The following is a 68,148-nucleotide window of genomic DNA, read 5'->3' as shown; positions in this document are numbered from 1 at the left end:
AAAAATTCGAACGCTACCAAAACCGAAGGAATCGGACGTTTTGTTGCGAAGTACGATTATATTTTTATTTTTGCACTTAGATTTTACGTATATTTTCGAATTTTTTGAATTGAGTTTTTGTTTAATCTTTTCGAAATTTGAGTGCTGACTCATAAATGCTACGACGAGTTTGAAAGGTTAAAAAAACGAATGGCTGTTTTTTCGTACAAGCATACTTTTCTGTATGGTACACCTATACCACTGTATAACGATTTAACGAAGTATCTTTTGAACTTTGTTTTTTTTACACGTTTTATGTTTGTTAAGGTTTCAACGTTTAGCATTACGCCAACAGCATAAAAAATAGTTTATATAAATAGTTTTTCATCAACATATATAGAGAATACATCTATTTAATGTTTATAGTGTTTATATCCCTCGTTTAGCGTTAAGAATTTAATATGTACCTAAGCGATTTCGTTGTTTATACGAGATACGACCATCATTTTTAAAATGTACGCGCAGTCAGTAGATTACTTCTGATACTTCAGACTCAAATCTGCTCGAATACAACACTTCATTTATTAGTTTAATTATATGTGTATATTTAATATGCAATAATTTAGTATGATTGTAGTAATTTGTTTTGAATTTCACATATTAACTTCGGTAATATTTATAGGAGATATAGATTTAAATTTTATGGACATCGAACATAAAAAATAAAGGATTATGATTATTTACATTGTTAAGTATTCAAATAATGAATCGTTATATGTTAAGATATATAACTATAAGACCGTTTACTTAAGTCAATTAGTTAACCAGTGGATGTACAGTCGGAGAATATTAATGCATAATAAATGCTTACCTGAACTATCTAAACACTTAAATAATACATACATATATAGTTTAATGTATTACTTTTTGACTTTGTCTTACTAGTTACTATGTATCTATGTTAAGACTCATAATATTTATACAACTGCCTGCTGAATTTACAAAGTACACAATATTATTGGAAATTTATTTCATTATATTATGCTCAGTTAATCAGTTTTGAAATTGTATTTGTATATGAAAATATTATATATTAAACATTTTTGAATTCAGCGGCCAGAGATAAAATGTAATAAGTTGAATATTCTAATCCGAATTGATATGATGTTTTTCATCCATGATTGTGGTTTAGTGATATAAAAACATGTTTATCTAGTGATATAACCGTTTGTATTACTGTCTGATTTATATTTCATATCTTTTTGCAGTTTTATATTTCGTTTTGTATTTAAATTTCAACTTTAAATTGTTTTCAAGTATTTTGAAAATAGGAATGAAGTTTGTCTGTTAGTTTTGTTTGATTATTTCATTTCTGAATTATTCAGTGTTGTCCACGTACTAGTTGTCATAAACAGACTTTCGATCTCTTTATGGTGTGTAGTAGTGACATTTATCCTCCAACCATTATACATAATTAACTGACAATTTTTTTTTTAGATGGCAGTACAGCAGATCACTCAAGGATTGCTAAGACATGAATTAACGTTTCTAACACTTGACAAAGTTACAACATCCTACGTTGAAAATGGACTAGACGATACTGATAATAATAATGGTTTTATGCAAAGTACGACTAAGGGTATAGAATATAATTGTGATTCAATGAATAGTAGTGTTACTAAAAGTCATGTAACCTTGACCATTATATTAAGTAATGATGCTTATTTACCATTATTAACTTTCATATTTTTCAGATTGCAGTGCAATAGATCACTCAAGGCTTGCTGAGCATGAATTAACATTTTAGCACTTGGAATAGTTTCAACATCCTATGTTTAATATGGATTAGAAGGTATTAATATTAATAATGGTGTTTGCACGGTACGTGTAATGGTAAATGAATGTTAATGATAGCAACTAATAGAAGTGTAACAAAAAGTTAGTGTTATGAAACCCTACATAAGATTAAGTAAATGATTCTTATTTTGATTATTAACTTCCAGTATTTCATTGATGCTGATACTTCATAAACACTGTAAAATGCTTTTAAGTGATAATTTTGACTCGTGTTTAAATTCATATTTTAAACTGATTATGAAACACTCATTTCTCAATTAATTCTCACTAATTTTACATTTTTTAACTGACTACATTTTTTCAGATTGCAGAGCAGCAGTTCAATCAAGGCTTGCTGAGACAGAATTTGCATTTATACCACTTTGGAAAATACCAACATCTTATTTTGAAAATAAAACTAGAAGATAGAAGATACTTATAATAACAATAATGGTCTTTTGCAAGGTACATGTAATAATACTGTATGTAATTGATAGCAACTTAATATTAGTGAAAACAAAAAGTAAATATCATGAAACCTAGACCAATTAATTGGGTAAATGATTCTTATTAAGCATTATTAATTCCATGTATTTCGTTGATGCTGATACTTCATAAACACTAAAAACATGCTTTTTAAATGACAATTTTGAATCGTGTTTTAAATTCATATTTTTAACTGGCTTATGAAACAATCCAATTCTCAATTAATTCTCCCACCGATTTTACCATATTTAACTGAAAACAGTTTTTTCAGATTGCAGTGCAGCAGTTCAGTTCAAGGCTTGCTGAGACAGGAATTTGCATTCATACCACTTTGGGAAAGTGTCAACATCTATTTTGAAAATACACTAGAAGATATCAATAATAATATTAGATTTATGCAATGTGTGTGTAATGGTTATTGAACATAATTGATAGCAACATGAATATTAGTGAAACAAACAATTAGTATCATGAAACCAAGACCAATGAATCAGTAAAATGATTCTTATTTAGGATTATTAACTTCCAAGTATTTCATTTAAGCCACTGTTTCATAAACTCTATAAAACATGTTTTTATATATATTTAACGTATATTACAAATTCAAATTTATTATGGCTTATGAAACACTCAATTCTCAATTGTGTATCTTGAACTTTGACCACTAGAAAGAGAAAATGGATCTGATTTGCATTAATTACTTCCATGTAGTTCATTGATGCTGATACTTCATAAACATTATAAAACTTGGTTTTATATGATATTTTGACTCGTGTTATAAATTCATATTTTTAATTGCTTATGAAACAATCAATTCTCGAGTTAGTGTCATGAACCCTTACCATTAGATTACGAAAAACAATTCTAATTATCCATTAATAAGTTTCATAAATTTTATTTAAGTTGATACTTCATTACACACTATAAAATATCCTTTTATCTGATAATTTGAATCGAATTATAAATTCATAATTTTCAAGTGCTTATAAAACACTGTATTCTCAAGTTATTCTCCACCAATTTTAACAGATTTAATTGACTTTGTTTTTTCAGATGGCAGTAAAGCAGATCTTTTAAGGCTTGTTGAAACATGAATTAACATTTTTACCACTTTGAAAAAGTTTTTCAACATCCTACATTTATAATGGACTAGAAGATTCCGATAAATTTATAATTTTATGCAATTCACTTTTATTATTTTATAGTTAAATTCATTTTTTATTAGAAATAAAATGCATTTCAAGGCAATAAATGTATAAAATGTAAATAATATATATTCTAAAATTTTATATGCCCACGTATATTTTTCAATTATAAATCATTAGTGATCGTTGTTGCTATATTTGATTTCAATGAAATTTGAACTTGAAATGTGTATAACCAATAATTATCTTTTTACATATCTAGATTTTATGATTTTAATCTTATGAACATACAACTACTTATGAAAAATCATGTATAACATTGTCAAAACTTAAAAATACAGGACAGACTACTTTAACGAGAAAAGAGTTATTTTTTTTGTTTTGTGATTGTGATAAATATCAAAATAAGGTTTTCAATACCTACTTATAAAAAAAATGTATGACTTATGAGTAAAGTTTTATGGACATTTGTGATCTTTTTTTTTGTTTATATTTTCAAAAATATTAGTGATCATAATATATTCATATGGTTAATTAATATAGGCAGTTTGTCGTATCCTTTTTTTTAATCAATAGAAGGGGTCTATATAGGCAAATTTATACGATTTAATTATTTTTGAAACATAGAATATTGGTAGATTCTTCTAATATTCTATCTCTATGATATAATTTATTTTATTAATTATTTTATCTTACAGTACAACCTCAAATAGTTACATTGAGCGCATTATGTATTTTATTATATTGTCATGCAGATTTGAAGGTGTTTTGTATAGGCAACCCTACTGCACTTTCAAAATTTCAATATTATTCCTCACAACCATTGCATATTATATAAAAATTATCTACTCATTTATGACTTTGTTACAGTGTAACTGTCCAAATTCTGAATTTTTCATAAATTTTTGTGTTAAAACTCAATTTATTATTAGTTATTACGTTATCCAAAACTCCAAAACTAAATCCTTTAATACTGGCCCCTTTGGATAAAATGTTCAAAGACCGAGACAAATTCGTCCCTAGATGCGTCTTCCAATTAGTAAAAGTTTTTCAACTCAATTATTTAGACGGTAAATGATGATTTAAATGTGCAGTTTAAAAAAAAAAATTGGCAGGAAATTTGGTTTTAGCAATTTTTAATTTGAAAATTGAAATTCAAAATTCTTTAGAACAGAAATTTGATCTCGAGGTGTCACTGCGTTGAACCTCTAAGATTTCGAAACGAAACAACCAATATTAAAAGTGTTAGTATTTCAATTTGAATCTCAAAATCTATAGATGAATATCATAACAACTGATTATATCATGTGTTGAAATAACGAGTTGTAAAATGCAAAGTTTTAGAAAAGTTATGTTCTACAATATAAAACTTTTTTAAATATTTATTTTATTTACTTACTGCAAGTTTGCATATATAATTATATGTTTCAGTAATAAAAGTTTAACATCACCCTAAACGGTATGATAATACTGAACCTTCTACATTTTAATTACCAAAAGCAACAAAAAAACTATAAAAAATTACGACTCGGTACAATTTTAACGAAATATATTCACAAATTGCAAACGTCCAAGTCATATAATATTCTATGTAAATAAAACAACTATATTACTTATTATACGTAGGTACAAGTTACAAAAGGTAGACTTTAAAACATTTTTGCAATAGCGTAAATATTCTTAATTTCGCAGTGTGTTTCATCATTATCTATGATTAGTACTATTATTATGTATAAAGTTATAAGTCACTGGAATCCCTCTTCTCCAAGACTGGATAAAAATACAATTCAAAAACTTTCATGCAAATCTCAATACATCTGATGGCGCACGGTTCTACAACCTGGGAAATAAAAAACGAAAAATCGGCGTTTAAAACCACGTCTACCCCAAGATCTCCTTCTATCACAGTCAAGCGAAGACGAAGATCGATTTTAAATTACCACTAATAAATAAATATTAACTAACATTAGCATGTATATCACTATATCACTAACTAAAAATATTAGTAATTGTAATTTGTTATTTGTAATTGAACACGTTAGTAAACTTGTAATAGCATGATAAAATGCTGAAACATTTTAATTTTAATAAATAAATAAAAAAAAATACTTTATAAGTACTGTATATTTGCATAAATATTTGTTTCCCTCAAATATATTTTGAAAAACCTTAGTGGTCGTTCGACGCGTTTGAAACTCAAGATTCTGGTATTTTGGATGATGCTGATCAAAAGCGGTATCTGTCGTGGACACCGTAAATGCCGTATTTACCCCACATTGGGGTCTTGGAATTCCGAAATTTGAATTTTTTAGTCGAGTGTTACTCGGCCGGGTTTCGATGTATGGGGCATAGTTACTTCACGGAAATTTCTGTTTAAAGTCGTTTTACATAAAGTGCTTCGGTGGTAGCAGTGTCCTATGGCTCCTTGTGCCCCTCCCCCCATGGATATTTTAAAAAATGTTTAATATTTGTTCCACGTTTCTGTTGTTCACAAGTTCAGTTTTTCGTAGGTCTGTGATCAAAATCGGCGTCCCGTGGTGACACTGTAGAATTCATTTTTACCCCTATTTTTGGCGTCGGAAATTAGGATTTTGCAGTTTTTGGACTTTGTCGCCACGAAACAATTAATTTTTGGGTGGTTAGAGCGATTTTTTTCTACACATCGTTTAGACGTTTTTGTAAAAATTCGAACGCTACCAAAACCGAAGGAATCGGACGTTTTGTTGCGAAGTTACGATTATATTTTTATTTTTGGCACTTAGATTTTACGTATTTTTCGAATTTTTGAATTTGAGTTTTTGTTTAATCTTTTCGAAATTTGAGTGCTGACTCATAAATGCTACGACGAGTTTGAAAGGTTAAAAAAATCGAATGGCTTGTTTTTTCGTACACGCATACTTTTCTGTATGGTACACCTATACCACTGTATAACGATTTAACGAAGTATCTTTTTGAACTTTGTTTTTTTTACACGTTTTATGTTTGTTAAGGTTTCAACGTTTAGCAATTACGCCAACAGCATAAAAAATAGTTTATTTATAAATAGTTTTTCATCAAATCATATAGAGAATACATCTATTTAATGTTTATAGTGTTTATATCCCTCGTTTAGCGTTAAGAATTTAATATGTACCTAAGCGATTTCGTTGTTTATACGAGATACGACCATCTTTTTTAAAATGTACGACGCAGTCAGTAGATTACTTCTGATCACTTCAGACTCAAATCTGCTCGAATACAACACTTCATTTATTAGTTTTAATTATATGTGTATATTTAATATGCAATATATTAGTATGATTGGTAGTAATTTGTTTTGAATTTCACAATATAACTTCGGTAATATTTATAGGAGATAAAGATTTAAATTTTATGGACATCGAACATAAAAAATAAATTATTATGATTTATTTACATTGTTAAGTATTCAAATAATGAATCGTTATATGTATAAGATATATAACATATAAGACCGTTTACTTAAGTTCAATTAGTTAACCAGTGGACTGTACAGTCCGGAGAATATTAATGCATAATAAATGCTTACCTGCAACTATCTAAACACTTAAATAATACATACATATATAGTTTAATGTTATTACTTTTTGACTTTTGTCTTACTAGTTACTATGTATCTATGTTAAGACTCATAATATTTATACAACTGCCTGCTGAATTTACAAAGTACACAATATTATTGGAAATTTATTTCATTATATTATGCTCAGTTAATCAGTTTTGAAATTGTATTTGTATATGAAAATATTATAATATTAAACATTTTTGAATTCAGCGGCCAGAGATAAAATGTAATAAGTTGAATATTCTAATCCGAATTGATATGATGTTTTTCATCCATGATTGTGGTTTAGTGATATAAAACATTGTTTATCTATTGATATAACCGTTTGTATTTACTGTCTGATTTATATTTCATATCTTTTTGCAGTTTTATATTTCGTATTTGTATTTAAATTTCAACTTTAAATTGTTTTCAAGTATTTTGAAATAGGAATGAAGTTTGTCTGTTAGTTTTTGTTTGATTATTTCCATTTCTGAATTATTCAGTGTTGTCCACGTACTAGTTGTCATAAACAGACTTTCGATCTCTTTATGGTGTGTAGTAGTGACATTTTATCCTCCAACCATTATACATAATTAACTGACAATTTTTTTTTTTAGATGGCAGTACAGCAGATCACTCAAGGATTGCTAAGACATGAATTAACGTTTCTAACACTTGACAAAGTTACAACATCCTACGTTGAAAATGGACTAGACGATACTGATAATAATAATGGTTTTATGCAAAGTACGACTAATGGGTATAGAATATAATTGTGATTCAATGAATAGTAGTGTTACTAAAAGTCATGTAACCTTGACCATTATATTAAGTAATGATGCTTATTTACCATTATTAACTTTCATATTTTTCAGATTGCAGTGCAATAGATCACTCAAGGCTTGCTGAGCATGAATTAACATTTTTAGCACTTGGAATAGTTTCAACATCCTATGTTTAATATGGATTAGAAGGTATTAATATTAATAATGGTGTTTTGCACTGGTACGTGTAATGGTAAATGAATGTTAATGATAGCAACATAATAGAAGTGTAACAAAAAGTTAGTGTTATGAAACACTTACCATAAGATTAAGTAAATGATTCTTATTTAGGATTATTAACTTCCCAGTATTTCATTGATGCTGATACTTCATAAACACTGTAAACATGCTTTTAAGTGATAATTTTGACTCGTGTTTTAAATTCATATTTTAAACTGATTATGAAACACTCATTTCTCAATTAATTCTCCACTAATTTTACATTTTTAACTGACTACATTTTTTTCAGATTGCAGAGCAGCAGTTCAATCAAGGCTTGCTGAGACAGGAATTTGCATTTATACCACTTTGGAAAATACCAACATCTTATTTTGAAAATAAACTAGAAGATACTTATAATAACAATAATGGTCTTTTGCAAGGTACATGTAATAATAACTGTATGTAATTGATAGCAACTTAATATTAGTGAAACAAAAAGTAAATATCATGAAACCTAGACCAATTAATTGGGTAAATGATTCTTATTAAGCATTATTAATTCCATGTATTTCGTTGATGCTGATACTTCATAAACACTAAAAACATGCTTTTAAATGACAATTTTGACTCGTGTTTTAAATTCATATTTTTAACTGCTTATGAAACAATCAATTCTCAATTAATTCTCCACCGATTTTACATATTTAACTGAAAACATTTTTTTCAGATTGCAGTGTAGCAGTTCACTCAAGGCTTGCTGAGACAGGAATTTGCATTCATACCACTTTGGGAAAGTGTCAACATCTTATTTTGAAAATACACTAGAAGATATCAATAATAATATTAGATTTATGCAATGTGTGTGTAATGGTTATTGAACATAATTGATAGCAACATGATATTAGTGAAACAAACAATTAGTATCATGAAACCAAGACCAATGAATTCAGTAAATGATTCTTATTTAGGATTATTAACTTCCAAGTATTTCATTTAAGCTGATACCTCATAAACACTATATAACATGTTTTAATATAATAATTTTAACGTATATTACAAATTCAAATTTCTTATGGCTTATGAAACACTCAATTCTCAATTGAGGATCTTGAAACTTTGACCACTAGAAAGAGAAAATGGATCTGATTTAGCATTAATTTCTTTCATATATTACATTTAAGCCAATGTTTCATAAACTCTATAAAACATGTTTTTATATGATAATTTTAACGTATATTACAAATTCAAATTTTTTATGGCTTATGAAACACTCAATTCTCAATTGAGTATCTTGAAACTTTGACCACTACAAAAAGAAAATGGATCTGATTTAGCATTAATTACTTTCATACATTACATTTAAGCCATTGTTTCATAAACTCTATAAAACATGTTTTTATATGATAATTTTAACGTATATTACAAATTCAAATTTTTTATGGCTTATTGAACACTCAATTCTCAATTAATTGACATTAAACCAACACTATTGAATTAAGTAAATGATTCCTATTTAGCTTTATTAACTTCCATGTATTTCATTGATGCTGATACTTCATAAACACTATAAACATGCTTTTAAATGATAATGTTGATTAGTAATAAGAATTCATAGTTTTAACTGCTTATGAAACAATCAATTCTCAATTAATTCTCCACCGATTTTACATATTTAACTGAAAACATTTTTTTCAGATTGCAGTGCAGCAGTTCAGTCAAGGCTTGCTGAGACAGGAATTTGCATTCATACCACTTTGGGAAAGTGTCAACATCTTATTTTGAAAATACACTAGAAGATATCAATAATAATATTAGATTTATGCAATGTGTGTGTAATGGTTATTGAACATAATTGATAGCAACATAATATTAGTGAAACAAACAATTAGTATCATGAAACCAAGACCAATGAATTCAGTAAATGATTCTTATTTAGGATTATTAACTTCCAAGTATTTCATTTAAGCTGATACCTCATAAACACTATAAAACATGTTTTTATATAATAATTTTGACGTATATTATAAATTCCCATTTTTAATTTTTTATAGAACAGTCAAGTGATATGTTAATCTCTTAAATTCCTGACCACTAGATAGAGAAAATGGATCTGATTTAGCATTAATTACATTCATACATTACATTAAAGCCAATGTTTCATAAACTCTATAAAACATGTTTTTTTATTATAATTTTAACGTATATTACGAATTCAAATTTTTTATGGCTTATGAAACACTCAATTCTCAAGTTAGTATCTTGAAACCTTGACCACTAGATAGAGAATATGTTTCTTATTTAGCATTATTTACTTCCATGTATTTCATTGATACTGATACTTCATAAACACTATAAGACATGCTATTATATGGTAATTTTAACGTATATTACAAATTCAAATTTTTTATGGCTTATGAAACACTCAATTCTCAATTGAGTATCTTGAAACTTTGACCACTAGAAAGAGAATATGGATCTGATTTAGCATTAATTACTTTAATACATTACATTTAAGCCAATGTTCATAAAATCTATAAAACATGTTTTTATATGATAATTTTAACGTATATTACAAATTCATTTTCTTAATTGCTTATAAAACACTGAATGCTCTATTTAGTATCTTGAAACCTTGACCACTAGAATTAGAATATGTTTATTATTTAGCAGTAATTAGTTTCATACATTTCATTTAAGCCAATACTTCATAAACACTATAAAACATGTTTTCATATGGTAAAGTTGACGTATATTACAAATTCAAATTGTTTATGGTTTATGAAACACTCAATTCTCAATTTAGTGTCTTGAAACCTTGACCATTACATAGAGAATATGTTTCTTATTTAGCATTTATTACTTTCATGTATTTCATTTAAGCTGATTCTTTATTAACACTATAAACATGCTTTTGTATGATAATTTTGACTCGTGTTATAAATTCATATTTTAAACTGTTTATGATACACTCCTTTCTCAATTTATTCTCCACCAATTTTACAAAGTTAATTTACTACATTTTTTTCAGATTGCTGTGCAGCAGTTCACCCAAGGCTTGCTTAGACAGGAATTTGCATTCATACCACTTTGGGAAAGTATCAACATCTTATTCTGAAAATAAACTAGAAGTTATTGATAGTAATATTGGATTTATGCAATGTGTGTGTAATGGTTATTGAATATAATTGGTAGTAACTTAATATTTGTGAAACAACAAATTAGTATCATGTTACCAAGACCAATGAGTTAAGTAAATGATTCTTATTTAGCATTTTTAACTTCCATGTATTTTTATTGATGCTGATACTTCATAAACACTATAAAACATGTTTTTATATGATAATTTTAACGTATATTTTAAATTCATTGTTTTAATTGTTTATAAAACACTCAATGCTCAATTTAGTATCTTGAAACCTTGACCACTAGAAAGAGAAAATGGATCTGGTTTAGCATTAATTACTTTCATACATTGCATTTAAGCCGATGTTTTATAAACCCTATAAAACATCCTTTTATATGATAATTGTGACGTATATTACAAATTCATATTTTTAATTGCTTATAAAACACTCAATTTTCAAGTTACTCTCTTGTAACCTTGACCATTAGATTAAGAAATCGATTCTAAGTATCCATAATTAACTTTCTTTTAAGCTGATATTTCATAAACTTTATAATACATGCTTTTATATGATAATTTTGACAAATATTACAAATTTATAATTTTAACTGCTTATATATAGAATACTGGATTATCCAGTCAGTTTTCAATTTTTATACATATTAATGTGAATATATTTTTTTTAATGGCAGTACAGCAGATCACTCAAGGCATGCATAGACATGATTTCACAATAAATACCATTTTGGAAAAGTATGAATATCCTATGTTGATAATGAACTAGGAGATAATGATAATGGATTTATATAATGTATGTTGAATCATTTGTAATTTGTTAAATATTTGAATATTAGATTAGTAAACACCTTTAGCTTGTAAGTTTCATCCTTAAAGTTTGCTAAGCTATAAAAATATTTTATTTTTTTAAAATGATTTTAAAAAAAGTCCTATTTAAATGATAATATTTACATAAACTACAAGTTCATATTTTTAACTGTTTATAAACACTCAAATATTAAGTTACTGTTTAGAGATCTCGGCCAATAGATTAAGAAAATGATTCTCATTTACCTTTATTATTTTTCATATGTTTTAATTTAACTTGTTATTTTGAATACACTATAAAACGTGTTTTTATATGATAATTTTGAGGAATATTACAAATTCAAGTTTGTAACTGCTTATATAATACTCAATTATTAAATGTATACACCGACAGAGGGCATGTGCGTCCTTGTTCTGTGATGATAACCGGATTACTTTGGTGAAAAACTAGTTGGATGTGTACATTTCACCGCACCGCTGCTTATCGTAACGGGTTGTTATATTTATTAAACTTTTGCGTGTATTTGTTGTTCGTTTAATTAAGATTTTTGATATTTTAAACGAAATATTCATATTTTACGCCTGATGTTAACAAAAGTAAGTGTCTTAAACCTTGATTACTAGATTAAGAAAATGATTCTAATTTATCATTTTTAACTTTCATATGTTTCATTTAACCTGATATTTTTACTTCATAAAAACTATAAAACATGATTTTATAAGTTAATTTTGACGAATAATCCAAGTAATATTTTTTTCATATTGTAAAGGAGCAATTTTCAGTTATTGTACATGTGTATTCTTTAGTTACATTTATTTTACATTCAAATAGTTACAACAAAACATTCTGGTAAATTTGTACTATCTTTTATGGCTTATCAAATTTACATTTTCTTATTATCTGTTATATGTTTATATTTCATATGTTCTTTTACACGTAAAATATCTAAATTTTGACAATTTTGGTGGTTATATTATTATACATTTATACTTTGATAATAGTACTCGTGAAAATTGTAAGTGTATAATGTATATGGGAAATATGTATATGAAAGTATTAGTTAAATATTAATAACTTTATTATAGTTTATCTTATTTGTTTCTGTTCTATAACTATACATTATTAATGATCTTAGATTATACTTTATATTCAACAATTATTAGACAAAATATATTTACAAATTTTTAACAGTGTGAGTACTTGCGTTTGAGTGGTTGTGAAAATATCTTTATATTTTATATTTTTAAAACTAAATTGATTAGAAATTAAAATTAATTAATTGTATATTATTAAAAAATTATTTAGAATTTTGTTTTATACTACATATTTTGGCCATTTTTACTGTGTATATATGTACAAATTCTTGATTTTTTTATTACATATAAATCTCACTATCCCAGCCCTAGATATTAAAATATTATATGCGTAAATATGTATATTATTTGATTGAATTTTAAAAAAATAATATGGGTTTTAGTTCACAAGATAAATCATAGTTTAGAACTTATTTTAGATTGTGATGTTTCTGAAATCTCTGAAAACTGTGGATTAAGGACAAATACCTCATATAAATCAAACTAAAAATGTTGATAAACTATTGTATAATATTTAAATTCAAAGAACGGTTTAATGGAATGAAATATGTTTCTGATTGTTTTACATTTTTATGCCCAAAATCAATTTTTTACAATGATAAGTCTTCCCTAATTAAATCTTCTTATGATTTCATTCAATTTTATAATTCAGATTTCACGCGGCAAATTATGTGCATAAAAACAAGAATCCTATCTCAAAATCTAAAAACTATTAAAGATCTATGTGTTATGTGTATTTATTATTGAAATGGATCTGTTATCTAGGTATAATATTATCAGTATGTTTTATATTTTTAACTCTACCAATAACATTTGCGTCTGCAGAACGCAGCTTATCATAGCTTAAATTAATAAAAAATTATCTTCGAAATTCCGATTACTAATTTCCGTACTGATTAATTTCTGTAGTAATACAAAAAACAATAATATTAATTTGGGGCCTCCAAATAAATTTTGCACACAGGTCTCAGAGTTAATAGTTGCGGCACTACTTGTACAATAACTTAAAATTAATGTTTTTGAATAAAAGTACCATAAAACATCTATTGAAACTAAACAATATAAATAACATTATTTTTGGTTATGGTTAAATTGAAACTTACTAATGAAATGAACGTAGTAAAAATAAAAAGATTTTTATAGCTAAGGCAAATTTTAAGAATGAATATTACAACCTAAAGGTGTTTACCAATTTTTTATTCAAATTTTTAACAAATTTCAATTGTAACATTAATATTAATTTACTATCAATTACATTCAATACCCATTACACGTACATTGCATAAAACCATTATTATTATCAGTATCTTTTAGCTAATTTTCAATGTAGGATGTTGATACTTTCCCAAGTGCTTGAGTAATTTGCTGTACTGCCATCTAAAAATACGTAGTCAGTTAAATATATATAATGGTTGGAGAATAACTTGAGAATTCAGTGTTTTATAAGCAGTTAAAAATATGAATTTGTAATATTTATCAAAATTAACATACAAAATCATGTTTTATAGTGTTTTTTGAAGTATCAGCTTAAATTAAATATATGAAAGTTAGTAATGGAAAATAAAAATCATTTGCTCAAGCTAATGGTCAGGGTTTCAAGACATTAACTTTTTGTTACAGTACTATTAATTGACTATCAATTACATTCAATAACCATTAGATATACATTGTAAAAAAAATTTTTATTATCAGTATTTTCTAGTCCATTTTCTAAGTAGGATGTTAATACTTTCCTAAGTGGTAGAAATGTGAATTCATGTCTTAGCATACCTTGAGTGATCTGCTCTACTACCATCTGAAAAAATGTAGTCATTTAAATATGTATAATAGTTGATGAAATAATAATAATGATAAGCAATAAAAGATAGTACAAATCTACCAAAATGTTTTGTTGAGCAATATATTATTCATCAATCAATATGGCTCAAGGTTGTATTCAATTACAAATAAAGGTTGAAGACAGATACAAAACCGCCTTTATAACAGATTTTGGCTTTTATCATTTTAAACGAATTTCTCAATGATTTAAAAATTCAGGACCAATTTTCCAAAGAATAATAAATAATTTATTTAGTGATTATTTATATAGGACAATGGTTGCGTACTTAGACAATACAGTGGATTCTGCTTAATGTGGGCATGTTGGGACCAACCCTGTTTGTCCACATTAAGTGGTTGCCCATAAAATCCGAAATTGGTTAAAAAAAAAAAAGATATAATATTAAAAAAATCAACAAAATCCCTTTCTGCATAATTTTTATTTTTTTCCGATAAAAATGTGCTTACTTATTGTAAAAAACACCAGGATGATGGGAAAAATATTTTAAAGATATTCAAGTACCTTAAAAGTTGATTAATGATTAATTTTTGGCACAAATTTAGGTTATGATATATTTGAATATTTCAATAAGTATTATACTTAAAAATCTATATTTATTTTTAAAATATTCTGTAATAATGTTTGGGGTATAAAATGTGAAAATTGACGAATATTTTTTTGTCATTTGGTAAGTTTACATCGCAGACCATTTTGTAAATAACACAAAAAATTTTGATGTACAAGCCTATAAAAGTAATTTGATGATACCGTACTTACCAATAAATTATACATGTTTTTTGTTTTTCTGTTACGTTTTAGAGCCCACCGCTACCAGATTCCTGGTTGTAAACAGTTGCGATTCAGAGTCTACTGCCAGTGATAAATGTTCAAACAAGGGTGACTACTATTAGTGCAGTATATGCCAAAAAAAGTTCTTATTCAACTTGCTGTATCTGCGGTATCTGTAAATGGATTCAAAAAGGAACTAGATTGAGCAATGTATGTAAATACTTTTTCTTCAACCATTAATAAAAGCTGATTAAATAAGAATATTAAATGTTTAACACCAGTCCACCCGTTTTAAACTTTCAACAGCCGTTACAACAAATAAACACCATTCATTTTTATATTATTGTTATTAGAATGTTTACTATTACTTAATTTTTTTACACTAACTATAATATTGATCTCATTATTTGGAATTACTAACCAATAGGAATGATGGTAGCCAGGAGCATATGTGATCTAATGTTGCGTTATACAAATTTATTCAATACTGTTGTGCAAAGTTTTAAGAATTTAAATTTTTTAAACATTTAATAATTTTACCAGAATACAACATGTTTTAACAAAATCTTACTTTTTTCAGAATCATTGAAGTTTATTTCACAACTAATGGAAGTGGTAATGAATTTAGGTAATAATTAGAAATAATCACTATACAGAGTGATTATTTTATCATAAAACACTCATTATTTTAAAAAGTATTTGTGTTTTTGAAAACATTTTTTTACATAGTTTCGACTTGTTAAAAAACAACGTTATTATTAAAAAATTATACTTTTAAATATTTTTTTAAGTTTTTTATTTTTTTGAATGACAACATAGTTTTAATTTCATATTCCTAAGTAGAATATTTTTCTGAGTATTTTGATACATAAAAATCGAATTTAGGGCAAGTAGTTTATGAGATAACTTATAAGTATTTCAAGCAGTTTTGTGCACGGAGTGGAGTGGTAGGGGTTAATCCGCAAAATGTTAGTCCACTACTCCACTTGTTTAAACTTTAAATATGTATGAATACTTTTTGAAAATAATGAGTGTTTCATGATAAAAAAATCACTTTGTATGTATATATATTTTTTTAACGCCCTGAGGCTTTATTAAACAATGTTATATATTTTTTACTCTAGATATTATGGTGAAATGATGATTTGAAATAAAGGATTCTAACTACAATCAGCAAAGCAGACAACATAAATATTATTTATTTACATTTTTATTAATTGTTTAAATATTAGGCATCTTACATATTGCTTTTCTCCAGAAATTAATAATACTGTTAGAGTTTCTTCTAAAATAAAAAAAAAATTACTATTAGCATTTTATTGAATAACATTTTAAGTACTTCCAATTTATTTTTATTTTCACTGAATATAAGTGTTCTAAATAATTTTTGGTTATATTTTTTTATTTTATTTTATTTTTTATATAAAAGCTGACCTCAATGGGCTGATCCACTGTCTATCGTTCAGTTTTAAATCTTTGAAGTATTCTAAAATTTCTTTATTTATACTCATAATTATATTTCTTCAGTAACACATTGAGATTTAATGCCATAATGGCCTTTGCGAATCGGTATTTGGCTAATAAGAAATATTTATAAAATAATACTATAGAGAACAAGTATTAATAATTATTGGTCCTTCTAAGAAATATATTATAGTTATTTATATTTGTACTTGACGAATTCATATATTGTCTATATCAAATATTTAATATTTACCTAGAGATGAAATTTCAATAAATATGTTATGTTCATTCAAAATTAATGATATATCATCATTCTCATCCCAAAGTTCAGAAAAGCCATTTTCTTACTACTTTTAACTAAGTACTCCACGTATGCAATATTTGTTTACAATCTTTACTTGAATTAAAACTTAAATGGGAATCGGAATTTTGGTTGTTATTTACCAAGTTCTTTATAATAATAGATATTGTCTGTAGGTAACGTGTACTTAATATTGTTGACTATATTATTTTAGTTTTTTAATGCATTTCAAATTAACAAATTACAAAATAATATTTCTTTACGCCTACTATATAATATATGTTTTCTTATTGTTATATATTTTAGATTTTATGTTGATCAAATTCACAATTTAAAAGATTTTTGAGCAGACACAAATCGTACTTAATTACGATAATTTTTTAAACTCACGTTTTTTTTTTTTTATGTACTGTTATATAATAGATAACATTTACTCATATTTGATCTTACTAATTTAATGAAAACACGCCTTAAAAAGTAATTGTTTAAAACCATGAATTCAACTCCATTGTTATTATAATACACGTACATACTTGTTTTAATTTAATATAATATTATACTTATACATTTTTTTTAGTTATATCAACATTGTCTTGCGTTCAGCAATTATAATGTTGTGTTGTATTTGTTTGCAATATAATTATATTTTATCGCGGACATAGGTCAGATCTTGGATTAAAGTTATGATTATTAATAAAACATAATATTACATAATAATTATAAGTAATAATTAATATTTGTTTATTTTAGTAATTATAATAATTATTTTACAATATAAATAAAATATAACGGAAATTTGTTTTACCTAACATTATTGTAGTTGCAGAGTTCATATAACATTACAATTATCGACTGATAAAAATAAAAATAATAATTAATGATTATTTTTTTTTGCGATCGATCCATATGCTATTCCTCACTATTTTTTTAATAATATATCCTCATTAGAATAAAGATGTATAAAACAAAATAACAATTAATTACCTATACCAGCTTTTATTAACAATATAACAATAATATATATTGTATTTACAACATCTCACCAAAAGTTTTAAAAAGTTACAATTTTTTTTTTAATACTTCTGAAAGTAACTAGTAAAGTATTTTAAATTCTCCATTCCGATATTGTGACTTTTTCGTTTATTAACTAATAGTTATACTAAGGCCGCACTAATAATAGGGCTGATTATGAATACTAATATTATGAAATGATAGTTTATTTTACTATAGTCTATAGTGAGTACCAGCTACTGTAATAGTATACACTCGTAGCATAATAATATAAAAATATGAAGCATATGAGGTTATAGTTACCTACACTAAAATGCATTTTATATTCTCAGTAGAATATAAAATTGATTAACAATATTTTTTTAAACAATATTTAATAATAGAATTTTACTTGGTAAAAATAAAGCACGACTTATACTAATCAAAAAATTAAAGCAATTCGCTCTGTTTTTACATCCATTAAATAATGACGCTCAGTATTGTGGTTATGTTACGTTTAAATAATAAGTAGGTACACTGCAACCAGTAAAAGTTAAAATACAGTGGTGTGATAATTTTTTCACTAAATATTTTTCGACACAATTACATTGGATTGAATAGTAACTTTTTTCTTGACAAACTATTAGGGGTATTTAGGTACACAATACGATCGTATTATATAGATAAGTGCATACCCAGTACAAACTTTTTTTTTTTAATAGAAAAGCCTCTTTTGGTATTATATTTGGGTAAGTCATTTTTTTTTTAGTCATCTTAACATTGTTCTAAAATCAACATTTCTTGAATAAGAACAATTTCCAATTTAATTACGAATACGTTTTTTCGATATATTAAAATGTATAAATCGATTTTTAAGGTAAAGCTTTTTTTTTTTTGTAAATTCTTGTATTATATAATATTTAATTTGTATAGTATAAAATATATTATTTAAGTATATTACACAATTTTAATTAGAAAATTAGAAAAAATATAAGTATTACTAGGCATACACATCCGAGAGAGTGAAATATTTAATATGTTCCTATATAAAAGTATATTTACCTAGTTTGTCGAAAAAGTTCCAATTCAGTACAACGTAATCCGGTTAAGAAATTTATTGTTACCTGAAAAACTAATAAAACTATCTGTACCTGAATCATTATCGTTTATCACAATATTATGATACAATATACTACAGTGCTATATTTAACAAGTACCTAAATAATGGCTAGTACAATATATTATATACAACATATAGTATAAACTATGGGAATAAAATATGAAAAAGTACATAATATATACTATATACATATACGAGACAACGAATATAAGTCCTGCTTACACAAAGTATATAAATAATCGTCTGTTAGGCCGCTTAGGGGAAAGAGAGTGGGATGATTTCACGAGAAAAAAACTAGTAGGCAATACAATAAATTCCAAGCGGTACAGAGTAATAATGATATATAATATAATATTACACGTGAGAACAAAAATACGAACTCACAGTCACTCCAAAAACATTATAGACACATAAAAGTAAAACGTAATAATATACAAACATTTTAAAACACATAATTTACGACGGCGTTTCTAATTGATTATTATATACACTACACCGTCGTTGTCGCGACACTCGTGTGGTTTATATTATATATTTATAATATAATAATATTACATTATTATTTACACGCAACAATTCAATACTACTAAATTATAAAATAAGAAATACTATATAATATTATTATAACGTCGTCACTGGGTCGAATCGCACACATATTATTATTATATACACGACGATATCACTTGACACTGATGATGCTGCTGCTGCTGACACTGCCGATGTTGTCACTGATGATGCTGCCATTTCCGTTTAGTAGTATACAGTCAGCTTAGAGAAATCCCATGTCGAGGGCGTTGTACAGAGCCTGGAGGTCACTGTGACCGGACACCCGCCAGAACGGAAAATTCATCTGCAAAGACAAGCCAGTTAGAAATTGAAATAATATTACTCAACATCAGAACTTCGAGTAATTATAACATTAATGGCTTGCACTTAACAAACAATAAATATTCCACACTTTGATTTAAACTTAATTTGTAATATATGTGTATGAATTTTAGTATTATAATACGATTTTGATTTTCTCCTTAGGTATCAATTTTTCGAATATTTTTTCTATACTTCCAAAATGATGTGTTCCAAATGAATAAATAGATGCGACCTGGCTGTATGTCGACATTGATACTATAGTTGCTGTATGCTATCAAAACTAATTTGGATTTTGCCATAAAATCTATAATAACTTAAGATAAATTATCCACATTTTCACGTGAACGCGAAATTTGTAAAATTTAAAATTAGAAATTTGCTATATTTAATTTGTTTAAGAAGTTTGTCAAGTAAAATAACTAAAACAATCGCCTACAGAAATTTTTAGAAATAAAACACGTCTAAATGTCTATATGTAGCGCGTTTTATAACCTGCAAAGACAGTAGTTTAAAATATTCCTTAAATGGTTAACATGCTGCAGATTTAAATGCCACGTCAAATATAATCATATAGGAATATATATTATTTTACCTAAGGTTTAATACTCGATCCACCAATCAGATGGTAGACAAGAATATAAAATAGAACGAAGAAATAAACGAAGAAAAAACATATCTATCTGATCATGGCCCATAACACCATACGATCCATACGTCCATACCTAAAACGTTAATATGGTATAGATTGCTAGGATATGAGAGGTTCATGAGTTGGGGCTAGGAGTCTATAATAAATATAATTTCTTTAAAATTCATATATTTAGGAAAGAAGATCTCAAAAAAAGGTCAGCAAAGACCACAGAAGGCAAAAAACTGGACCGTCAAAATATCTCAATTAGTTTGCATAATTAATTAATCATAGAGATTTGACAAAAACATTTTTTTTATCCGGGGCTCTTATATTTATTATTTTAATCTTCCGGGCTCCAATAGAAATTATTTGTCATACTTTGCTTTAGAATAATCTTGTTTGGAAATAACGAATGACAAATTAATTATAAGTAATATAATATATAGATATTTGATGGTATATACTCTATGCAATTATACGATTAGCATTAAGTCACTGTTTATTATGCTGTATTCTATTTTTTATACCTAGTTACTAAATTTAAATGTATATTTATGTGTTATTAAACTCCACAAATTATGTCATTACCAATAAAATAATGCCTGAAAACTGATAAGTATATTATATAACTATTATAGGTAACTTGTTAGGCAATTGCTTTAATTATTTTTAAATAAAAATTGTTCCATCTCTATAATATAGAAATTAATGTATGGTAGGGCTTATAGACTTTTATTTAAGTTATTGAACAAATTATCACCAAATTTTTCACACATTCTTTGAAACTCGGAGCGTGTTAATAACTTTATTTTTGAAATTATATCGGTTGCTATTAAGGGGTTTTCACAAAAATTTAGTTTTGACTCATGAAAATAGCACAGTATTTTATATTTGTTAATTTTTTCCTTGGCGAAGTCGGATTTACAGCTAGATAAATAATAATTATTTTAAGATGGTAAATACCTGTCTGGCGGCTCTTTCCTCTTCAGCTCCATCGCCGATAACCACGTACGTGCATTTACGGCCGTACCTCTGTACCACCCGGTCAAAACACGATTCTTTTGACGATCCAGTCGATGTTGCAGACCCCGGAGTGCCACTGCCGCCACCACCGGACTTACCACCGCCCGTCGATGGACCTCCACCGCCACCGGAGGCCGAGTATACGTTTTCCACGGCAAAATGTTGTCCAAGACCGTACAGGAGCAGCTTGGCCAGCGCTGGTATCAGGTGCGTGGTGGTAACCAGCACGTTGACACAGTTAGGCCTACGGTGATCATAAGTAGAGATTAATATAATATTCTTGTATAGCATTATTGTTTATCTAATAACAGATGTGAATCCAAAGCATAGTGTAGTTACAGAATAGCAATAATATGATAATATGATAAAAATTCAAGATTAGGTTAGGATCCTTAAGGGTTGGGAAAAATATTATCTAAATAATAATTCAAATAATTTTCAAGTATGATTATTAAATGATTTTTTTTATAATTATTCGAATAAAAATGTAATTGAATAATTTTCAAACATAATACTAGTACAAAATACAAATATATTCGAATTCTTTACTCTCTAGTTTCTCCTTTAGATAGTTCTATATTTGTTTCATTTATAGTATTTTTCTATTTATTTCAAATAAAAGAAGATTTACAACCGTGAACTTAAAATATAATGCTAATTATTGTTTTTTAATACGTAAATATTTCGATTAACAAAATACCAATCATTTTATGTTAACTAAGATAAAATTACTATTTATTTATTCGAATAAAATATTATCTAAATAAAATTGTACTTGAATGATATCTAATTCTGGGATCCTGTATGTGTTTTCTATCAAAATATACTTATACCTTATGCCAATAATTGTATAATTGTATTGATTAACCTTGTTGTCTTTATATTAATCAGATAACATTTCTGAAAAGATTATCGAATTCGCAATTAGTCAATTTTGAAAACGAAATTTTCAATTTTTTGAAATTGAACTTAATCCGAAGCACTTTAACGTCTTCAACATCACATTTATAAACATTAAATACTTATAATTCAAAAAACGTTTGATAGTAATATAGAAGTGAAAAAAGTATTTGAAAAATATAAGAAAGTCGTTTTTAAATAAAGTTCATGACGAATTCAAATTAATGTTTTCAGAAATTGTATGTGATAGTTAGGTTAGTTAAGTAATACAATTGGTAAAATATTGTAGTTTTTTCAATGAAAATCAAAATAAATGGTATTTGGCGCATTTAAAATCTGTCTGTATTCAATAATAAAATATTTGCATTGGTGTACCTGTCATCTAGATGGGAGACCCAGTATAATTGGTTAATATAAGTGATTTGATAAGAATTATTATTACGGAAATTCGGATTTGGACCTTTAAATTTATAAGCGTGGAAGAAGAAGAAGAAGAGTGTTAATAGATCCAGAATGGAGTTTTTGAAGAAAAGAAACATGCGAGTGATTACGATAAGTTAAGAAACAAAGGATCATGCTGAGATTGATTTATATTAAAAGTTTATTTTACAAAGCTAATAAATCTGTGTAGGTCACGTTCAAGTTGTTTACAAGCGTTCACATTCTGCGGTTTCAAACAATCGAATCATACTCAACAATAGATGAATTTAAGCGACTTCCTTCAGACTCCCTTTTAAAGTAATATTATATTATAAGCATAACTAACAATGTATACCAGTGTAACGTAATACAGAAAACAATAATTAGTTTAATGAATATTGAATAATATTGTATTAATACTCATATAAGTTCACCTAGAATTGATGACGTTTAAGCATTTGACAGCCATCGTTAGCCAGTCGTCGGTATGCAATTCGATGTCGCTTCTGAGCTGAAGCCAAGCGTCTCGTTTGCCAGGTCCTAACAGCCCTATAACACAAAAAAACGAAAATGTTCATAAAACGTAAAATCGCATTGGTCAAATATCAAAGGCATAAATAGGGTGGCTTATAGGCTAAGTCCAACAAAAAATTGTAATAGGCCCAAAGCATATTATATAATTTATTTATTTTTAAAATTATTATAGATTATTATAGTTAACAATGCACGTTATGACTTTTTTTTTTTTAATAAAATAATATTACCATTGAATATAAAATTTAATGAAGTAATTTGTCGATTGTTTAAAAATATTATAATAGATTTAATAAAATAAAACTAGGCTAGAAAATCAGACAATATATAAGCAATATAAATAATTGACTTGTACTTTATGTTCGTAATTACTATTGTACAGCATAATATTAACGTGTAAATCGTGTAATCGTATGGTACCTACGCATCTAAAAAAAATTCGTTTTTAATGCGGTATATGAACACGTCTTTACAAAAGTTTAAAATATTATAGATGCCTCCTTAAAGAAATTATTGAATCTTATATAACCAACTCGTAATTAATTTACTTAAATATTATTATAATTTGTTAAAAGTTTTACAAAACTTATATACTTTTGATAAAGGTCTTCAGTTTATATTACTTATCGGCAAAGATGGGCAAGTTAATGAAAATAATTAACTCAAGTTAAGTTAAGTTAAGAGGATACAAGATCGATAAGTCAAAAGTTAACAATTAATAAATTATAAATTTAACTCGATAAATTAAAAGTTAATATGGAGAAAAATATTAATTTAACTCAGTTAAAAAAAAGTTAATCTATTTTTTTAAATTAGTATGTAAATCAAATAAAGAGTGAATGTGTCTTTCTAATTTCTAATTTATAAATTATAAAAATCAAATTTTATTGAACTTTTATAATAATATACACTGTATATTATACCCTTTTACGTTTACTTTACTAATATGTATTACATTAAATTATTATTATTACTTATTTGTACTGCAAACATATTATAATAATATTGTGTATATTTTATGGCTTATAGCCTTTCTAATCTATAATAAAATATATTGATATATAAAAAATTATGTTATCAAGAAAAATAATAGAAATGTTTATGTTATTATAGTATTGGATTATTTTTATTTTATACTAATATAGTAATATTTACGTAAGTATATACACGAACAATTTCAAAATGTTTCTAACTTAATGGATTTCAACTGTAAATTAAACTAGTTAAGTTCATAAGTTAATTAGAAAATAAACTAACTAGATGAGTTAAAAAAAAATTACCTCTGCTTATCGGGATAAGTGCACTAAATATTCAATTATACTGTATGTTTAATACTAAGTGTTAAATTTAGTGCTTATCATAATGAAATTATATAATGTATTTAAGACTTAAGTACAAGGAAATAGGTTCAATTTTTTAAAATTATTTTTTTGTTTTTTTTTTTAATTTTATCGTGTAATTTCATTTGTATTTAATATGCATAGTTCATATAATAAATTATTTCGGGCTTAATGATGTACGTTGTACGTATTTAAGTTATATAAGTTATATTATTAAGTTGATAGGTTTACATTATATTTTACAATAAACAGCAATATTGTACAGATGATATTGTAATTAATGCATTTTTGTGTACGACATTTCGATCAAAATTATTATTATAAGTTAAAACGACTTAGTTAATTAATATTCAATCATGTCAATCATAAGAATGTACTTCCAATTATACATTATATCAATACGATTATTATTTAAACACTGAGATAGTTTTACCTTTACTTTGGTGACATAAATTATGTATATTTCAATGTGTTTTAAATAGACTAGTGTTTTATCAGGAGTTTTATCTGAATAATTTATTGCTGGGTATTACTTATTTGTACTTTTTTTGCTGGAGTATTAGACATAAGTAATTATTTATTATGTATTTACATAAATTATTTTTTCGTATTATACAATTACTTCAATTTATTTTCAATCAAAATAATGTCTGATAGTAAAATAGTCTATATATTATTTCCGATCGTTTTCGATTTTTGACTAATCGATTATTACACAACCAACGATTAATCGAATAATTTCGCAGTTCTATTAAAGTAATGCCTATATTAATTACCTCCGACCGAATTCCGGTACTGGTTGTACAACTCCTTGACCCGTCGGTACCGGAACGCTAATTTCCGCATCCAGTCCACGCCACCACCGCCGCCGGAACCACCACCAACAGCACCACCCCTCAAGCCACCGTTTCCCCTCAGACCGCCCGCGGACGACGGATTGGCGACGGCCAGGCCGCCGCCACCGGCACCCATCAGGTGGTGGTGTTGGTGCTGCTGATGTTGCTGGTGCTGATACGGCTGGGCCTGGTACTGCTGGTGTTGGTGCGGGTGATGGTGTTGCTGTTGTTGCTGGTGCTGTTGCTGCTGCTGGTGGTACTGCAGGTGTTGCTGGTGATTATTGCCAGCACTCGCACCGGTGCTGTTGAAGTGGTGCTGGTTGACAAAGTGGTTTTGGTGGTGTTGGGTGGAGGCTGTGGACGCAGAAAAACCGTCGGCACTAAAGTCGTAGCCAGACAGGTCTTGGCCATTGTCGTCGGACGCGGCGTCGTCGATGTGCTGCGCCTGGTCACCGCCGCCACACTCCTGCGCACAAATCGCAAAATGGTTATAAAATTAAAATATTGGTGTATTCGCAGATATATAATATAACTAGATGATAACCGCGATGTAAAGTTTCAAATCCCAGAAAATGGCCGACTTGATTTATCAAAGAGGCCCATATGTTAACAATTTCGTCATCGATAAGAACCAAATAGCTATAAACTAGTTTATAGGTGTTTATAGGTCTACGATAAAATCCAATTTATTTAATTACTTTAGTTATTTTCATATCACATTTCAACGAACAGATTGTAAAACACGGGCCTCTTTGATTAGAAAAGTCAGCTATTTTACCGACATCGACGTTAAAGCCAAGTCGGCTATCCATAGTTGTATTATATATTTGTATATTATCGTTGTTGTTATAATACGCAATGTCTGTCAAACGATTGCCACGCACCTCGATTTCGTTGAAAAAGAAATTCTGATCGGCTAACGTGAATATCATCTCTTCCATCCGGTACCCGAGTTGCTGCATGACCCGCTGGTCCTGTTTAGAAGATAAGGAATGAACATCATGACGATACTATATTGTAATATTATAGAGGCACAGAGATATAGGATTTTAACAATATTTAATTTAATTTTTAACCAAGTTATGTGTAAGAATGTAAATCTACCTTTATTGGTTTCAGCTTAAAATGAAAATCGTAAAAAACTGAGGTATACTAACCCATGTATACACTACATACACAGATAATTTAGTATTTTCAATAATAATCACTTTATTAATAATTGTAGAACCTAATACATTATAGTAACGTTATAGCAATTAAAATAAATATTTCAAATATTTATTTTTACCCAAAAGTAATAAACGCCATTTATTTGCACGGTACCGTTTTATAAAATAGTCGTAATATAATCTAAAAATCAATATTTAGAATAATGGGGTGCTCTGAATAATATTATACTAAATCGAATTCAGTCTCTAGAACATTATCGGAATCGAAAACTGTCATATATCATGTAAAAATATTCTATTCCCATATATTTTTAGTTATTTCTCATAATTTCAGAGTTAAAAATCCTTATACTTATATGCACATATTTTATTTTATTTTTGATAGTTTGTACGTGTTGTGTCCATAAATCTTGTTAATTTGTACATCACCGTTTGATTTAATTATGTAATTTATTTACACCAACAATTTAGATAAATTATTTTATTAGTTTGGTTTTGGTAATAACTTTGAACTTTAAACCACAATTTGATAGTAAAAGTTACTTTAACTATTTTGTGTACCTTTCTATTGGTGCAAATGATGTACTACAATTTAGCGAAGGTAAACAAATAATCGGCGTATTTTTACGCTTTACCACAATATTAATGTTTAATGCCGATTGAAGCGTTTGGGAATTATCTTTTTTCCATTCAACGAAAAGCAAATTTTTTCTCTACTGACATGTTACGGTAGAAATTCCGTTATACAGAAAGCAAAATGTTACTAACTGCAATAATCACGTTGATATACACGAATATATCAATGAATTGTATTGATCATATGTGAAATACTAGCTGGTAAGTCAGTAAGTTAATTACGGTTATTCTATACAAAGGCTGCAGTGGCAAAATGGTCAATGTGAGTCGTGCAGGAAGTTTATTTTCATTCTTGGTCTTTGAGCACAATTTAACAGTCATCTAAGGCCAGTGTCGTAACATCACCTGTGACTGAAATATCTATACGCTATACTTGCCACACAATATATACTATTTTGTGATTTTTTTAAGATTCTTGGGAGGATTTAAAGTTTTATAAAGTTTTATTGATTTATTTTAAGTTTTTACGGTAACAAAATCCTAACTGTAGTAATATTAGGGTAGGTATAATTATCATTAATAAATTTAATACAGTATTGAATGTACCTTGCCGTGAGCCACCGCGTAACCACCTGTCAACAACGAGTTAAACACGATGATGGTTTCGTCTAGATCCCACACGAACACCCTGTCAAGCGGCGGGCTCTGTTGCTGTTCCGTGGCCACCGCCGCCGCCGCTGCCGTCGCTGATACGACCGGTGGTCCACCGCTGCCGAATTGTTGCTGTTGCATGTGTGGATGGTGGTGTGGGTGCGTGTGTTGTGGGTGCAATAGTAACGGTTGCTGCTGTTGCTGCTGTTGTAGCGCCGCTGCGGCCGCAGCCGAAACACCGGCGGCCGGTCTACGACCTCGGCCGCGACCACTGCCGCAACGGCCAGCTGTTCCACCGCCCCCGCTGCCACCGACCGCATCATTTATGGCCGCTGATGATGCTGTCCGTCTAGTCGCCTTGCTGGCGGGTGGTGATGACAACACCGTCCCAGCGGTCGGATCCACCGCTGCGGCCGCGGCAGCAGCTGCGGCTGCCCTCAATTGCATCAAGGCGGGCGTAGGAGGACTATCTGCAACACGAGGCAATAAGATGTGGTTTGAAACAGAGATACAGTTAAAATAGAGCGGAAAAACGTCATATTATTATTACTATTATATGTCTATAGTGTCTACATGTGTAATTTCATTGAATTTAAATTATAAAAAATATTTACGCACAAGTTGACGCGAACTGTGATTTCGACTTCAGTCGTCGGTCGTCGTTTTCTGGAGAAATTAGTGTTGTGTGTGAGGTTACCGACATCAAATGCAAATATGAGTACAATATTTAGACTTTATTTGAACTGAATACTAATAAAGCTTACACTCAATATGATAAATGACCAGACTTGGTCAGGTTAATGTTGAACACGATTCGTTTACGAGGATCTTCCATCGTAGACAACGCGTGCACCAAAATATTTTCTGTGATATTATTGTCGCATGTATATGTAATAATTATCTTCAAACCATTCGAATAAAGGTTGACGCTTTTCTGGTAAATATATATAACGTAATATATTTAACGTATTGAATACTATGTCAATAGTCTCTTTAGTTGTTACTCGTTACAAATAAATTATTATAATTTTTACAGGAATAGAAAAAAACCGGATCGTTATTATATGTTTATAATAGGAAACACAATTTATTATTATTAAGTTTTTGTATTTTTCTAAATGTTTGGTGAGACAAAAAACAATTAGAATTTGGGAACTATTTTTGCAGTTAATTCAAAGTTTAATGTTATTGAAATAAAACTTTATTTATGACGCATATATTTTATCAACATTTGAAAAATGTAATGTCATTCTTTCGGTTGTAGTTTATCATTATTGTTGTTAATAACGATTAATGACATACCTAATTGTATTAAAATCATAGATCTTGTAAGATTAACACGAATACGATTTTATTATAGGTACAAATAATAAATATTATTTGCCATGTAGTCATGTATAGCGTTTACATTTACATGCGATATAATTTAATTTTGATTTTTTTAGATATATAGAGGATACGTCGGCGCGTTTGTAAATTGTGTGTAGTAGGCTAATAAAACACAGAAAAAATAGGGGTACCAATGTGTACCCTACTAGTTCCCCCAAAATGGCGCCCTTGCTGTACATATAAGGGACCGGGGACAAGAGTTTTATACTAACCGGATGCCGGTGGAGCGGTAGTTAACGGAGGAACACTACCACCGATCACCATCATCTGGTGGTGGTGCTGTTGTTGCATGGCGTGTTGCTGATGCGGTGCTGCCGGCACAACTGGTGGTTGTAACATATGCTGCTGTTGTGGCTGCTGGTGGTGGCCTCCATGGTGATGGACACCGTGATGTCCCTGGCCACCGGAGTTACCACCGTATAGTGCCGCCGCTGCTGCATAAGCGGCAGCTGTGGCGGCAGCGGCCGTCGCTGATGACGATGACGGATATCCACCATTATCGGCTGCAGCGGCGGCGGCTGTTACTACGTCCTCATCGTCATCGTCACCTGCGCCACCGCCGTCGCTGACGCCATGTTGTTGGTGCTGCAAGTGGTGATGTTGGTGTTGGTGATAGTGCGGGTGAGTAAGTGCGGCAGCGGCGGCGGTGACGGCAGCCGTAGCCGGCGAGAACTGTTGCCGCTGTTGTTGCTGTTGGAGGTACTGTGGGTGGTGTAGATGAGTGGTTGAAAACTGCTGATGCTGTTGTTGCTGGTGTTGTTGCTGCTGCAGATGGTGATGAGCAGCGGCACTAGTGAGTTCGTGATGATGGTGCTGATGATCGACAAGATGCTGTTGCTGCAGTTGCAGTTGATGGTGGTGGTGATGAAGGTGGCGAGATAAGTCTTCGTGTTGGTGTTGCTGCTGATGTTGCTGGTGTTGGTGCTGCTGCAACAGTTGCTGGTGCTGTTGGTGTTGGTGTTGTTGCTGCTGGTGCTGATGTTGATGCTGGTGGTGCAACTGGAGTTGTAACTGTAAATCCCCACCGATTTGCTGCTGCTGTTGTTCGTGCAGCAGTAACGGTAGCGGTGGCGGTGGTGGTGGCAGTGGCAACACCGCCGCCGATGGATGGTGATGTTGACTGCCGACCGCGTCAGCGCCGTAATATCCGGTGGCCGCAGTGCCGCTGGTTTGGTGCTGCGACTGGTGAGAGTGCTGATGGTGTTGTTGCTGCTGTTGTTGCTGCTGTTGCTGCTGCTGGTGATGTAAAAGGAGCAAATGGTGATGGTGGTGTGGGTGAAGGTGATTACCGGCGCCGCCAATCATGTCAGCAAGACCCACCGATGGAACAGAAGAGGGGTAACCGTCGCCAATGCCGCTGTAACTGACACTGGGAACCGTTGTCGTCATATCGTAATCGTCCTGCTACAACAAGCACATATCGAATTATTTAAATTTATTTTATAACCATGAAATTTCTATTTTTAATATTATGTTTACTTTAGCAGCTATAAACAGTATTCCGACGATTGAGCGGAGAAAATTGAGTATTTGATAATTAAAAGTGAAAAAAAACGAAAATTTTTTGTATTACAATGGTCAATGGATATTTATATAAATTTGACAAAAATAACGCTATGTATGGAGTGTAATATGAAAAATTGTTATAGTCGTACTTGTTTAATGGATGGTTAAATTAACAGTAAAAAATCAAAGCAAGAAAAATTATATTTTTAAAAATTATTATTATGTCTACATTTTTAATTTAATATTTTACTTATTAGCTTTATAGTTTTTTTATTATAAATAATTAATTTTTAATTATCATTATTATTACATAATACATATAAGTATATGTAGGTATTTAAAGTGCGTTTGACAGTCAGCGTTCAATTGTTGTGAAAAGCCAGTTTGTATTTTTCTTAGTGTCTAATTGTAAGAGATTCTAATTAAAAAGATGTAACTTATGAATATTTTTTATTTTTATTATTTGTAGGAATATTTAATACTTCATTTTCTCATGAATATAAGAGTTACTTAAATAAGTTATGACGCAGACCCATAATATAATTATAACAATTTAGGATATAAAAAAATTAATACAACTATTTTGGAGTATAACTACTGTTTTAATTTACGATAAATGAGTACAGACTAACACTAAGGGACCTGGCAACTAAAAGGACGTCATACCCACATCCACATGTATTGCCTCCTACTCACTAACGCTTACTATACCAAAATATATGTTGAGCAAATCCAATTTTATTTTTTTAACTATAATATTTGAGTGAAATTAATAATTATCATTTATCAAACTTAAAGGTAAGATCAATATCTGTATTCTGTCGTCAGTTTTTACATTATTTAAATTTTTAAATGTATTACGAGCATTTTTAATATTTAATTATAATTTTACATACTTATAACTCGCTAAAAATTATAATAGGTAGCAGAAAAAACGAAAAGAGAACATAGATAATGCTAATACCTATACGTTTTATAATAGGCTAGGTATTTCAATCGTATATTAAGCTAAACACACAAAAATGTTCTGAACGTATATTTTGGTATACCATATACGTTGGTAAGACGGAGACTACATACTTAGAATGGTTAAGTGTTTACTTGATTTGAATCCTTTAGAACTGAACAAACACTAAGCAAATTACAAACTAATTTTATCAGATGATTTCATCATATGACATATTAGTTTTCAATTTATTGATTAAAATGATCAAATCGTTTAAATAATTAAGTACCAATCATATTTCTAGTCTATTAATTTTAATTACGTTTTTAAATACTTATCGTCGAAAACATCACTTTTGTAACAGTGGTAAAAGTGAAAGTTCACTAAAAAATATAAGTTTGAGTCTTACAAATGTTGGTTACATAAACAGATTTAATGTCATTAATAGTATAATATGTAATACCCTGCTATAAATGATACCCGGAAATCAGGATGCCGCAAACGCGGAATCTAAAGGTACCTAATAATATTATTTTTGGTAATTATACCTGTTGGCTTGCGGCGGTTGTACTCGCGGTACTGGTGGTGATGGACGACATCGGCACTGTCGAAGCGGACGGCGGTGGCGGCGACGTCGAAGACGACGACGAGGACGTCGTGGCTGTGTCGACTTTGGTCGAGCCAAGTGTAGCGGGCTGCGACGGTGGCGGTGGCGAAGAAGACTCGCTGCAGCCGATGACCGTCGGCTGTCTACCCGAATCTATCATCATCATCATATCCACGTCGTCGTCGTCGTCGTCGTCGTCGTCGTCGTCCACGTCGGCACCAACACCACCGTCACCGGTGCTGTTGGCCGTCGCGTTGGCAGTCGCGTCGCTGCACGCGCTCGCACCACCGCCGACGACGACGTCAGCTTCGTCTTCCGTATCGTCCGTGTTGTTCAACAACCGATTGGCGTCCGGTTCACTGGCGCCGTTGTTCCGCTGATGACGGTTACCGTCGCGATCGTCACCGCCGACACCGACACCGCTGCCACTACCGTCACCGTCGTCAGTGGCGTTTTCTCCGCCGTCGTCGTCGTCGTCCCCGTCGTCCCCGTCGTCGTCGTCGTCGTCGTCGTCGTCGTGGTTCTGGTGGTGGTGTTGCTGGTGTTGGTGCATCCGCCGTCTACTCCTCCTCCGCTGATCGTCGTCGTCGGCGACGACCACGTCTTCCTGCTGCAAGTGTTGCTGCTGCTGCTGCCGCACCAGCTGAAGATCAAAGTCGTCGCGCATCCGACTGAACCCTGATGACGTTTCTTGTGCGCTAATGTCCGTGCGTCAAAATCTGTAAAAAAAAAACTGAATATAACTTTTGTACCTGCAACAACGATTGTCCATAAACGGTATTAAAGTAATATTTAAATAGTATTTAATTTCGACGCGAATTAAGTTTCAAGAGAGATAATTTGTGGTTTTTTGGTTATTTTTCAGTTCAGACTAATATAAATAACAGTAATAATAATAATACTTTAAAACTATTAGGTAGCTAATTATTATGTATTTATGTTTACTAAATATTGCGTACCAAATTGCCATTCATTGGAAAAATAAAGATATTTGTGTCTCCGTAAATTTAATTAATATCTAGGAGATGGACATTAATATTTATTTAATTAAATGCGAAATCTTAAGTTTAAAGGTAGTTTACAAATGAAAAGGAGTATATAATAAATGCTTAGAAGTCTGGTACATGAAGTACTATATGGTATGTACATGCCCCCCCAAAAAAAACAACAAAAAATTATGTTCATTTTTATAAAAAGTTTATATAATTTTTTGTGTAATTACCTGATAATTATTTAATGTTTACAGATATGTCTAAAGAGACCTCGTATAAAAATTGAAGCTATTCCCAAACTATTATACAACAAAAATTAGCGTAGCTTAAGGTCAATTGAAGTAGTCTGTGACATTAATATGCAATTGTACTAATCAGGTATATATATATATTTATTATTTATTATTCTTATCACATTTATATTTATTTATATCAGAACACTAAGAACATCTATATGTACATATTTCTTGTATTGGATATAAATAATATAAGCGTCATGATCAATTTTATGCATCCCAAATTCTATGTTAGGATTTTATTTATTTTAAGTGGAATTTAAAATACTTAATTTATTTTATTGTAAATTAATAATTAATAAATTATGGCTAAATAAAAAGAAGATGTTTTGATTAATCAAATTAGTCAAATAATGAATATTAATATTATCAATGAATTTATTATTTTAACAAACATTCATTTTTTTCTATTTTTAAACCTTTCTATTCTTGTAAAAAATACAAGGTGTAAGAATAAATGAGAATATTTGGAAGTGTAGGTCACTGCAGGACATTTGTCTTATATTAAATTTGATATATAAACCATAGATGAACATGAACTGTAAAAGTATGTAATACTGGCATGGCAAGTGGTATTATGGCACAACTGCATAAGTAATATGGAGTAGGATAAGAGAAATTCTGTGAGTTATGGCGAAATATAATTACGCATTAACGTAAGTGGATAATGGATATCACGTTATTAATATAAAACTCGTCACAGACACCTTCAAGCGCTACCTGTCAGTGCAAGAGCGATGAAGGTGTTCTTGTTTGTAACAACTGATAAGTTCTCTGTATCCTGTACCTTTATCTTAATTCGTGATTAAGAGCCTTAAAAGATAAAGATTCGCGAGCGTCGCGGTGGCCGTACAGGAACTGGAGACGAAAAATTGCACTTCGACCTCGGGCGTAAATCGCCTTAGGCGGCAGTACCGGAAGTCTGGGATAACCACATCAAATATGTATGTAAGCGGATTACATAACGGCGTCGAAGAAAACGAAAGATTATACAGCAGGTGTTATATATGTATCGATTATTACTTTATAAGTGCTATAACTTGTATAATAATAATGTACTCGTCGGTGGTCGTTTATTGTTTGTGAAATGATATTGCATTATTGCTATGAACGACACTTTGACTCGAAGATTACATCAAATACCCGACAACGTCTAGTATAATAATATTATGTCTATAATACGTGTTAGTAATGGGTTGAGATACTTAATAATAGTACTTAACTTTTTGCTAAATCATATAATTTCAATACTATTAATAGGAATCTTCTGAAATTTATTTTTGAATAAATGTTAATTTTATAGAATTTACGAGTAAAGAAAACATACTTATATCTACCTAATAGTCATGTCTTTAAAATAAGACAATACTATGTGATATACGCCATACCGTAATTTAGGCCACGCATATTCTCCATAATTTTTTTTTTTTTTAACTTGAACCAATGTATTAATATATTATAGAAAATGACTAAAAGATTGATTTTTGTATCACATAATTGAAATTGACAACGTGAAATGTTATTATAAATTTCAATGTTCTTAAATCATATAAGGTGAATAAAAACTGCATAAGCGTAATATAATCTGATTTTTTATTATTAAATTATTCGCTGTATTTAAAACCGTTAGTTGATAATACAACAATCATACAATTAAGCACAGTAATATGATAATATTACATTGTGTCAATAATTATTATTGCATAATGTTATTATTATAATAATATTCATCAGCCGCGGCTCGTGAGAAACCGATGGTCTTGGATGTTATTACTTATTTTTGATAACTGTTTAAAATTTTCACCATAGTTTTTTAATGTAATATAATTTTTGTTCTTAATCACTATGATAACAATATCTCTCTATTAGAAAACCAAAACTCTGCATGCAACTATTTTATACGTGTATATAGTTTTAGATACATTATATTTTGTCGTGTAAGATATAATAATATCCCATACCTATAATCTATAGTATAGGTATAATACACATGTGACATGCATACATAGATTCTATATGTAAGTATGTGCACTTTAATTTTAGTTAATCGTTTGGGGTATACACGTGCATTGTGCACAGTACGCACATCACTACCACAGCTTGTGTTAAAAATATAAAAATTATAATAATTTATCGCTGTAGTTCGGCGTGCTAATAAGAAGACATGCTTTTTAATTCCTTTTCGAATTGAATGATTAGAAATATACCGGATGATTAAAATTGCACCCATGCATATATACGATAAATTATTATGATAACACGGACGTATAATTGTAGGTATTAAAAATTATATTTATTATTAATTAATCACAACGGACTCGTAGGATTACAAGGGCTTATAGGAAATCCAAATTATAGGAATTATAAGTGCACAACCACTACCTTTATATTATGTTACCCTATATAATAATTTAAAATAATCGATTAATTTCTTTTTAACTGAATTGAATAAATATTATTGTTCGCATTTGCCTTTGGAGCTAAATAATATTATATTGCCTGTTAACCGTCAACTTTTTTCTCAACGTTCATACATAACCTCGACCCATTTGTAAATTAATTAGATTTATTATTTGTCATCAACTCGTCAAACTCTTGACCGAACAAGATCCGAAAACACTACCTAATCAATTAGTAATAATATTATATAGAATATTAAATAGATATAAACAATTATAGTGTTATTATAATACACTCGTGTGTCGCAGGTATGAATTTGATGTACATGCAATAATATAATATTATAATGATATGTAATACACGGGTATTAGGTATAAAATAATATGAAATTTCGTCGTCGTAGCCTGCGCCGGTTTTCGGAAACGACGACACTAGAGCCGTGTGAAACGGAGGAATAATGATAATACGAATAATAATAATAATACTGAACAGAAAAAAAAAAGAACAAAAAATACGGACGAATGGAAAAAAAAGCGTGACACGGCCGCCGCCGCCGCCGCCGAGACGGGCGACGGGGCCCACACACGCCGCCGCGACAACGATGATGATGTTATCGGTGCGCATACATCACCGACCCGGACCTCGGCGGGGCGGGTAGGTGACACGCGTCGTCGAACCGGGTTTTTCGTGGTCGTCGCATTCGGTCGTATTTTTTTTATTTTAATTTAATTTTTTCGTTTTGTCTTTTACGCATTAAACGCGCGTAATAATAATAATAATAACGATGATAGAAATAATAATAATAATAATAATAAATTCCTGACGTTCGACTGCCCAGTCGGTGCGTATTACGTGTGTGTGTGTTTTTTGTCCGTTGTTGTATTTTATTCTACGCCGCCATGCCATCCCGCAGGTCATGAAGCGCGCGTTTTGTTGTGATATAGTCTGCGGCGTGTAGGTTAAGACTTCCCCGGTGCGGTGGAAAAAAACCAGATAAACACACGTCGAACAGTACGGTTTTACATTATTATTATTTTTATTTATTTATCATTTCTGTCGTAGTCATTTGTTTTTTAGTATTTTTTTTCCCCCGTTCCCCGTGCGTTGCAGATCACGCCGTCGATCATAATATACCTACGTATATACGTGACAAAAACAAACTGGAAAAGAATTAGGAAAACGATCAATCCACCGACGTAATTATAATCTTGCAAAACCGCAGCGATTCGCGGTACAAAATAAATGATAAAAAAAAAATGCAATACGCCATGACCTCCGTCCAAATGATATAATAACATCGTGGCGTCAAAAGCCTGATTCGCATTACATCGCCAAATCGACTTGTTGGTAACGCGTATTACCAATATTTTGATACCCATAAGTACAGGTATTAGGTACTAAGGAACATGACGGCTCGACACGGTGTATAGTGTGAACCCGACGGTTTTATTTTAATTACCGCCTCGTTTCACCGGTGGCATTACGATATCGTGGCACGACCGGTCATTATAATCACATAAACTATAAAGTGCCACGCCCGGTTTGTCGTTCAACGACTGCATCGTGTATACTATTTTATATTTATTATTTCAATAATGTTGATGTATTTTATACAATGTACATACTACATACCTACTATAGTATTGTAGACATATTAATACATTTATCATTACACCGTTTTTGTGTCTCTATTAGTAAACGACCATTATTACATATATAAGTTATTACTTATTAATAATATTATACAGTCCTAACTAAATAAATTTTCGTATTTGGTACTAAGTATAAATAATAAAATGACGGTCCATACACATATATTATGATAAGTGTTGGGTTATTTATTTTTGTTTTTATAAATATTTATAAATAAGAATCCCGTGTAACGTGCTATTGCGTGAGGCAAAAGATAAACAACATTTTAAAAAGGCTAAAATTCGCAAATTACTTACAATAATACTAGTAACGACCTTTGCAGACCTTTACTGAATTAAAAAAAAAAACATAGGTTACAAATATGAGCAAGTGGAACTAGTTCGCTGATGGAGGTTGCACCCATTTCTTTATTCGGTAGAACAAAATAATGGCATGTTTATATTTTAATTATAAGTGAATTATAACATAAAATTTTAGTGGATTATAATTCTCTTCGATCGAAACATAGAAATCTTATAAAACAAAGTTTACTTTGAAAATTAAAATCCGTCCAACCTATATCCTACAATCTTGTCACACGATAAGTCTTTTATATCGTTTTGAAGTATCTCGGAAAGTACTGACTGCGATATTCATTTAAACATTTGCTGTTACTTACAGATTAGACTCGTATTCATTAGTATAGTAATACACCTCGGCAGTAGGTAACGGTTACCTACTTTAATTTAGAAGGTACTTGTCAGTTGTCACATATTATTTACTCAAAAATATTGTTATATCAATTTTTCTATGTTTTTCTACTTGTAACAGTTGTAACATGGCTGACTGTAGTACCTTATACCTAACCTTAATACGAATATAATGAAATGCAGAATGGGCCCAAAAAATTTAATTGTACTAACCGAAATTCCGGTGTAAGTATATTATAATAGTAATATGTCGTATGTAGGTTTATGGATTCTATAATAGTAAACAAATGGGACCACAATATTTGAGTCATAGAAACCTACGATTATATTAATATAATTGTTATATTTATTATACAATAATATCCTTGAATGGTAAAATTTAATTATTTTGTTGTCAATATTTTAAGTATGTTGTTATATTTTAAGCGACTGTTATTCTCAATATAAATCTTAATATATTATCTTCAATTATTTGTATCTTAAAATTAAGTATAAATACCAGAAGGTATTATAATTAAATAATAGTATATTATATATCCATACTAAAGACGATTGGTTTAGAGTAAGCCACATATTCATTTATTAGTATCTTGATAAATTATTATTGCTTATAGCAATATGCGGTTTTCAATCTTTTAAGGACCCAAATTTCTCCCTGAAAATCGATTGTGACCTACATAGTTTCACTTTTATAGGATCAATACAAGTAGTTCTAAAATATAAAAGTTTATTTATTACTTTTTTACTCATTGTTTTATTAAGTCTATATGTTTATAATTATTAATTAATATAATTTTACAAATGCATTTTTAATAATGAGTCGTTTGCGAAGTGTGTGCTTGTTTTCTGCTGTGGTTGATAAAATGGTAATAGCCCCTTATAATTTACATGGTTTATGTGTATACAGTATAAAATAACATATGAGTATCTTTGAATCTTCATAATTAGTAATAATTTTCACGATACACCAGTTTGAAAAATACTGGTTTATAGTATACGTGTTTTGCGTGTGTATAAATTGTAATCTTTTGGCCAAAAAAAGATTGTGAGTGCATCATAACTGTATGATTACCTAATATGTTATGACTTGTGAGTAATATATTAGTAAGAAATTCCTAAATATTTAGATACATTTTATAAGTTATAACATATTATTGAGATTTAATAATTAATATCATACAATGTATGTATACAATTTTATACTATATTTACTTATATTTTAAAACTCAAAAAATACTAAGTTATTAAATACCTATCTAAAATTTAACATAATATCACTAACTGTATTATTTAGGTGCGTATCGAATTTATTTATATAACATAACAAATACTATAAATTTTACTTTATTCCTATGTATTTATGTATTGATTAAATTTTATATGCCGTGTCTACTTAGCAACTATGAGCAGCTCGATTGAATGCCAATAAAAGTTCAAAAAGTTGTTTCTCTTAATATACTGCCGTCACATTACATTATAAGCTTATGTTTTCGACACAAGCTCCTTAAACACATATTGAGGGGTTGATATGGAGAAATCGTGGGGGTCAGGGTGGTGGTCTCAATACGCCTACGCCGCCGAAGCCACGCCATCATCGATTGATATACTTGCCGAATTTATTTGTATCAAGCATACATATTCAATAAATTACTATATTTTATTATGTACCTAATACCTATACAGAGTTACGTATTAAAGGATACCACGCGTGTTGTTTGCTTTAACATTACAGAGCGCGACTAATTATCAAACTTAAAGGTAAAAATATTATATGTATTCTATTATTGTTTTCTACGATATTTAAATTTTTAATAAGCGAATTATGAGTATGTCAAATATTAAAGTTTAAATAAACTCGCTTAAAATTTAAAACATTACACAAAGCCAAAGAGAGAACACAAATCATGTTTCAATAATAAACTAATATTATGTTCTATAATAAAGCTAATAAGTTTGGCATATTTTTGATTAATTATAAAATGTATAGCTATAAATGAGTGGGTGTTGTGACGTCCTCTTAAGTTGTTTTATTTATAATCTTAAATTTCTTATTACAAAATCTATAACATAAAAATATATTGAATACAGTAAGTGATGATAAAATGATATAATAATATATACCTAAAATAAGAAAAAGGACATAATTGTATATGACGTATCATGATCATGAACAATCCTCATATTAGAAGATCTTAGAGTTTATAACAATTATTTTTAATTAAAAATTTGTAAGATAAAATAAGTTACTTGGATAGTAATTTAAAATTTAAATTATATTTTTATTTAATAATATATAACTATGGGTACTATTAAGTAAGCCGGTAACGCGCGATACCATCGTCTTTTTTAGTTTTTACTTTTTAGTTGATGCAAGACCCTTCTTTAATTATGAAATTTGTTTAATTTTTGTTATTTTATTATTTGTATAGTTTTTAATTATTATACGCTTATTGTAGTTACTGCATAATGAATTGGAAATACAATAAGATCATTATATACTAAATGATTTGATAAGCGCGTAAAAAGTCGCTCAAATAAAAGATTTAGATTAAAAACATTAAATACAGTTGGCGTTTGAAATGTTCGCACATCTCCATAATAACTTGATAAAGCATTATGTCAAAAATTAGGCGTGCGCAGACTTTTAAAAGTAGAAAGTGGTCATAATATATCATTATTGGTCCTCATCTATATTTAAACTGTTAAATTTTTTGAAACTTAATGTTGTTTTATAATACACATATATTAGAAAAATATAAGTTATATATACACACACATCACACATCGTTGCTGACGAGTAGGCGAGTATATTCATGACAGGTTTACTTAAAACTTAAAATAAAATAAAATAAGAAAAAAATTAATAATGCTATTTTAATAATCACAAGTAAAACATTGAACGCAATTAGTTTCAATTAACTCGTTACAAATGTTTTTAATTTACTTAAAAATATAATCTAAAATTGACTTTGGTAATTTAAATATATTTATATTATATAAGTAATTTGAGTGAAGCATTGGGCACTTCAGCCCGTAAAAAATCGCAAGGCGTGTCTGGGCATACCTGAAAGGTCAAAATTGGTTCAATGAAGAGTTTACACAGATAGGTAGTTTATGTTTCTTAATTTTGTGAAATTGGATATATTATAACGAAGAGGCGTGGAGTACGGAAATGATTGTTTAAGCAGGAAAGAAGTTTATTGAACCAAAATGAGAAGACCAGCAGGTATTTCTCATAACTTAATTATTATAGTCAGTATAGGTAGCTACTATAGCTACACTATAATTCAGGGGTCCCCAATTAATATTTTTGAAGGGCCACATTAGGAATCTGAAAATGTTTCGTGGGCCTTTAAAATTCCAAGTATATATTTACATTATTTAAAAACCAATAATATTTAACAAAAATCATAATTTACAATAATAACACATATTATAATGTAGTCGTAATATGTGTTATTTATTCTTTGTTGGCGGGCCTCCATTTGGTGACCCATGCTATAATATAAGTACACGTATCTATCGATATATATATACATACCTATACTATATACATGTTTAGTTAATTATTTTTTTAGAAATCAACGTTGACAATGTTATATACATTTGTCTGAAATTACTCGATACAGTTAATAATATATATATACACGTATGTATCGTTGTTTGCATGTGATCCGCCATCAGTAGCCGCGGCCATTTTGACAATAAGTACTTACACGCGCTATTATAACGGTATATATATATTATATATATAGCTCGTCCCTTCTTCGGTCGGCCGGCCCACTGCACGACACGCGATTCGCATCACCGCGTCGCCGTCACGGATCGTCGCCGATCCAGATCCGGACGCTCCCTCCACACCCGACAAAAAAAACAAACCTCACGTCAACACCACCGCAGACGCGGCGTGCGCTTTGAAAGTTCTAACCGTCGCGTTGCGACACGAACATCACCGCACTTTTACCTGCCGCGTCGAGGCGGACCACAACGCTGGTAACGCGAAACCGGCACGGCGCAACGCGATCACTGTGCAGTGCGTACAACGCTTTATAGGTTATAGTACAGCTCACACGATCGACGATTTTCACAGTAACTTAACCCGTCGGTGCGTCCGCGCGCGCTGCATCGCGTATGTGTACACAGAAATCGATATCGCCAACTGCGTATACTATTTCGTATATAGACGACGATGGCTGGTGCTGCACGCGATATAGAAGTGGAACTATCGTAACGACCGCAAGACATGTATAATAATATATAAATTATGTAATAATATTATATATTATTATAACGCGTCACGAGTATATAGGTAGATTTTACCATATTATTATTATTAATATTATTATGAACCTATCACTGGAGAGCAACAACGAAAAAAAAAATTGCACGCTTATTTTTTTATGTTAAAATACAAAGGATATAGGTACCTTATATCTATCATACCTATATTGTGGACGTCCAGCAGTTGTTGACGACCGCGGCTTTTATGTTGAATCTCGCGATGTCGAGTCACAGCAATTGTGCTGTTCGAACGCCCGCGACATATTCATTTTCAATACATATTAATCATATTATAATATACGTTGCACGGGTATACTATAAATTATACAACGGTAAGAACATAAAATATAATAATAATCGTAGTATCTATATATATATATTTATATATATACACGATATGTGCAATTCACCGCGATATTGCTGCGAATAATATCGTTTTAATTTATGACGATTTCGCGCGACTACATCATATATAGGTACATATAGTTTTATGGCTCGTATATAATACACGTAGACGACAGAACGGGGTAAAAAGTAAAAACCGCGACGACTGCGGTGGAATGGACGACGGCGTGTACCTACGTGGAGAGATTTAAACGCACGCGCGCTACAGACGGCGATATTACCTCCACACACACACACAACACGCGCTTATACGTTATTGTCGTGATAATATATTGCGACCCGCGTGTCTGCCGTGAGCCGTTGTGTATAAATATTATCATACATATTACACACATATACACATAATAATATATATATACTTGTAAGTAAGGATTGTTTGTGTGTAGGTATATGTGTACACATGTATATATATATATATTATATTATGCACACATAATATATAATATGTATACTTACGACATATATACACGCGTGTAAACGACTCGATATAAGCCCGCGCGCGCGTGTACGTTATATATATTATTATAATATATTTATGTGTGCGCGGGGCACGCGCGGTTGCCCCGGCCGACGACGACGGTATAGGCGCACTATGGCGGTGTCCGGTGGTGGCGAGATGACGCGGCGACGAGATCTCTTGCGCCGATAACGGGCCGCGGCCGACTGCGCGCGTATACCTATATGTATACGATAATAATATACATTATATATACGCTGGGCGACTGTCACTGCAGCCATAATACACACGAGCTCGCGAGCTCGAGAAACACAAACGACCGAATAAAATACGCGTATTATGTGGTTATTATTATTATTGCTGTTGCTGTTGTAGTACGACGACGACGGAAGAACAGTATAATATATTTTAATATATTATACAGAGTGATTCACCAAGCATGTTCGCCCCCATTCTTTTATCAAATAGTTTATTTATTAAAATTCTGATTTTTGGATTTTTAAATAATACCTATATATGCGTCGCAATACCTCTTGTACTATATACATAAGGAGCGTGTCTTGTAGCGATACAAAGTTTGTTTTTACAATTATAAAACATCCTTTTTTAATTGATCTATTATATTGTTAAACATTTTAATATGTACCTAATTCGAAATTAAAACGAGTAGTTTCTTAATTAATCAGATATTTATACTATATAGTAAAAGTTAAATAGGAAAATTTAAAAAAGAAAATATCTACTAAAATGAAGATGTAATATTAGATCTAGTATTTATACTTAGACCATTTTTATAAATTATAAATATTGATAAATTATTGTGGAATACTAAACATTTTAAATCAACATAGAGCCTTAGGACTTACAGTAGCCTTAGTACCAAAGTTAAATAACTCAAAATTATATTCGCTCGAATTTTTATTTTGCAAAATCATGATGCGCCAACATTTTCAGAAAAATTATTTGGTAAATAATTTATTGTAGAAAACTGAGGTTCTTCTTAAAAAGAAATTAGAAAAGTTAGTAAAATGTCCATAGAATATTTCTTAAGTAGTATAACAAAATTAAAGAATTTAAAAATATGGCCTTAATGTATATTTAAAAATTGCAAAAATCTAATTTTGAAAAACTGCGTTATTGAAGAAATAAAGGGGGTGAACATTTTTGATGAATCACCCTATGTACATAATATAATATATACAGTTTGTGTGTGTGATGACACTATGAAAAAGTCTAGCGCTCACCAAACTTTCCTGAACGTGTAGTCTGGTCTGCAGAGACTATCGTACGAGAGGCCCCACACGAGTATAACATATCTAACTCGTGTATAATATATTAATATATTAAGTTTGCTTGCATTTCAAGTGTGTATAATAAAAAATGTTATTTAAATGCACGGATGACTCGATACGTACATCATTATGCTATAATATTATCATAATAATATGTTACATAACCGACGTCGTAAATACCGAGATGCGTCGCATAAGCAACACCGCGTTATATGGACGATGAAACACTAAAAATCAGTACACCGAAGTTAAATGCTGAGGGGTCTACCGTTTGTTGTTTATTATTAAATACACATAATTTGTACAATTGTACATTATTTCGTACTTTAGACATTTTTTAGCAGTTTTTTCGTATTATATCAACCGTAAATATTTTATTCTCATGATTTATTGTCACGGTTAGAAATAAATATTGCGTTGATAAATTATATGAATTTTATAATTTATTTAATTTATACATTATTATAAATTTAATTAACATTAACTATAAAAAATACTCCAGTGATGGTAATTTTCATGAAATAGTCTACTTATGTACTGCATGTACATGTATCACGAATATAGCTGATAATTCCTTTAACAGCCTATAATTTGTGTGGGCCCCCAAATATTAGGTATTCATAGATATTTAATAAGTAAATGCATGCATTAACTATTTATACATTTTGTTATACCTATTAAAACAAAAATAAACCCGTGTTTTAGAAATGATGTATTTATAATCAAAGTTAAAAACTAAAATAAATAACATAACTTGTACATCCATTAGTTGATGGTTTTAATTTTAAGAAAAAAAATCAAGTAGATACATAATTGAAAATTAAAAATGTATTTGAAGTTTTTTGTACTAGATTTAATTTTTCCCCACAAACCTTACGTGCGTTCATCGGATCTTATTATAATCCTTGTAAGTTTTTATGATTAATAATAAAAATTAAAAAAAAACTCCATTTTATTATAAACAACCAAACTGCAGTGAATAATATGTACAGTGTACACATGCAAACATACTTTTTTTTATCTTGTCTACATGTTAAATGTAATTAAACAAATATAGGTAGGCACTAACGAGTATAACATCATGAGTGACTCATAAGCTAATAAAAGTCAATAAATTATTATTTCACGATCCCACGTAACAATGTTGCGACAATTATGTTTCATTAAAAATGTCATAATTAAAATATACATATATTGTAAATATATATTTCATATAAATATGTAAAAAAATATGGTATTACTACTATCTTAAATTGATGTACTATTTTATTATAAATTATACTAGTTATTCGTAAAAATAAAATTCTAGAATAATTCATAAGAAAAGTCGTAAGAAATAAAGAGAAACTTTCAGCTTTTTTAATAATAAAAATGCGTTAAGGTGTTTGAAGATTGGAAGTACTACACTTTGGCATATATTATGTTGTACTATCCATGTACTATGTTTATTAAGTATGTATGTATATGAAAGAATATTTTTTTAAATGGTTAATTAGTTAAGATGAGTTTTTATTTTGATCGCACCTATTCAAAGATTCAAACAATTTTTTTTAAGCTAAACGCACAAGGAACGCACAACAATTTTAATAGAAAACAACTAATGGGTAACAAAGACTAGCTCAGATTAAGGGGAATTAAGTTACCGTCACTATATTATAATAATACGTGGTAAGTATATAAGTTGTAATAGTATTATTGTTACGAATTAGTGGCGTATTATTATTTATTAATTATTAGGAATATAATATGAATTAGGGGTCCAGAATCTTTTTGTGTAAATGAAACATTTTTTCAAATAATTGAGAAATCATGATTTTAAAAGAGCTGTACTAGTTAAAATAAAATAAAAACATGCGATAGTACAAAATAATACTAAATATATTTTACTAAACAAATGTAATGGGTATTAGTAGACTAGTAGACATTAAAAACATAGTAAGTCTTAAATTTACTTCATTAATACATAATAATTCTGCATTAAATAATAATTATTATTATAAATACAAATATAACGTAGGTATTATTTAATTATATCCAATAACACACGACAATAAAAAAAACTTAAGTATCTAGTAATTAGCTTTAATTAATTTATATTTTATGGGTCATGATATTGACGCATATTCTGAACAGCCGCAGATTGCATGCTAAGGAATTACAGGTTCCAAATCATAATAATAATAAGATATTCGAACGTATCAAAGTCCAATTCGAAACAAATAAAAAAAATCCTGGTGGCGATACTCGGTAACACGTTATTATAAACAGCTCCTGACTTAAATTCAAATTTTAATGAACTTTATGTGATAGCTGCTCAATTAGACTGCCATAGTATTAAAATACTTGCAATCCATCGATATTTGCCCTAGTTGTATGCGTTAGAAACAACAACTTTAAACCGCGGTACATAAACAATTATGCAAATCGAACAATGTACGACACACGAAAAAAAATAACCGCTCGTCCCTATAATATAATATCTCATCGGAGGGACGATGTTGTTGGATAGTCGTGGGTAAAGGGTGTGGGGGTTTGCGTATATATTTCATTTTTATCGTATTGTTTCGCCGTACGGCTGCAGCGCCGCGTCGCTCCGAAATAACGTTTAACCATATCATACATAGTACACATCGGGTTGTACACGCATGTCGTGTAGCCGATGCGTATTTTCTCTCAAACGTTATTCCAGCACTATATACTTCACTCTATACTCGATCGATTCCTAACAATTTATTGTACACATCTTGTGCTTTAAAACTATTATTTCTTATCAAAATATTATAATATAATTTCCCATTGGAGTTGCCTGCGACATTTCATTGTTCGTCACCATAATCGATTAATAATTAATTAATCAGTCATATATTAATAACTAAATGAATACAATAATACTATTATAACTAATTATAAGTAAAATAGGTATAGTGTGTATAATATCATATTATATTATCATATGCTCGATGAGGTAGGTAATTATATACGTACCACCCAGTAGCTTTGAATAATTGCAGTGATCGATGGTCTGTGCCGGTGAATATAAGTATAGGTACTGCTACAAGAGCAGTCTTCTCTGCCGGCGCTGTTGCTGTTGGGAGAGACGAACCGCGAGTTCGGTTGTCTTCGTCGACGCTTCTGCAGATGATATTATTATCACTTTCTGTCACTATCGAACGATATAATATATATGTGTATATTAACGCGTTAAATGGATCACAACGAACGCGATTTATTATAATAAGTACATTTTTTCGGTGGCACAACGGTTCCGTCGACACGATTAAAATATGATATATCACAAAGGTCGTCCTTATGTAAAAACAAAAATAACGATCGCGCAGTACCGTACCTACCTATTGCGCGTAGGGCGGGCACGACGAGAAAAATTCGCGCGCGAACGCGAGTGTGTACGTTCACGCGGATGCGGAGCGGTTTACGACGACGTCTCGAATACTACTACCGCGAGTAGCAGTCGTCGGCAACGCACGGCTAGTAACCTATGGGCGGAGAGGACTGGAGTGGCAGGGCAGCCTCGATAGTGGTAGCAGCGTGCGCGAAGTGCGCTTGCGCCCGAGCACTCCCCGCGACCCGCGCGCACAAAGGGTTGCAGGTATCGTCGTCGGCGGTTCCCCCCAAGCGGTAAGGTTTAATAAAAAATTATAAATTATAAGCCCGCGTATATATTATACAGTTATTAGAATAATACTATATTATAACATTAACACGGAAATTGTACCCACGACGAAACTAATATTATTTTAATGTACAATAATATCTAAGCATACTTGAATAAAATTAAATGCCAATTACTAAAATCTAAATAATATAATACGACCGAGGTGCTGCGAGTACGGTTCATTAGTTATTACTCGATACCGACGATACCTAATAATATAATATTACCGTCGTTGATTGTTATCAATAAATTATCTAAATTAAATAGATAGTTTGTAGGATCAACAGGGTTTTTCAACATTTTAAGCGATATAGACTTCTAAATATATAACTTTAAATACAATAGCTTTCTATTTTTCAACTTAACTGCATAGCCCGATATAGGTACTATAAATTGCTGCGAACAATTTTAAAAACACTAATTAACTACATAAATATACAATTATATGGTTTCGAAATGTATTGAAAATTTTAAACATACATGAATACAGTATAAACATAAGTTAAAATTTTGTAAACTCATCTGAATTCGTTATGATGTCTATTTAAAAATCCACATTTTATAAGATTTTTGAATTTAATCAGAATACTCAACGTTTGAAACTTCTTAAGTTTTAAAATATTCAAATCAAAATGTAAAGTATTTAAGATTTAAAATTTGGAAAAGCAGATTGATTGATCTCATATTCTCATGTAGACATAATAACGAACTCAAATCAGTTTTCAAAACTGTTAATCGCATTTTTAGATCGATCAATATGTAATAACTGTTTACACTGATTGTCACCAATTCTCTTAATTTGAATATTCTACAATGATAAATTATTATAAACCAAAAAAGTTTCTGATTGGAGAATATTTATAACGCCGAATATATATAAAAGTAAATAAAATATGTTTGATATTTTAATCCGGAATCTTGTTTTAAATTGTCAAGCTTTTTAACAAGTATAAAACTGTTTATTAACATGTTATATTTTACAGAGAAAAATAAATAAAAAATTTCAAAATTTCGTGTAAAATTTTTAAAAATAGAATAACAAAGATTTTGAAAATTTCATTGTGTTTAGAAAATGATAAATTAAATTAAAATGGAATGTTTCTGTGGTTATAATATTTTTAGAAAAATGACAAAAATGTATTTTTTTATTTGGTTACAATAATTTTATTTTTATTTTTTGTTTATAACATACACATATAGGTTTGAATGTCATCAAAATTTCAATCAGAAAATATTTACGATTATGCCAAATTTTTTTTTTTAATTTTTAGTCAAATCTTTTATTAAATCGTCGAACTTCAGGTATTAAAATCAAATTGAATTTATTGTTTCACATTCGTCCTTATGCGCAGCGGTTATTTACACATACGTGTTTTTATTATAAAACTATAATCTTCGCATCATCTATCACCACCGCGGTGTCGTCGCTATCTTCTCTTAATAACAATATTATTATAATACGTCTTCCAGTGCTGCTACCATTTTCGATTAATCTTGCAGCGCTATAATCGTATATATTATAATGATATACAATAAGCTCCCCGCCGCGGGTGCAGAGACAGCGAACAGATTTCGTTTGCTTTTATAAACCGCAAATATAATAATTATTGTACACGCGACGATATTATTATAATAAAATCCGTACGCAATAATATTATCACACGGTTCACGGTGAGCGTGGGTCGCCGACCGACTGTGTGTGTGTGTGCGTAGGTGTTCGCGGCGGCTGGTCGACACTGGACCAAAACACCACGTGTACGTCGGCAGCGTTTGTCTCGTCGATAATATTATAATATAAAAATGTGTGTGTGTGTGTGTCTGGATATGCATGGTGCACGTGTGTGACATATTATTATTATAATAAATAATAATATTGTAACCACCGGACAGCATTGGTACCGGAGCCGACTGCAATCGTGCCAATGCAGCAAAAGTGCATGTATGCATCTAAAAAAATAATAACATCATACATAATTTTTTTGTAGTGGCGGTATATCAAAAGCGATTGGCATATAAACACGTTTTCGCGATCGTCTCGAAAAAGCAGTGCAAATATGCAATATGTCAATATGGGCTCATCTCATTATTCCTACCGCCTATTATCCCATTAATCAAACAACTATTATATACGTGCGTATAAACTATAAATCGTAAATAATAAATTCGTTTATTCGCCGTCCGGTTTCGCGTAGCATAATTTTGTTACAATATACATCTTGTTATCGAACAGAATAGTTTAAAATTGTGTACAGGTATAGCCGGTATTGTTATATAAAAAAAAACAATGACGACGATTATTAGGTACCTCGTCAAAATATTTTATAGGGAATATTATTTTTACTTTTTAGATGTCGTTGGATCTAAATTTAATACTACGTCGACTTGGGTCATACAAACAATGGGCATACGTTTAATGGATGTTTGGGATGGAAATGGTTTGAAAATATTTATCGTCACTTAACTCAATAGTTGACTCTAATCATAATTTGATGTATATACAGCGTGTATATTACCCCCGTCCCGAATCACAGTTTTGACCATATTTGTGTGAAAACAATTTATATTTTCTAACATTAGATAAATCAAATTTAATTTTTACACGTGTTATTATATTTTACCAGCAGGAATAACAGCGCATATTATAATGGGTGAATTATACACATCGCGCCAATTTTCTAGCTTCGTAATTTGATTCCCGTCTCCGTATGAGCTATCACCATCATAATTGAATAACGACGACATGTGCATACAAGACGGCGGCACGCGTGCGCGCGACAAGGTCGTCTCATCATCAGTCATCTGCGGCGTTCCACAGAAACTCAGCATCGGCGAATCGTTACAGTCTCACTACACGTGTCCCCGACTGTTTCCTCCTCATCTTCTCGTAATTGCCAGTTCGCACGCGCGTTCGCACAAATAATATATTGTAGTGTTAGTAAGTACAGGTTCAATGGTATGCTATCTACAATATATCGTAATGATGATGAGGTGACGTTTACTGCGCATCTGATTTGCTAGTTTGGCATAATAATAATATGCAATCTGTACAGCGTATAGCGTCCCAAGCCCAATCTATGTTCCTGAAATTTATTAATATAGAATACTAAACAGTGAACTTATTAATTTACTTATTTTGGGACTAATCCAATATGTAATCTACCACTAAATTCGATGTATTCATCTAGCTATCAGCTTTAACTGCTAGGTATACCTCCTATACCATTTTAAATATTTAGTTACATTGTTAATTAAAATAGTATAATACCTGTATAGTATTAATTCAATTAAATATTAGCGAGGGCCCTTCTGTAAAATGCTTTCTTATTGCATTTATACATAATAATAAGTAAACTTCCTCAGAATTTCAAATGAATCAGTTTGGTATTTTTACTGAAAGTTGGTTATGAATCACTAATCAGTAACCTAGGACTTATTTTATATAATATATTCAGAAGACGTACCTATAGATAGGATAAGGAAAACAATAATATTGCAATTTACGAATTATTTAAAATGGTTTTATTAAAGATAATGGTTAGATATTTTACGAGAATACATATAATTATAATGGTTTAATAATTATTAAACTTTAATATTATGGTGTAAAATCGAATATGCTGTATTTTAGTTGAAGTTTGTACGCATATGACATTATTACTATAAAGGTTCATACTTTAGAAATAAATTAAGATAGTATGTGTTTTTTCACATTAATATAAAAACTTAATTTTACAGTATAAGTGTCAAATAATAAAATAACATAGAAAACATTGCACATATTACGCCTAAATATATAGGTTTACGTGATCACGATTTCAATACGAAACAGTAGACTATCATCTCAATATATGGTAATATTACTAAAGTAAGTATTTAGTCGATCTTCGAAGTGCAGCAAATACTCAAACATCCAAACCGTAGAACCTCGACGATGGTAATTTAATAGCATTAATGTTGTCACAACCTTTAAGACACATAAGTGGTAACTATATGTACGCCTGTTCGCTGTATAGCGTGATCGCTTCGTTTTCTTTTAGTTGGCTTATACAGTTGTACAAATACAGCACGTCAACATAGATAATCTGTATATTAAATTCTCATCAGCGTCACTATTACGCCCGCCCTGTGGCACGCTGAAAACATTTTGAAATTTACTTTGGCCGTCTGAGAGAAAAATAAATCTTTGAATTTCACCGAAAATGAATGCCAGACACTCGGCATTGCCATATAATGCGTAGTAGCAGGTACCTATAATGTATAGGCAATAATAATTATTTGTTATTTTCAATAACGCTAACGTGTTCCGAAAAAAAGGTTCCTTTTCCGCTGCGACCCATGTCCGACGACGCGGCGTGTCTTGCCGTGTACAGTCTGCTGGTTTCGCGTTATCGGTCGGAATCGATTAGTGTTCGTCTGCAGTAAAAACGCTCCACGTGTTCGGGAACGGGCCGCCACCGTCGTGCCCTGCAGTGCTCATTGACCATACACACCATCATGTTAAAGTGGGTACCTACCAATACACATACCTCCATAAAATATTCGTATAATAAACTTATGTATAAATACGATCGTAATAAAATACGATGTATTATTATTGTTGTTATTTTCACGAACCTTTACGACGAAAACGTCGGCGGCGACGCGGCGTCGACGGCATCAGCGACATCAACACTGACAACTGCAACGATAATAATCATACGGCACACCGGTTCTTTTGTAAACGCGCTTCGCGCACAACATAATAATATACTCGTAGGTATACAATGCGCGTGTGTGTATAATAATAAATTTTATTAATATTATTTTGGTACTATCACCGACGTGCGTGTAAGTACTCGTCTCCTCCAGGGTCATTGTTGTCGCGTCTATTCACTGCAGCCGCCGCCGCCACTGAAGTACCCCTCGACTCGATCTCGCGCGCGCATATATTATTATAATATATTATATTTATTTTTTTCCGCGGTACCACCATATATATATGGCAGGACTGAGCCGGGTGTGGGCAGAGAGTATAGTAATATACTGCAGGTTACCCATCACCACCCCATCACACACACACACACACACATATATATTGTATTATCATATCGTTCGTGTGTGTGTGTGTTTGTACATGCACTGAGTATATAAAGACATTATTATTATCTGTGCGAGCACAGCAGCCGTCCGTCCGTAATGACAGCGGCGTCGACGACCCGAACCCGAAACAAACAAAATACAACCATTCGTCCTATTGTCGTTGATGCGCTCGCGCGCGTTTAAAAGATAGATATACCTAAACAGAGTGATTCATCAAACGTGTTCACCCCCTTTATTTCTTCAATAATGCAGTTATACAAAATTCGATGTTTGGCATTTTTAATATCTCTAAGGACCGTATTTTAAAATTCTTTAGATTTTTTTTACAACTCGAGGAGTGTCGTTTGGTGATGCAAGCTTCTGTGTTTCAAACCAGAATCCACTTTTCTACTGGACAATATTTGGCAGATAATTTTTCTGAAAACGTCGACGTACGATTCCAACTTCCAACGAGTAGTTTTTGAGCAATTTTGACTTTGTGTGTATTATACCTACTAATTATAAGGACGATAGGTTCACGCATCATGCGATCAAAAGTTTGGAAGATGTGAAAGCTATGGTGATAAGTGAATTTAAAATATTATATCCAACTATCATGCCTATTTTATATTTTCATAAAACTATTGTCGAGGACTTTAATTTTTAGTATGAACATTTTAATAACTGGAAATCGGCTCATTCAAATTTTGAATTAGGTAGGTGCATCAATCATCAATTATTACCTAGGTAATAAGTAATTTACAGTAAAAAAGGCAAATCTTAGTTTAAAAAATAAAAAGTTGATTTGCCTTAAGTCATAACTTAAGTAATACAAAAAAAAAAAAAATCTAGAATTTGAAAACATGCCGTTTGAACTTTTAAAAAAGTTTAAAAAATTAGATTTGAATAAATTCATTGTTCAAGGAATAAATGAGGGTGAGCATGCTTGGTGAATCACCCTGTATATATCAACCTATTATATATATATATGTCTATGTATAATGTATATGGACGGACGAACGTCGCAGAGATAATAATATTTGCACGACAGCTGTGTTTAGCTGTGGCGCGTTTCCGTCGGTCGACGATGACATTACAGCAGCTATACATGTACGTACCTACATTATTATTATTGTGTCCGTGCGTAGTCTTCTCCGCATATTATATATACCCCTTGCAGATAGGGGACGAGCAGCGCATCATCGCCCCTAAAAACGAGTAGTGTTTCGACGTTATATTGTCATCGTGCGTGTAAGTGCGTACCTATATAATATTGTATAGTATATTTTATATAATATACCTACCTATATTACATAATACGCGTAACTGACACTATACTATACTATATATACACGCACCGTGCACTACGCAATAGAACGCGGGTCCTTACAATAGATAATTGATTTAATGGCGTTTATACACTCGTGTATAGGATATAATAAAATATAATGATGTGTACCGAGATTGCCCGCAACTCGTGAGTGTATATACTGTATATTATATAAAATATTATTATTGTATATTAAACAGTGTATCTCATACCGCCCTAAGATATCCAAAACTATGTATATATGATGTATAATATTGATGCAATGTGTCGCGATCTCGCAGAAATACTTGATTGGTGGTAGGGTACGGGACTTTTGGGGCATAATATATAGTCATATAATATTATACATAATATTACTATTATTTAGTCGGAGAACGTGTAAAGATAGATAATAACAATAATATGTTTCAATTGATCACGATTTGTCGATTGAAAAATATACGGTGTTCACACAAATCTCAATGACGAAATTTGAACCATCGCGATATTTTCTTGTCGACACTGCGGACACTGTAATATCCATCCGTCTAGCATACTTCGTATAAAGATGAATCCTACTCAAGGTATCTTTATATGCTAAAATAGCTATCACTTATATTCAGTTATTCCATTTAGTCCGTCAATACAAACATTTATAAATTACAGTAAAACTTCCATTAACGGTCACTTCTATGTAACGGTTAGGTTTTTTGGGCTCAACAAGTGTTATGCCATTTTATTGTCACCTCTATAGGACGGCCACCTCTCAATAGCGGTCATTATTTATTGCCCTTAATAAATCGTATAATTACGTATTAGATATATGGGTAACATTCACCGCAAATGTAGTAGTATTAAGTTCAACCGTTAAATAAAACCGTTGCAGGTACATACATAAGTACATAACACATATTACACGACAATTATAAAAACATAAATGTTCAGTAACCGATAAATGTGAAGTGTCCGTGCGAAAATCATGAATTGCGTTACATAATAAAATAAAATACGAGTAGGTATAATATTATATTATTGTTAAGTCATTAATATATTATATAATATCAAACGGTGCGTGTACAACATGATTGCGACAAACGGTCATATTTGTACCTATGTATGTAATCATAATATATTGCGCGCTGTGGTCGTTTGATGTATGTATGATATTATAGTTTCCCAGAAATGCGCTTAAAAAAATTGCCCTTTCTGAATTTCTAAAGAAATAGGTATGTGTGAACAAAATATGTTTTAATTTTTTCCCACGTGGTGGTGGTGGCGACGGCGACAATAATATAATTATTATTGACGGGCACGCAGCGTTATATACCCATTTAACCCTTTTCTGGAACAACTACGGCCACCAGCGTTGTTACTGTAGGCTGACGCTGCGCCCACGGTAAAGAATATGACCCTTTCTGTTTTTCGGTTGTTTCCGCGATTTTTGTTTTCTCGCAGAAACAACCACTCGGTAGTGCACCTAATACTTTATATTCCCACGACCACCACCAAATGTAAGACGAAAATGTACTTATATATAATTATAGCTACATAATATAACTATAAAAGTAATAATAATAAAATTATAATTTATCGTGCTAAATAGCCGCTACATCGTATAGCGGTTCTGACATGTCACAGCTGTGACCGAACCCAGTTCGCTTGAAACCCTTTCGCATGATTTGTCAATAGCCCAATTTCAGTTTTATTTAATACATAAATGGGTGCAAATGTTTTATAAGACCTTAAATTTCTCTTCCCTCCCACAAAATAGAGGCCAATTATTGAAAATATTCTCACATTTTTATTTAATCGTTCTTTCTTCAAAATCATTATTACTTTATTGTATATATGATATATCTAAATATGCCTTGGTGTATAAAAAATTGAAATATAGTATTGTACGCAAATACTTATATATATGTGTAGAAAAATATTTTAATTAAAATGAAAAAAAATTATCAGACTTTGACAAAGCGGTAAGGCAATAGGTATACAACAATTATCATAGTGAATGTACTATATTGATATATATAATTATATAATTTATTTATATATTTTAATCAAACAGTTTTAAATCATTTTTTCTCATAAAGTAAAGCTTTAGGTAAACATTCAATTGTGCAGCGTAAATAATATAAAGCATTTAAGCCTGAATACCAAAACCATCGCATACCAAGGAATCGATTAAATTATCCAGGGAAACTATGAATAAAAATTGCAAGTGGATGGAAGTACATACACCCTGTCACCATTCCGCCAACAAACCAGGCCCGGTGCGACTCATATATTATGTGATTTCATTATTATTATATATTTACGTAGTTACCTACTGCATGTTAGACACATATTTCATTATAATTACACAGAACTAGTAAGCATCTAACTATATTATAAAAAACTATATTTTATAGGTATTATTTTGTACGGCTTTACCTATAGAGTATTTATTATTTTTTTTCTTTTGCCGGTGGTTTTCGGCCCTCGCTCATATCAAAAAAACAGTTTTGATCTTATATAGGTACAATATAATATAATGTATAATATAATATGCTGTTAATACTGCGAGACTGCACTTGATTTCCAACCGGTCGGTATTTTCCACTCGGCCGCCACACGTCGGTGGTCATTAACGTTACGGGCAGCGACGTGGCAGGCGATTGCGGCCGCCGCAGTGGCAACGGATATTATAATAATATATTATATTATTAATGTAATAATCGCAGTCGGTGTAAAAAAAAAAAAATTGGAATAATAAATCGCCACTGTTACCGCTGCGGTATCCTCGCCCTTCTCCTCGGCAGCTACCTATACGCATTACGTACACACCGTATACACTCTCATTGCACCTCCACATCGCCACCGCCCCTTCGTCACCGTTGAGCTTATCCAACCTGCGCTTCGTCGCTCACTGTCGACGGTTTTGGCGGGGTCGGTGGACCGCTGCAGTCGGAGGGCGGTAGTAGGTATATGGTCGGATGTCAATTCAATCGCCGCAGCGACGCATTTACGTCATTACTATTATTATTATTATTATTATGCTCGTCAAAAAATATTAATAATAATAAAAAAAAATATATAATAATATTATTCTCGGTCCCTCTGCTGCGCAACGCGCCACATCCGCCACCGCCGCCACCGCCGTTTGTTCCAGCTCCGAGGCCGGTGTCGGATTTCTCCCCAACTATAGCGCGTATATAGATATAATGCTCGTACGTCGCGGTGCCGTATTACCGTCGCCGTCTCGTTTACTGCGCGTGCGTGTGCGTCTGCACGATGAAAACCTCGTCCGTACTGCGGTTCGCTCAAATCTGTCCCCGTCCGTCAGCCGCCGTTTTCGAACGCAAACAAACGAAAAAACAAACAAGACCAGAAATAAGAAAAATTCCGTCCCTCGTCGTGTTTACCATGCGCGCGCATCGCCATTATTATTATAAAGGTAAAACGCTTTCTGAACGGCAAACATAATATTTTCGCGTAAATATTATACACACATATATAGTATATAATATTATACGATTAGGCATATAACATATACAAGTATGCAACATATAATGCGTGTGTGGGGTCCGAAAATTCCTCGTTAGTTTTGAGACGTTTTGACGACTTAGTATAGAACGGACGTGGGGGCACTTCGATTGTTTTAGAGGATTGTGAGACAATCAATACTGATCGGTAGCGTATCCTACTTCGACCCACCACCTTTGCAGCAGCAAGGTGATACATGATATTAGTTGGGAATTTATTTTACTAGAAAAAGTATTAAACGGTCGTCTCACCTGCCTCCTGGTCCTAGTGCAGTATATGGAATATATATTGTGCCCGTCTATATAGGATTATTGATATGATTATTGTGTTTTCTTACACGGTAATTGAGCTTTGAAGGGTATGTAATTGTAATTATGGATGATACCTGTACTTATTAGTTATTTTAATATAAATATTATATGATTAAGAGTGGCTATTGCCTATTATTAAACAATAGTAGTTAATTTTAACAAAGTCTCACGATATAATGTTATGATTTCCCGCCAAGATTGTAAAAGATATATTTTTTAAAAGTACTAAATTATAGATACGAATAGATACGAATGTTAACATTAAAAAATATTCAAAATACGTGACATTTTATATTTACATACATTTTTTTTTTTACCATAAAATCAATTTTCAATCAAATTAATACTATAGCATTTTATCGTTATTCATTACATTCTTTGTTTAAGAATAATAATTATAAGCTGCATCGTTAAGTGAATTGCCCACATAAATTACTCACTTGACAACCTGTTTTCCTCAGTCGAAAGTTTGGTTGAGTATAAATCACTCATTAAAAAAATTATATATACCATATAAATACTTAGGTATAATAATTTAATAAATATTTAAATAAAACTAGTATTAGATTTTAAGTACTTTGAGAAAATATTTAAAACTTAAATTTATTCAGAGTATTGGCAACTTGAAAGTTTACATATTCTAGTACAACTTTACAAGACCCGGCATTATTTAACATTTGCTATTGGAATATCTCTGTAGAATGTTTTTGCAAAGGTATACGCGTTTTACATACATTTTTCGCTATTCTGCGCGGCAATATAAAATTATCGCCTGATCCTTATAGGAACAACGATGGTTATTGTCATCGCAAAAGGTATATGATGTACAAGCAGGTCGTTGACGGATTTGAAAATCGATAGCACGCGCGGCACTAGGAAGACTCTCCCCGATGAAAACGAGAGAAACTCCTAGGCAGTTATATATATATGGTTCCTGCCGGTAGTGAAACCGTTTGAAGAAGAATCCGTTTACGTCAAAGTTTGAACCCACCACCCCCACCCATCGCCCATCGCCGCATCGCTCTGCAGTATAATGTTATTACTCCGTCCGCGGGAAAGCGTCGTCGTCGTCGTCTTTGTCGTTGTCACGACATTCGACACCGGGCGCATCGGATATCAACAGGCGTTGCGGTGCGGTGGCGCGCGGAGAGAGGGACACAGAGCGGCGTCAACCGGCGGACCGGACCGCCGCCGCGTGTATGTTGTTCCGCGGAACGGGCGGCGGGAGGAGAGTGTTTGACGACGACGACGACGACGACGACGGACGGACGGACGGATGGACGCCGTCGATATCGAGTTTCGCGCACGCATTTACCTAAGGCGACGGGACCGTTGCCGCCGCCGTCAGTGCCGGGGTGCCGCCGGATAAGCCGCTGTCACCGCGCGTTATCGTCTCCACCGCCCGCCGTAAACGCCCGAGAGTGGCACGCGAGAATAAACACGATGCAACGCTTTTAATAATATACATAATTATTATTATCATCTATAAAATTAAAACGCCGTCTTCGATAATGTTATTCCCCTCCGTTTTTGTTGTACGGCAAATATTCGATTCCACGATAATGTGGACCGTTATAGTGTAATATTAAAATATTCTTGCACGCACGTCGAAATATCAGGGAAAAAAATAATATTATTATGCTAAATACGCGTTTACAACGGGACTGCACAGTAGTACGACGCGCACTTACTAATAATCGAAGTTGCCGGTAATAATGTAGATATTATATTATTATACATTATTTTTTTAAGTTTCTAATTATCCTATTAGTTATTTATTTTCAGAATTCTAAATACTGTTTTAACATTAACTCAAATATTTTACAAGATTTAAATTTAGGTTATTACACTTTTATATAGTTACAGCAATAATAATCAAGGAAAAGCGGGGTAGTTCCGTATGATAAGGTTTTCTGAACATTGAGTCAAGATAGTATAAGAATGATTGATGTTTATTTATCTATGACCGTATGTTAAAATATTTCTTATATAATTATGCAAGCTATCTACAATGATAATGATTCATAAACATAAATATTTATCAACACTAAAAATATCAGTTAAACATGAAAATCACTCTAATATAGTACCTAAAATAAATCTCTATACCATATCCCCCTCCCCATCTCATGAGAACGCCCATGATGAATTTATTAACAACATTGTTTTTTACTAAGGGTAATGGGTATTGTGTATCACCGATTTTATTTCTACTATTTTAGATCATAAAACTATTATACCTATGGGGCAAAATTGCATTTTTAAGTACATTTAAAATTTGGATTTTTTTTAAGTTCATGGTCAAAATTTTTAAATTTTTTTAAATATTACTGAATCTAATAATATCCGCAATCCAATTTCAAAACTTTAAAATGTTGTAAGTTCTACAGTGCTTAGAAGTTAGTTGTACGGTTCTACCCCACCTTCCCATAATTATGTTCAATTTTGATTTCGGATATAACTGATTATTGCAATAACAAATATAGTAAGCAAATAATATACTTAACCATAATGATATGTGTGTTTAAATTTAAAAATAATTTTTAAGGATATAGTGATATAATTATATCAAAAAAGTAATATTACATTCATAAAAAAAATTTCTGAACGAAATTTACTTTTACTATAGAAATAATGGATACTTTAAAATATTGATCATGATTTGCCACATAATTTATACCTGCAATGTAACTCAACTATAATTTTCACCTCTGTTAATTTGTATATAATTTGTCCGCGAGCGTATACCTATTATGTATACCATTGATATTATGTATTATATACCTACTTAATAAATAAAACATGGAATTTCATATAGTATGCATTGTAATGAACATTCCAATATGTATACATAACAAAAACATTTATTAAATTTTTCTTTCAAATAATAAACATTTTTTTTTCAATTGAAAATTGGAATTGCTGAAATAGTATTTTTTTAAAGTATTTTACGAAAAAAATCTTATTATCTATAACTATACATTTTCAAAAATATAATTTAAAACTTTTATCCACAAATTTCCGATTCTAAATTATAATGTAACAAGATTGAACATTAGTTTACTATTTTCAATCTATCAAATTTTTAAAAATGTGATAATTTTTATGATAAATAATAATATAACTTAATCTAATCTATAATAATATACATAACAGTATATTTTAACAGATGTTAAGACTTATTTTTACAACACGCTACTTACTACAATAAGTCGGTAATATAATATTTCATGGTTCCGGCATAAAAACAATTACATGCTTTTAGAGATTACCAATAATATTGATTATCATTAGTTGAATTGTATAGACAATTTGTATTAAAATATCGATTATTAACACTTAGATATCACCTTTTTTTTTATTAATATATATATAAAAATAATACCTTACCTATATTATAGCCATCACATCAATACAAATAATTAATTAATCAAATTTAACTGCTTGACGACAACCGACAACCTAACAAAATATGTACGAATCAATATTTTTTTAAATTTTGATTGTAATTTTTTAAACTTTAAATTGATTTGTGTATAATTAATATAAAACAATTATTATTTTAAATAAATTATTGATTTTAATTAATTTAAATATACTTTTAAATATTATTGGAAAAAAAAAATTCAATTTCTCAAAATATTATAACGATTTTATCTATATTGAAAATCAGTTTTAAGTATTGCATGTTCTAACAATATATTATATGGCATCGTAATAATAATAATGACAGCATTAAAAGCTATCGTTTTAGCAGCAATAACCATAATATTTGTATATTAATCATATTGTAGTATATCTATGTATCTATATATCGTTATGCATATGATATATTTTTATATAACAACCAGAGGAAGTTAAATATTATGTATAAATATAATATATTGTACAAAAATTATTCCGACTCAACGTTTCATTGAATGAAGAAATATTAATTCATATGAAATGAGAAATATTTATAAGTTATCTTTAACATTGTAAAAAATACATTTAAATTTATGCACATTTTAAGTTAACATAATATTATTAAGTATATTAACACGTGTCGTGAACATTTCTGAGCATACTAGAACAAAAAAATTACTTGATAATTGATATGATTGTATATTTGTACATTAATTTTACGATTTTACTAGGAACATTTTACCCGGTTTTTATGTTATTTAACTTACCCCTTTTTTTCAGAATAATAATGTATAAATATAATGCTGTCGCGTCGCACTGCAGCCCACCAACACCAACACCCACTCACCAATATTCCCCAATCAATATAATATACATGGCTTTAAAGTATATTATATTTTTTTTTACTGCCACCCAAAAAGTGTTTTCCAAGAACAAACAAAAACGCACACACACAAACCGTGCAGGCAACATCCATCAATACAATATTTAGCCATATACTGTTGGGAATCTACTGCTAGCACGCACATTGTATAGAATAAACACGAAAAGTCAGGGATTATATTGCAGAAGGATATTTATTTTGACATCACATCATGTGACAAAATTTAATTTATGCTGAGAGTAATCTAGTTCGACATAATTATTTACCCCAGCGCAGCCCACATGATTTACCAATTTCCATTTTCCATATAGATTGATTAGGAATAATTATTAATGTACTAAATGTCCCGTATAGTGTAATAGTTATGGAATACAATTTGTCTTTGACGAACTGTTGTAAAATATATTAAATAATACTTCTCTATAATATTGTAAAAAAAAACTTTGAAATTTGAATACAAAATATTACACTATTCAAATATTTAAAATGTCACTCTTAGTTAATAATTCACATTATATTTTAATATATTTAAAATTTTTATGTTTATTTTTATAAAAATATAAAAACGTATTTTAATGAAAAAATGATTGTACAAACTATTTAATTCAGAGTTAAATAATTAAAATTGTATTAATATAAAAATACTTTTTTTTTTAGTATTTACATAATGTTATAAATATGTTTATCGGCTAGTAGAATTTCATGCACCTTTGGTGTTTAATATTACAGTTTTATTTTTACATTTTTTTTCTAAGTACGAAAATGGTATATACTTTTGTCTTTTAACACTACATTAGGTCAAGTTTTTAAAATTCGGAAGTTTCCGGCCATCCTATAAATAAGCACTAAGGATATTATTTAATATTTATCATCTCAAGTAATAACTTCCGAAAGTAAAGTTGGTGTACAATTTTAATTTGTATTTAAGAAATAAAAATATTAGACATTACTATAATAAACATAATATATTGAAGCATTTAATCACCAGTCGCCGTTAATAATTTTTTCTCTAAGTATGATTTTGGTTAATTATTCTTATATTGGAGAACTAGAATTATTTTTGTTCGTAAAAGAAATATATTTTATTTAGTTACTTGAACTAAAAAAAAATTGAAATATTGGTTTTTGTGTTTCTTATAAAAATTTAAAACCGATCCGAATGCAGCTATAACCTACCTACATAGAATTTTCGGTGGATGTAATAATTTTCATTTTGACGGCAGTAGTTGCAAACTCGTGAGACCGTCTATATAGTGTTGTAAATATAGGTATATCTATACACGAGTTCTGACACAAACTAAAATAATTGGGCTTATGTCTACAATCTACATGATGTGAAAAATACCCTAATGACGGTGGTCACTCCGATGTAGACGGACGTGCGCCTCCCCTTCGTCATTATATCGTCTACGACTATACATACATAACATATATTATGCACATGTTCTGAAACATACCTACGCACGTACGACATTATTTTACACGAAGCAGACAGACCCGGTTCAGCATTAGTATATAGACGATTCGTACAGACCCGGTTCAGCGTTAGTATATAGACGATTCGTATTTACTATATTATATTAATAATATATACAGAGTGATTCCTCAAGTATGTTTGCCCTGAATTTTTCACGAACTATTCATTTATTCGAATTTTAATTTTTAGAATTTATTATATGTACAGTATTATTGTTATTATATCGATTATTTTTATTCATGTTTTTGTGTATGAATTATAAACTATTTTTTTTTTTATATTTATAACAACCGAGAAATAATCGTAGTTAAAAAAAGAAATATATGGTACAATTTATGGTACTTTTTAATCTGTAAATTTAGTTAAGCTAATGGTTCTTTTAAAAATGTAAAATATGCAAATCAAAAATTGCTCATAATAATTTACTCGCTGCTGTAAATCATATCTGTAAACACGTATTATATTTATGCATATAATGCATATATAGGTCCCATTCAAACCCAAAAATCGGACACTATTTATGAAATACGTCGTTTTGTCGGATAATGTATCGATGCAAATTTTATTACATTTATTTATACGTTCTACAGATGTACACCTGCTGCACATTGTATATAGTATGGAATTCCTAGAAATATGAATTTTATTATAGCTGTACGGCGAGGACAGTCTTTAAACTATTTTCGAGGTTATACAATTACTGATGATTTTATATTGTTCGCGCAATATATTTTAATTTAAAATATTTTTTAAACACAGTTCGTATGTGCTTCGGTTATTTTCCGATAACAGTTATAACTAAACTCCAATTCATGTATAAGTATGGTAAATAAGCAACGCACCAAATTAAATTAATCAGTTTCATTACATAACATTATAACAGTTTTTCAACGTGTACAGTATAACCGCATAATGTAGTAAAGTATATGTCTCTCATATAAATTACTCTTTTTAGTGAAATAGTACTTCTATAGATTAAACATTAAAGCAAATATAGATAATTTATATAATAAGTATGGTTATTATTTTATTATATAAATACCTCTTGGTCCGGGGAAAAAAATAAATAAGCAGACTAACTGAACATTGAAGATTCTACATATTTTTAAATTTTTGTTTAATTCCTTAAAAGTTTTATCTTAACGAATGATCGTGTAGCAATTCGTTTAATTTTACTATTACTATTCATTAATAACGACTATATCAGTTGATCTTAAATGCAGACTGTAGTACTATACATGTAGGTTGAACCAATGCTGCAACAAGTACCATGTATCTTGATTTATGTATTTTTTTTAATAATATAGGATGTAGGTATATACATGTGTTATATAAATATAAAATAAACATATTATATGAGTTACGATTATACATAATACATGTTCCTATAATCTGGACAAATTACGGTAATTTTCTATACAATACAACAACGTACGCGCGGACGATTCTTATGTAAACCCTTAGGTTACAGAGCAGGGGTTGACTAGGGTGTACAATTATTTATGAGGGACCGCTTAAAACCATTTTCTTTCCTGTTCACAATGAGAAAAATAATATAAAGACTGGGAGCTAAAAGTAGTAGTCAGGGTCCAAAACATAAACACGGATAAAGGCGCGTGATTCCATTTGGCTTGAATGGGTCTTTTGAATAATAAGAACCCAGTAGGATAACAAGAAAGAATCGATGAACCGGAAAGTCTTATAGGTAGTGAGTGGGGTTAAATATAAAATACGTATTTGTACACTATACTACGATATAGTAATAATGTAACATGTTTCAACCATAGGGTATTTTCAGTAGTAAACCAATTTTAAAAATTAAAAAAAAAGTGTAGGTACACAACTATTATGTGTAATATATAAATTGTTATATATAGCTAGTGTAACTATTAACTCGTTACTAAATGAAAAAATAAGTAATTTATAGAGTACATTACGTACTTTTATAGTAATTAAAGTGTTAACAGGAAGTACACAGAAAACAATTTTTATCTTATGCGATTCCAACAATATTATATATACTTTATATCTTTATGATAAGTTTCAGTGCATAATATATAATATAATATAGATATATTTTTCACATTATTGTGGCTCATGAAAATCATTGCTCTAATAAAGACTCAATTGTAGATGCGTTTACATATAGTATCTAATAATTTATTATACAGACATGCCTCAGACATTATATTTATTTATTTTTAATACCTATATCACTCTATACGTCATTCTCACACTATATGTTATAGTACTAGCTGCTGTGGCGATAATAACCGTCATCGCTGTTGCACGTGTTTATAACCGGCCCAGATGGATTTCGGACGACGGTGAAAGGACTGACCGTCTCTTTGACATGTCATTGTACATCGCACATACCAGACACCACCCGACGTGCATATTAACTATACATAATAATACACACACACACACACACACACATTTTTGTATATTGTATATATTAAATTCGTAGTATAGTACAAGTGTTTAGTGTATAATATTATTATATAATACTACTGCAGTTTACGTTGTGCATAGCTCTACAAACTGTTACTATAAACACAAGTAATATGCTTGCACTAAACCTGCACAAGACATCTGTGTATTTTTACATACATATATTATAATATATACATGTATTATGATGACATAAATACGAGTAGGGTAAAAAAAAATTGGGAGGAAGGCCGAAGTCCTACTAAATATTTTTAATGTGCCATTTCGTGGGTGGCCCCACACCCCCTTTACTCATTTTATGTTATCAACATTCATTACCGGGGAAACTAAAAATAATTGTAAATATACATTTCGATGTCGATTTTCTTTTAAAAAGATACAAAATGTTCTAAAACAAAGATAATATAATGAATACTAAATTTGCATCAAAATGAAGGAAATAATTATAGAGTAAGTACTAAAACTGATATTCATTTACTAGTAATTAAATGAAATGGCTATTGTAAAACATCTATTTAAAAAAAAAAAAACAATACAAATGTATATTATTATTATCATGCCATCAACGTGTAGATACGTTATGCTGCAGTACAATTTTACTCCAACGAGAATACGAGATGGTATTTTCCCGATGCAAGGTTCTAATACTTTCACTGTTAATATTAT

General features: G+C 30.4%; 1 protein-coding gene and 1 long non-coding RNA gene across 4 annotated transcripts; one reads left to right on the top strand and one right to left on the bottom strand.

The window, feature by feature from the left end:
• Window positions 1-15,622: 15,622 nt before the first annotated feature.
• LOC113554777 lies at window positions 15,623-16,907 on the top strand. Its single transcript, XR_003405303.1, has 3 exons — window positions 15,623-15,859; window positions 16,230-16,277; window positions 16,774-16,907. It is a non-coding gene; the product is annotated as an uncharacterized LOC113554777 (long non-coding RNA).
• A 2,931-nt stretch (window positions 16,908-19,838) lies between these two features.
• LOC113552249 (developmental protein eyes absent-like) lies at window positions 19,839-48,857 on the bottom strand. 3 transcript variants are annotated; one of them, XM_026955022.1, is made up of 9 exons: window positions 48,373-48,857; window positions 32,864-33,641; window positions 30,076-31,267; window positions 28,430-28,944; window positions 26,963-27,052; window positions 26,019-26,544; window positions 23,803-23,917; window positions 21,989-22,292; window positions 19,839-20,374 (listed from the first exon to the last, which is right to left on the bottom strand). In XM_026955022.1, the coding sequence occupies exons 2-9, from the start codon at window positions 33,587-33,589 to the stop codon at window positions 20,294-20,296; spliced, it is 3,549 nt and encodes a 1,182-aa protein (XP_026810823.1). In that variant the 5' UTR covers window positions 33,590-33,641; window positions 48,373-48,857; the 3' UTR covers window positions 19,839-20,293. The 3 variants fall into 3 exon arrangements, with proteins under 3 accessions (XP_026810823.1, XP_026810824.1, XP_026810825.1); XM_026955023.1 differs by having other exon boundaries at window positions 30,076-31,264; XM_026955024.1 differs by lacking the exons at window positions 19,839-20,374; window positions 21,989-22,292 and adding an exon at window positions 23,209-23,678.
• Window positions 48,858-68,148: the final 19,291 nt, after the last annotated feature.

This window comes from Rhopalosiphum maidis, chromosome 3 (genome assembly GCF_003676215.2).
Source record: "Rhopalosiphum maidis isolate BTI-1 chromosome 3, ASM367621v3, whole genome shotgun sequence".
Taxonomy (NCBI): Eukaryota; Metazoa; Arthropoda; class Insecta; order Hemiptera; family Aphididae; genus Rhopalosiphum; species Rhopalosiphum maidis.
The sequence above is the reverse complement of the archived record's forward strand: the minus strand, read 5'-3'. Positions and strand labels throughout refer to the sequence as shown.

Coding starts and splice junctions, on each gene's coding strand:
- LOC113552249 (XM_026955022.1), bottom strand. CDS start 33,589: ATGCGCGACGACTTTGATCTTCAGCTGGTGCGGCAGCAGCAGCAGCAA. Junction 27,053..28,429: donor ACGCGGTGGCTCACGGCAAG/GTACATTCAATA, acceptor TCTTCTAAACAG/GACCAGCGGGTCATGCAGCA. Junction 20,375..21,988: donor AGGAAAGAGCCGCCAGACAG/GTATTTACCATC, acceptor TTGTCTTTGCAG/ATGAATTTTCCGTTCTGGCG.